Source organism: Loxodonta africana, chromosome 22, assembly GCF_030014295.1.
Source record: "Loxodonta africana isolate mLoxAfr1 chromosome 22, mLoxAfr1.hap2, whole genome shotgun sequence".
NCBI classification, from domain to species: domain Eukaryota; kingdom Metazoa; phylum Chordata; class Mammalia; order Proboscidea; family Elephantidae; genus Loxodonta; species Loxodonta africana.
Window position 1 is genome coordinate 26004320 of NC_087363.1, and position 69071 is coordinate 26073390.

The window sequence follows — 69071 nt, forward strand, 5'->3', positions numbered from 1 at the left end:
CCAGGCCAAGGCTGACCCTTACAGTGCTGGAGCAGGAAGTGGTGCTGGGGCAGGCAGTCCCCAGGAGGGACAGGTTGTCCTGGGCTGACTGGAGCACGCAGCATGGGGGTGATGAGGAGCCATGAAGGGTCTCGTGGGCCAGGGCCTGGTAGAGGAGCTTGGAGCTACAGGGACTGAGGAGCTGAGAAGGGGGCTTGAGGTGGCAGAGAGTCCATCCTCCCATGCCCCAGAACCTCATCTGGCCAGCCTGGCCTTGCCCCTACCTTCCTGCGGTGGTCGAAAAGTAAAGCCAGCGAGAGCCCCATGGGGGCCCTTGTCTGCAGAGCTTCCCACCAGAGACCTTGGAGATGTCCCAACCTCCCAGTGGCTGTCTTTGACCAGAAAAACCTCCAATCAGGGAGCCTCTGGGGAAGAATTGAGACATGCCTCCCTACCCCCACCAAAACTGTGACCTGAGCGAGGGAGGGGCCAGAACAGTACCAGCATAATTAATGCTGGAACATGAAGGGGCTCCACCTCCCCTCCCCTCCCCAACAGATGGATGGCTGAGGCATTTAGAATGGATCTGTGAAACCTGAGGACTGGACCAGGCCTGGAATCCGAGTCTCCTGCCTCCCAGACCCTAGCCCCTTTCCTGCCCGAGGCCATGCTGGGGGAGTTGACCCCCAGACCCTGGACAAGGAGGATCTGCACAGAATCCATACCTACCACCATTGGGCCTGCCAGGATCCCCTAGGTCTCCAGTGCCTACATGGCCATGACTCTGAGGTAGGAGGGAACTTGTCGCTTGGGAATATTGTCCCAACCTTAGGTCCTAAGAGTCTCGAGCCTACTCAGGGGAAGGATAGGGGCCCCACTGAGGCAGCCAAAAGCCAGCCTGAGAGCCCATGGGAAAGCGTGTTGTAGTACTGAGCCCACAAGTGCCAGACCTGGGCAGGGGCCTGACCTTAGAGGAGAAGCTGAGGCTCAGAGTGGGAAAGCGGCTTGCCTGGGGTCACACAGCACACACAGGGAGCCAGCCAGGGCACAGGGCCCCTCCTCTGCCCCTCCTGGCCTGGTGGGACCAGTCCTGCTAAGACCTGTTTCAGTTGGCGATAGCAGCCTCAGGCTGGGATCATTCTCCTGGAGTTAGCCGAGGAGGCGGCATCAGGCCCAAGAAGCTGGACCTAACCCAGCCTATGTGCCAGAGCTGTCCCCAGCACCCCCCCGACTGGGGTTCCCACAGCCAGACTGTGTCTCCTCTAATACCCAGGGCACAGTCAGAACACTTTCACATGCCCCCCAACACAGAGCTAGGACCCTCTCAGACCCCCAGAGCAGGGCTGTGTTCCCTCAGAGCCCTGGAGCCAGGTCATGTCCTCTAGAACTTCCAGAGGACTCAGCCTCCTGAGTGTGCTCTTCCTTGGACCACCTCCCCAGGCTGGGGCTAAAGGGTGGTGGGCCAGGCTCATCCATTGTTCTCCACTAGAGCCCTCTCTTCCATACCTTCCCCACAGACCCTACCCTGAGCTGGGAGCCCCAGACCTACCCGGCTTCCCCTTGAGACCTGCCTGAGCAGGGGCCCCCAGGAGGGCACATTCTTTCTGAGGATCTTCAGAGGTCCTTCCTCCAGGCTGAGCTCAGGGAGACAGGCCAGAGAGGGGCAGGCCTGTCCACACACCCAAGACATGTGGGAGTTGGGCCTGGATGCCTCACAGGCCTGACTTGGGGTCTAGAAGTACCTGACGCTGTGGCTAAGGAGGCTGAGGAGTTGGGGTCTCTTGGTGCCCTCCTTCCTGCCTACCTGCGGGCCGGCTCGGCTGGTGTTTACGTGTTCCCTGTGGCTTGGCTAGGCCATGGGGCCTTGAAGGGAGAAGTGACCACCTGGCTCTTGCTCCTGCTCAAGGCAAACAGGGTCCTGACCGCCTGCCAGGCCCTCTGAGGGCTCCTACTTCCTCTGTCAACACCTGGATGGCCCAGGTGGGGCTCAGGGGCCTCTCTGAACAGGGAGAGGCCTGGTAGAGGGACAGACCTGGTCCTGGTCTAGGGGGCCCAGACGGATAGGAGAGGCCCAGTCCTGCTCAGGGTCATTCAATCTGAGGGGGGATATGGCACCCAGTCTAAAGGCGGAGGCTTGGCCCTGCTCTGGGTGGAAATATTCTGAGGAGGGAGGGCCAGTCCTCCTCTAGGACATGCCCAATTGGATATGGGAGTCCTGACCCTGCCTGGTGACCCCAAACCTAAGAGAGGGGACCCAGCATGTCCTGGGTCATTTAGTCAAAAGGGGAAACACAGCCCAGTCTTGGGGGATCCAGTCTGAACGGAAAGTGTGACAAATCTGAGGGAGGAGACACAGCCCTGTCCTGGAGGGTGCCCAGTCTGAGAGGTCCAACTCTGCCCTGGGAGCACTCAGTCTGAGGGAGGAGGCTTAGCCCTGTCCTGGGGGTGCCCAGGCCAAGGGGTGTGCATAGCCCTGTCCTGAAAGGGGCGCAGTGAGAAGAGAAGCTCACCTGTATCTTGGGGGACAGCCAGTCTGAGGAATGAGGCATGACCCTGTCCTGGGGGTGCCAGGCTGAGGGGAAAGGCTCAATCTTGTCCTGGGGGTGCTCACTCTGAGGCGGAGACAACTCTGCCCTGGGAGTGCCAGTCTGAAGTTTCAGGGTGCGTAGGCCTCACGGGCGGCTTACTTCAGAAACTTTCTGAGGGAGGAGGCTGGGCTGGGAGATGGGGTCCTGGGTCCTAGCCAGCTCTGGGCCTTGGTGACTCCACCTCCAGGGTGGGCAGGATGACTTGCCCTGGAGGCCCAGTGGTCTGCGGGTCCCATGGATCTGAGCATCCCATGGCTCTGAGCTGAGCTGATGTGTCAGCCCAGGCCCCAAAGAAGGGGGCTCAGGGACTCTGGGGAGGGGGGATGAACACCTGTGCTGCTTAGGTGTCCTTCCCCCAGCCAGCGCCTCATCCTGGTCCTTCCTGATGACCGTGTCTCCCACTGCCATCACCAGTTCCCAGCCTGGCCACTTGCCTCCCGCAAGGCTACCTGTCCGCCACACTGGAGCAGAGACACTTCTAAACTTTGCTCAGACCTTGTTGCTTTCCCTCTTCGATCTTCCAATAGCTCCCCAGCATCCATGGCAACCCTTGCTGCTCACCTTGGACCAGCGGCCCATCAGGACCTGGCCAGTGCCTCATACATCATACCAAGCAAGTAATACCACATGGAGCTCCATGGGAGCACTAGGCCTTTGAACATGTCCTTGCTCCTGCCGGCCACATGGAAGGGCAGCTGGGGCTGGACGCATTGCCTATGCAAATTTGTCGTCCTGGGCCTCATGGCCCCTCACCCACGTTATTGGGGGTGGGGACAGGGGCCCAATGGAGATGGGGAGCACTTCCTGGATGCTGTGTCCAAGAAGAGCAGGCAGTATGAGCTGGAGATGAGGGGCAGGGAGGGCCAGACAGAGGCACCAGCCTTGGGGCATGAGCAAGAAACTTGTTCTGGCCAAATCTTGGGGTGGTGATCTAGCTGGATCAGTCCTCAGGGAGTCAGGCTGAGGGGCTGTCCCATTCCAGGCCTCACAAGTGGCTTAAGGCTATGGAGGGAAGCGTTCAAGGGCGGGTGAGTAAGATGGTAGGCAGATACTGGGTGGCGATGCCCAGTACCTAGTGAGTGGACCTGCCTGCACACCCAACCCTGCAGCACCCACAGTTCCCAAGCCAGGGCAGAGACCTCAGCCCACCTTTGACGTGCTGCCCCTGGACAACCTCCACACCCTCTCTCTGGTTACTGGAGGTGTGTCAGGTCCAGGGTGGAGGCTGGAAATCACACATAGAGGGCTCCCTGAGTGGCCCCAGCCTCCAAGGGGCACAGTGTGGGCACCAGGCAGCCAGGGAAGGGCTCACTCTGTGGTAGGGCCTCAGGCTTGTGGGGTGAGGGATCCTGGGGGGACAGTGATTGAGGCCAGTAGGCGGAGGGCTTGGACCAGGAGCCCAGGCCAAGGGCAGCCTGGGTCCCTTGTGAGGCCTGGGTATGAGTGTGGTAAGCGGCCGAGGTGGCAATGGGTGGCAGAGAAATGATGAGGCCTGATTCCTGCATGGCTGCCCTCGGCCGCTGTGACCCTGCAAACTTGAACCTCTCTGGGCCCTGAACGCAGCGCCTCCCAGGCCTCTTCTGCTGGACTGTGCCCCCTCCCCAAGACTCTCCCATGACTCCCAGTCCCCTCTCCTCCTGGGATGAGTCCCCTCTCAGACCACAGGAAGCCACACACTGCTTCCTTTTCCTTTTTTTTTTTTTTCCACTTATTCCTCCTGGCTCCAGCCCTGAGTGGGCAACTGTCCAACCACCTGTCTCTTGGTCCACCTGTCTATCTGCCCTTGTGTCCGCAGGTCCAACCCCCAGATCCCCGGTCACATGACTGTCTCCCATTCCTCCTGCAGCAGGGCGGGAGGCCGCTCAGGTCCAGAGGCCTCCTCGTCCAGCCCTGAGCAGGAGCCATTGAGGAGCCCATTGTCCTTGGGAGCGGCCATGGCAGGTGCTGTGGTCTCCAGAGCTGGGGCCGCTGGCTTGGTGTGGCTGGGCAGCTGGGGGTGGCCGTTGGTGGTAGCAGCGGGCAGAAGGCGGGGGCTGAGGGGCAGGCCGAGTCCCGCGCGGGGGCCTACATTGGTCACACTCGTGTGTGACACCATCGGGCCATAGCTGTAACTGCTGCTCCCACTGCGTGCCTTCCGCTTGAAGTCCAATGCCAGTGTCCAGCGGCTCCAAGACTTCTTGATCTCAGCCTGAACCTGGGGCAGTAGCAGGAGGATAGACGTCAGGGTGTGCCCCAACCACCCTGCCACATGCCCTCCCTATTAGTTTCCCCATCCCTGCCCCTGATATCAGCACTGAGTGGGAACAGAGGAAGGGGGGCTACTGGAAAATTCAAAGACCAGGCAAAAATCCTATCATCCTCAGAACATAGGGCCTGGCTGCAGGCAACTAACACAGCCAGAATCTTCAAGGCTCAATGGCTCTAAAGGTGGTTGAATCCTTCAGTTTGGATTTCAGATCACTCAGACCATGGGCATGGAGAGACACTTGATTTATGCCAGAGATCGAAGAGCCCACAAATTCTAGCACATCCTGAGCCTGAATCATCTGGAAAAACTTCTCTCCGCCTTCAGAATGTCCCTGGGGACAGTCTTAGAGGAGCAGAGGAAAAACAGGGCAGAAGAAGGAAAGGTCAGGACTTGGGAACCCCTGGCACACCCATCGGCATACCCATCCCCTCCCCACCATGCCTCAATGCTGCCCACCGCTTACCTCGCCATTGCAGAAACAGTATATGATGGCGACAAAAAATCCCTGTGGAGAGAGGCAGACCGGTGGGTCAGGGCTGGGAGTCCAGGTCTGGGTGTAGGGGTGGGAGCAGCAACCACCCACCCCACCGCCCTGAGCCGGCCAGGCCCAAGCCGCGCACCTGGAAGGAGTTGAAGAGCATCTCGTAGTGCATCTGGATTTGCCAGAGCGTCCCTGAGACCTCGGTGTACGGCGTGGCCATGAAGACGATGTAGTGGACACCGAAGAGCGGCATGAGCACCAGTGTGGATTTGAGCAGCTTCCTGGGCCAGGGGACAGGCAGGGCAGGCAGGGCAGGAGGGTCAGGGCTGAGTGGCTCCGCCTCGGTGAGTGCTGGGCCACCTCCCACCCTGCCGGCCTCAGGCTCCAGAAGCTACAAAGGAGCCCAAGGCTGTGGTGGCCATGGGAGGATGACTACTTGATCTGGTCCACCCAGGACAGCCTGTTCTCTCAGCAGAGTGTTTACAGCCTTCCCCGGTTCTCAGACGAGGCTTGGGGTGGACCATACATTATACAGTCTGCTCAAGAATGACCTGGCCTCACTCTCCCACGGACCACACCTCAGGTTTCAGCTGAGCTGCTGCCTCCTTGGGGCCACCCACTGCCTACTTGTTCATTGTCAGATGCCCCACGACTAGCTCTTTGAGGTGAAGCATGTGTTTGTCCCACTCTCGCAGGCTCCAGGTGCAGGGCCTGGCAGCAACAGGGACAGGCTAGCTTTGGGAGACCCCTAGTGACTCCAGAGGCAGGCAGGTGAGGTCCCATCATTACTGAGCAGGTCAGGGTCCCAGGCTGACGGGGTGGGTGGGGACAGCCAGGGAGAGAGGAGCTGGGTCCTTCCCTGGTGACAGCCTCATCCATGGGGACTCTGCCTCTCCTGTACATGAGACTGGGATTCCATGACCCCCGGCTCCACCCCCAGCTCCCAGGAGCCTGGGCATGTTTGGCGTGGCTCACCGGTACTGCTGCCGCGTGTCACACCGGCCGGCATTGGTCTCCCGCAGCTTGGTGGCAAGCACCCGGACGATGTTGATGAAGAGGATGAAGTTGAGCTGTGGGGGTGAGGGGGGCTGAACTGAGGCTGTACCCTAGCAGGTTGGGGCAAGGACACTTGGACCCCCAGCCCTGCCCCAGGCTCTGCTGTGCCGTTACATCTCTGTGTGGCTTCTTGGGCCCTCAGTGTCTCCATGTGGACAGGCCCTTGTGGTTCTTCTATTCCTGGGCTCCAGAAACCTCTACAGGTCCCTGTCAGGGGGTAGTCCACACTCCCACTCCACCCCATGGCCAGCCTCCCACCCCTGCTCACCACAATGGAGGCCAGAATGGGCACCTGGATGATCCACTTCTTGTTCCCAGAGCTCAAGTCCCAGCACCTGGGGGAAGTCAAGGTATCACCCCCGGCCCCTCATTGTCCCCACCCCAAGCCTACCCACAGAGAGGCCCCAGAACCAGTCTGCTCTGACATTAGCTGTCAGGGACACAGGACAGGGGTATAAGGCATGGCCAGGCCTAAGGCCACCCTGACAGGTCTCTATAGGAGAAGTAGCCTCCTGTGACTCTGAGGCGGTGCCCAGCTGTAGGCTGGACTGAAAACTCCTGAAGCCAGGGCCACTCAGGGCTGGGGGCAGGTAACCCCCTCAGGTGCATCACAGAGGAAAAGCATCCCTGGGGCTTTTCTGACCTGTGTCAGAGTCAGAACCTTCCCCACCTGGACCTACCCGGTGTTGGCCAGGGTGGCTCTCACACTGACCCACACGGCCACGAAGATGGCGGGCAGACCTATGGGCATGGAGGAGGAGAGTGTATGACGGGCTGTGGATGCCATCCATGGATGCCTTCCTCCGCTCAGCCACCTCGCCAGCCCCACTCCCCTCATCCCTGATGATGCTCAGTGTACCCCATCTCTGCCTCTGCTCCCACCCACCCTGGACACATGGGCCACTCAGCCTGTGCTGCCCCAACAGCCTCCCCTAGGGCCCCAGCCCTCAGGGCCTCAGTGCAGCACTCTGCCCCCATCTCAGTGGTTCTGCAGCTTCTACGGTCAGTCCCACGCACCGCACACCTCCGGGCACACGGTAAAATAAGGTCTCACTAACTTAGCGAGGCCCAGTCCATTCCTCCTTCCCTCCCCTGCAGGGTGGAGCTCTGGGCTTGGGGATTCCCCCTGAGGAGGGAGCCTAGTACCAGCATTTTTCCGTACCAGTCCCCCCACCCCACACAGTTTGAAAGGTCTTGGCCCCGTGGACGAGGCCGAATGGGGTGAGGGTTGTCCCAGGCTGGGCAGAGGCCCCAGGGGAGCCTCAGTGAGCCCTGGTCTGATCCAGCTCAGGGGGTGGGAGCCACCATTGAGCAGCATGGTGCCCGAGTGTGCTTTGCCGCTGGGCAGGGAGCCTCAGGCTCTCACCCTCTCCTACTTCATTCCAGGCCCGAATGCACCCTTGGGAGGCTCAGGGCGTGCCCCGAGTTTATGCTGAGAAAGAGCTGTGACATTTCTGTGCCATGGGTTCTCTGCAAGCCCTGATCTGTGAGTTTCCCCATCACCCTGACCCTCCACCCTCAGAGGCTGTTTTCATTCCCTGGGCTCAGGCCCAGGCCTCCCCCAACTGGAGGGCTTGCCAAGGGTGAGGAGAAGGTCAGGGTCTGTGCCAAGGGGCAGGGAGGTGGTGGCTGTCAACCTGAGGGCCTCTCAGTGCAGAGGCGGGGGCTTGAGGGGCACCGGGTACGCAGGGGTATTGACGGAAATGTGAGGGCTCCAGCCACCCGGCCCACCCTTCTGCAGTCTGGGCAGATGCCCTGGAGCCCAGCCAAGGACTGGAACTGCCAACAATAACGGACAATTATCGGTAACTTGATCCTGGAGCCCATGGGGGCCTGGGAGGGAGGCAGAGTCCCAGCAACCCATTCTGGAGAGGTGCTGCCAAAGCCGGCTGTCCTGCTAGGCTGGGCCTGTAGCTCCAGGCCATGGACTCCGTGGCCCACCTCAGGCTGGCAGCTCCACTCAGCTCCTGCTCATGGGGCTCCAGGTGGAGGGAGGGTCCAGGCCCCCAACTCCAGCTCCAGGCTGACTTCTGACCCAAGATCCCACTCTGATTCCAAGCTGAATCTTAGCCCGAAGGACCCTGGCCCTCTCTCCCCTGAACTGAGGCTCAGCCCCAGGTGAGTCTGATCCCAACACCAAAACCAGGTGAATTCAATGCCAGGTGAATGCTCACCGTGGCGGAGCTCTGTTCCCTGAGCCTGGATGGAGTCAGAGTCACAAAAGGGTGGGCAGGATATGCTGTGTGGGCACCTAGCCCTTGCTGGTGCCCTCTGACCTTATGCCCGCGGTCCCACCCTTGCCTGCTCCTCACAGCCCGGCCCCGTCATGCCTGCGTACCCCAGCCGAAGACTGTGAAGCCCCATAGGTACTTCTTCTCTGAGAAGAAGGCCATGAAGATGAGACTGTGCAGGTACAACCCCTCCACCAGAATCCAGTAGTAGTTGGTGGCCAAGAAGTAAAGAAAGAAGGTCACCGCCACCCGGCAGCCCGCCTAGGAGACCAGCTTGCATTAGTAGGAGGGCAGACCTGGGGAGGTCAAGGCTAGGGGGAGTCAAGGCTGGGGGAGGGCTGGTGAGAGGGGATGGCAGGGGAGATAGCAGGGCGGGGCTGGTGGGACAGGACAAAGTGGTGCTGGCCAAGTGGGCAGGGCAGGGCAGGCTTGGGTTGGGGTGCTGAGGGGTGTGCATGTGTGTGGGCGTGGTGCCGGGGCAGGACGACACTCATAACGAGTGGCAGGGGCCAAGGTGCAGAGGTGGGTAGTTGAGGGTTCTGGGCTGGGGCAGGGGTGTTGACAAAAGTGCAAGGGCGGGGCACTCACGAAGCCCTTAGCAGTAAGGGCTGGAAAAAGGGCGTATGAGGGATACCGTGAGGTGGGGGCACCCACAAAGCCAGTGGTAGCAGGAGACAGGCAGGGGCGAGGGCGTGGCTGGCGGTGCCGGGGACGCAGCAGGGTAGGGGCTCGCACGGAGACAGCGGTGGCAGGGGGCCACGGCCTGGGCCAAGGGGCACTCACGTAGCCGGCAGCGGCAGAGAGCGGCGGCGGGGCCTGGGCGATGGCGCGCAGCTCTTCCTCGGTGAGGCGCTCCGCCTCGTCAAGCGCGGTGCCCGAATAGAGCACCGCGTCCTTGACGAAGATGCTCACTGCGCGCAGCATGAAGGACAGGAACAGGTGCATGTGGATGTAGTTGCGCGTGCAGTGCAGCCTCCTGCCGGGCGCGCGACATCACCGCGGTGAGGGGAGGGGGACGCGCGGTGGGGGGCGGGGAGAGGGGAACACTGGGGAGGTAAGGGAGGCACCATCCCTCGGCTCCGCCCCGCCACCCTTGGACACGCCCCTCACCCCGGCTCGGCCCGCCCTGGCCCCGCCCACCTAAAGTAGGCCAGGATGAGCACCGCCACGGTGAGGGAGGCCAGCGACACGGAGTAGCCCACAGTGTAGATCATGCCCAGGCGGTCAAACACCTCCTGTGGAGGGTGGGGAGGCATGGTCAGGGCCCTGGGACTTGGGGGACCATCCGGGGGAAGGGTCAGGGGCCAGGTTAAGGTCGCTGGAGAAGTCAAGGTCGACAGTCAGGGCTAGGTCAGGGGCCACCAGTGGGGTCGGGTGGCCTTATCAGGGCCAGGTGAGCGAGGGGGAAGGCTCGCACCCGTTCACGAGTCTCATTGGTCAGGAACTTGACGCACTCGCTGTAGTTGGCCCATGTTCTGTTGTGCCCAGGTACCAGCTCCCAGCTGCCATTGCGGTCACAGCGTCGGTAGGCATGGCCTGCAGGTCAGTGGAAGGATCAGGGCAGGAAGAGGGAGGTCTGGGGCCACCAAACCCTGAGCTCCAAGCCCTGTCATCTCTGTGGCCCTCACTCCCAGCCTTACCTTTGTGATTGAAGTCATAAATGTAGTCAGGACAGGGCACAGCCACCACCTCACCTGGTGCCCCCAGAGGCCAGCACAGGATGTGGTCCCACTCAGGCAGGCAGGGACGCCCTGTGCCCACAAAGACAGACAGGGTGGGGGACGCCGAAGGGTTGGAGAGTCAAGTTCATGGTTAGTATCCCGGAGGGATGACTACACCTGTGGCTGTTGGTTTCTGCAGGGACAGGTGCACCCAGGACTGGAGAATTCAGGCTTGGAGCATTCTGGAGAAGCCCAAGATCCAGACATGGCCGCCCCGTATTGAGCTCTTATCCCATACTGTGCCCTGCATCCACCTGGCATCACAGAATTCCCTACAGCCCCTGTGACAGGTCCTAGCACTGGCCCCACTTTCCAGATGGGCTGGCGGAGACCCAAGGAAGCAAGTGACTTGCAAGTGCTCAGCTCCAGGCCAGGCCTCTCTTTCTTGTCTTTGCCCCGGTCCCACTTTCCAAGTGTCCTGGAGAATGGTAGGATCTCAATCTAACACTTTCTCACCTGAGAATGGCTTCCCCAGGAACCATGGAGAGGAGACTGGAGGACTGGTTTCCGGTGCCAGCTTGCCCCCAAAGAACTGCTGACCCCAAGCAGGTTCCCCCCTTTCTGAACTTTGGCTTCCCCTCTGGAAAATATGAGTCTGTGTTCCCACCACCATCTAAGACCTGCCCTGAGCACCTGCTATGAGACTCTCCTGACCACTCGATCCCCCAAATCTAAGTGCTAATAGTGGGATTCAAGGCAGGGTGACACTTTGAAGCCCCAGTCTCACTGCAGAGATGCTGAATCCCCACTGAGGGTCACCAACCTCTCTGAATCTTCCATGTTCTACCCCCCAGGCACTGCCCCTTTCTTCCCCCCCCCCCCCCGCACGGCTCTAACCACAGGACTCTCCAGCACACTGGAAGGCTGCCTTGGCAGCTGGACCCACCCTAGCTTGGTGAAAGGCTCTCTGTCCTGGGCGCCATATTCCCAGCCCCACCCAGCCGGGCCCACAATCCCCTCTGGTCCCCAGGGAGCCACAGGGTGACCACAGTCTCCCAGATGTGGTCCATCTGGAATCCACTGCCCACCCGGCCGGTTCAAGCCAGCCCTGTGGCTGCAGCCTTGGCTCTGTGTCTCTCTTCACCTCCCTGAGGGATGACGCTGCCCCACAGTTCCCTCTGTCTCTTCTCTTCTCCCTCCTTATCTCTGGCCCCCACCCTTATCCAATCACCTTCCTCTCCTCCTCTGCCTCTGTGGCCCGCCCCACTATGTGTCTTGGTGCCCTGAGCCTCGACCCTCAGCTTGTGCTGCTTGTTCCCCTCTCTGTCCTTGTGACTGTTTCTCCCTGCCTGTCTTTGTCTCTCTTGCTCCATCCCTCTCCCTGTCTCTGTGTGCCTTTTCGTATTTCTGTCTGTGTCTCTCCCTACCTCCCTCTCTCTCTCTCTATCCCTACCTCCCTCTCTCTGTGTCTCTCCCTGCCTCCATCTCTGTCTCTCCCTACCTCCCTCCCTCTGTCTCTATGTCTCTGCCTGCCTCCCTCTATCTGCCTCTGTGTGTCTCTCCCTGCCTCCCTCTCTGTCACTTTGTCTCTCTCTACCTCCCTCTCTGTCTCTGTGTCTCTCCTTACCTCCCTCTCTCTCTGTGTGTCTCTGCCTGCCTCCCTCTTTCTGTCTCTGTGTGTCTCTTCCTACCTCCCTCTCTCTGTCTCTCGCTACCTCCCTCTCTGTGTCTCTGCCTGCCTCCCTCTCTGTCTCTGTGTCTCTCCCTGCCTCCCTCACTCTGTCTCTCTCTACCTCCCTCTGTGTCTCTCCCTAGCTCCTTCTCTCTCTATCTCTGTGTCTCTCCCTACCTCCCTCTCTCTGTCTCTGTGTATCTCTCCCTGCCTCCCTCTGTCTCCCCCAGTCTCTCCTCCCCTCTCTGTCTCTCCCTGCCTTCCTCTCTGTCTCTTCGTTTCTGTGTCTCTCCCTGCCTCTCTCTGTCTCCTGGGTTCTCTTATCACCTCTTTCTCTCCATGGGCAGAGCTGTAGCCCAGTGCCCACTGCTGGGGTGGGGCTGGGACCCACATCTCCCTGAGGCCTGAGCCACCCTGCTCACCTGCTCCCTGCACATGCTGAGCTCCTGCTCCTCCCGGCCTCTGTCCTGTCCTGGGGAGGGGCCACAGCCTCTTCCTTCCACCGGAAGCTGACTGAGGAGTGTGAGGTCACGATGAGGACAGAGCAGTGGGGCAGGTCGGGTCCAAGCCCCTCTCAGACGCATGGAGGCATGGAAACACAGACATACCTTGGGGCCTACTGCCACTGGGCACCTCCTGGTCCTCCTCGGACTCCGGGTAGAGCTTCCCAGATGCCTTGTCTTTCCTGGGCTTCCCTGAGGTGGACGCAGAGGTCCATCCCTTGTCTGACTCCATTATGCTGGCTGGAGAAGTCAGGGCAGTTACAGCCATCAGTTCCATTAAGGCAGAGACCTGGAGTACCTCCTTTCACAGGCCCAGCCTCCCCTTTGTGCATGGAGGTTGTCCCCCACCTTACTGACATCAGGGCTCTTGGGGAGCCGAGATGATGGGTAGAAACAATGGCTGTAAAGTGCTTGCCAGGTGATGGAGTCATCAGAGGGGCTAAGGATCGCCACAAGGGGTTCAAGTGGGTGAGAACCCCATGTGAGGGTGGGATTAACTAGTGGGCTGAGCAGTAAATGTGGGCAGGACAGAGTCGGAGCCAGAGCGCACAGGAGGTGGAGGCCCCACCAGGGGGCGCATGGTAAAAGTAGATGCGGGTGGGGATGCCAACGGAGAGGTTAGACAGTGAGCAGAGCCAGCCCAGGAGCTCTGCAGGTAAAGAAGCCAGTGGTATGGAAGAGCAGGACGTGCAGTTTGTCTGTCAAGGGCGGACAGACACCCAGGAGTGGACGAGTTAACCTCCCCCACCCCTGTCCCTGGATACTAGAGTAAGGGGTTCACAGGTTCCACGAGTGACCTGGAGACTCCCCATTTGAGATGAAACCTGCCGTTTCTCCTCAGTGGAGAGATGCTGGAGCTCTCTTCCTAGCTGAGAAGCCCTCCTTATTACAGTATCTGACCTGCGCCCCTTCAGCAACAATCCAAGCCCCTGGCCCTCCCACGTCTCAGGCAAGGTCAGGCTCTGTGGCAGCAGTGGGATGTGAGTCCAGACAACCTGGCCTGGGATGAAATGGCTGCACCCATTTTCCTGCCTCCACTCTTGGGCACCAGTAAGGTGGGGGTAGCAGGATTGGGTGGAGCAGGAACAGAGGGGCTCTACCAGGGATGGGGAAGGGGCAGACAGAGGCACCTCCCAGCTTCCACAACCAGGAAGAGGGCTGGGATCCAGGGCCCAGAGTGAGGGGGATCCACCTGAACCCCCACACCTTGATGTGACTGGGACATGGAGCCCAGGGAGCCACTGGTGGGGCTGATGTGTGCGCAAGTGGGGCTCGGTCTGCAGACACCTTGTGAGTCCTTGTGAGCGTGAGCAAAGTCCTTGTGCTATGGGGTGTGTGTGTCACACTGTGTGTGTGTGCATGCTTTGTGTGTGCCAGTATCCTCCCCCAGAAGCCTAAGGGCCAGCCCAGGGGAGGAAGCTACACTTGCCGGGTCAGTTAGGGTCTGGGCCTCTTCCTGCTTGATGACATTAACCAGAGACCAGGGGCCTGGATGGCTACTAATGAGGCCATATCTCTGCTTCCAGGAAATTGACTCAAGAAGGGGGGTGGGAAGAATCTAGCTTGGGGGGCGGGTGCAGGAGCTGTGAAACTTGGTATGTGCCCACCTCCTCATGGCAGGGGTCCTATGGACATGCTTGCCCTCTCTACCAGGTCAGTACTCTCTTCCATGGTGGCCAGAGTCTGAGTTTCACCCCATGCCTATCCCTCTACCCCTATCTAGCCCCGCAGACCCTCACTTCTCATCCTGGAGGCCTCTGCTCACCCCTTGCCCTCTGCTCAGGTGGACTCCTCCAAAGACCTACCCATCCTGGGCTTGGCTTGGATGCCTCTCCTTCAGGAAGTCTTCTTTGCCCAAAACGTGGGGGCTGTCCCCTAGTGAGCGCTTCGGCTCTACAACTTCAGCTGCTTCCACACCCCACCCGCACTCCTGGGCACGACCCTGGCGAAGGCTCTTTCCATCCCATCTCCCAACCAGATATGGAGTGTGTGTGTGTTCCAGGGAATGTGCGCGGGGGGAGAGCTTGTCCAAGGGCTAGTGGTGGGCGGCAAGGGGACCTAAGCCAAGCCAACGACCACCTGAGCCTGCTAGCCCCGCCTGTTTCCCCCACTTCTGCTCCTCACTTCCGCCTGGCTCCGCCTTACCCAGGCCCGCCCTCGCCGGGTTCCTACCGCTGGTCTCCCTTAACCGGATCCACCATCACCGGGTCCCACCCTCGTCTGGTACCTCCCTTTCCTGACTCGGCTCCCGCCCTCCTCATCCGCCCCGCCCCTCCCGGCCCCGCCCCCACCTGGCCTCAGTTGGACTTCCTTGAGCCGCTTCTCACACTGGGCCTGGGCTCGGTGCAGCAGGAAGATCTGTTCCTCCTTGGTCATGACGTCATCCGCATCCACCTGCGGAGCCTAAGGTCAGACCGCAGGCAGGACTTCCCGGCCCAGCAGGTCGGTCCCAGAACCATCCCAACCTCCCTGAAGGATCCTCCTTTTCCAAAGGCCCTGAATCTAGAATACAGGAAATCTGCTTTATGTAGCTCCCATTTTACAGATGGGAAGCCGCGGCTCCGAGAGGTAGGGCCTGCCCGGCTAGAGCGGAAAAGGGGGGCTGTCCCCTGCCTGCCAGCCTGCCAGCGACCCTTCAGGCTGCAGTCACTGAACTTCTCTGTCCAGTCCATTCCCAAGGGGCACATGGGAACGGGATGGAATGTCCCAGGATCAATCTTCACAGGATCCTGACTGCCGGTTTGAGACCTGGGGGGTGGGGTGAGGGGCCGGAGAGGATTAGGAGTGGTGAACCCTAGGGAGACAAACGCGGGCCTGGATTCCTTCAAGTCTTGGCGCCCTGGGACGCTTTGGGAATCACTGACTTCCGGCCCGGCCCCTGCTCCCTGCGAGGCTTCACTGCTCTCCCCAGTGAAAGGTGAGTGAGTGCCTCAGCCTCCTGAGGCGGAGGATGGAGGGACTGCTGGCCAAGGGCCTGGGCTGGGGGGGCGGGGGGCGCACCGGCGCAGGCTGTGGCTAGGAGTCCCTCAGCTTCTGCTTATCTGGAAGCCCCTCGGTCCCAGCAGACCCTGAGTTCTGATGCCGCTGACAAGCCTTTGCTCCGGCTGCTCCCTCTGCGATGCCCTTCCTTTCCTTCCAATCTACAAACCCTGGGCATTGGCCATCGCCCACTGGGAGTCACTGGTGTCATTTTAAGGAAGGAGAAGGGAACATCTTGAGAGGAGGTGGTTTCCTCTGTAACGCGCTGCAGGAGAGGGTATGAGCTTCTGTCCCCCTGACTTGGGCGGGGAGGGGGTCAGAGGGTGAAGCTCAGTGTGCTCAACCCAGCTGTTTCCAGGAGTAGGACTCTGACTCACAAGGGGTTAATGTATCCCTCAGAGTCCCCACGGCACAGCCGCATTCCCTGCAAATCCCTCCAGTCAGGGCCGTGTCCTGTCAGACCCGAGTCCCCTCTGACAGCCCACGGCAGGGCTGGGCGCCTCAGTCGGAGCGGAGCTGTGCAGGGCGGGAGGACCGCGAGGCGGCAGCGAAGGAAGGAGGCGGGCCGGGGAAGGGGCGGGCCGGGGCGGGTGAAGGCGGGCGGTCCGGGCTGGGTGGGTCAGGGAGCCCGGCTGCAGGGAGAAGTTAATTGACCGCGTCTCTTGGCGGCAGCAGCAAAGGCTTCCAGGGCCAAGGAGTCTCCAATTGGCTCGGCTGGACTTGGGTTCTACTGGTTTCACTTAGCGGAGGCGCGTGCGCGTCTCTGCGCGTGCGCGTGTGAGTGGCCGCGCATTCCCAAGCGTCCCACACACGCTGTCTGGCCGGTGTGTGCACTTGCATGTGCGCCTGTCTCTGTGCGTCCTCGCGTGAGCATTGTCCTGCATGTAAATTTGGGCATGCGGGTCTGACGTGTTTGTGAACATGCATATGTACATGTGTTTCTGGGCGAAGGTCCGCGTGTGTGCATCTGCGAGTGTGTGATGCGGCTGCTTGGTAGCGTGCGTGTCTGTAGGGTCTAGGGTGGACCCGGGGATCTGGGCTGGACCCAATGCCCATGGGCCCCGGGAAGCTGCTGGAGCAGAATCCCATGTGCTGGCCGTATGACCCCCGAGCTCCTCTGCCTCCCCCTCCCCTACCACAGCTACCGTAGAGCAGAAGCAGTGGTGGGCGGGCCTCTAGACCGTGGGGCTTAAGGGAGGACAAAGAGGGCCTGCCCCATCTAGAGGCTTCACTGTACCTCTGTCATGGGAATTCGGGCTGCTGAGGGGGTCTGATCCCTGCACAGCTGCCCTGCCCACCCAACTGCCATTGTAGCACCCCTCAGTTCCCCCCCCATTTCCATCATTACAACTAGTACCTTCATTATATCCATCACCACCTCCGCCACCACCACTGCCATCACCATCTCCACCATAATCACCAGCACCATCACCATTAGTGCCTTTACTATTACCACTGCAGCACCATTACCAAAAACAGCATCGTCACAACTGCTACATCATTACTATCATTACCAATGTGATTTCCACCAGCATTTGACCACTGCCACCACCACCATCAGCACCAGCCTCATTACCACCAAAGAAAACATTAGCGTCTTCACTGCCATCAGCAGTATCGCCGCCAGCCCCATAACTGCTATCAACACCACCTTTGCCATCTTAGCGTCCTCAGTCCCTACTATGACCCCTTCCCCACTACCCATTTCTCTTTACCCATCTCTACCTCTCAGAACAAACAAATAATGCGCTATGTTTTTCCAGTCAACAGAGATCCCTGGTGACTGAGGCTCCGCCAGTCCCCGGCGATTGGTTGAGTTGACACACCAGCCCTTCCCAAGAGGTAGATCAGCTCACCATCGTGACTGAGGATTGCAGCTGGTAGCCTAGACTAGAGGCAGGCAGTCATGGATTGATAAACTGACCATTTAGCCGACTGATAAATGGGCAGGTGGACTAGCTGGATGATGACCATGAACTGACCAAGCAACTGACCAACACACTCTCTCACAGGCCCAAGGGCTCTCTCTGTTCAGCCTCTACCTAATGCTGTTGGTTTCACCACCATGGCCAGGAGCACCATGTTCATTTTCCAGAGTCTTGTTTCCATGGTGGATCTGGGAATGGTCAAGAGAGGGGAAGGTATGTGCTCCTAGAACCCGCTGCTCCTAATCCTTCACAGGGACGGTGGCCCCACCTCGGGCCTCCCCGAACTTTAGGACCCATTTCTCTGTCACTCTAATCATAGGTAGAGCTGCCATTGCAGCAAGAGGAGTTCAGGTCAGAGTCAGGAAAGCACTTTCTGCAGGAGAGGAGAGCAGTCCCACACCAAGTCCATTTCCACCTCCAGGCTTTAGAGTACAGCTCCTTTGCCTGAAACACCCTGCTCACCCCTCCCTCCAGCTGTATTCTTCCCTCATCCAAGGAGACTCTGCCACCTGAACTAGAGTTCGAATGCCACCTTTACCACTGCCTGGCTTTGTGACTTTGAGCAAGTTGCTTAACCTCTTGTGCCTCACTTTCCCACCTGTAAAATTTGGATAATATAGGGTTGTTGTGAGGATTAAATGAGGTACTGCATGAAGAGCCTAGGCAGGGGTAGGGCAGAGGCATGAAGTCATGGCTTCCTCCCATGATGGGTTGGTTCCCTTGCTGCCTGGCGATGTGGGTGCCCCCAGGTCAGGGACCCAGTGTGGTGGGGGAGATTGTCTGGGTGGGTCAGTGGGCAGCAGTGAGGGAGGTGAGAACCCAGGAGGATTTGGGGCAGGGAATACAGAGGGCCTTCTGAGTGACGTGTTTGTCTGGCGAGAGGCCCTGGAGTTTTTTTTTTTTTTTTTCTTCTAAATTTTATTTTGTTGTTGTTGAGAATATACACAGCAAAACATACACCAATTCAATAGTTCCTACATGTACAATTTAGGGACATTGATTACATTCTTCAAGTTGTGCAACCATTCTCATCCTCCTTTTCTGAGTTGTTCCTCCGTCATTAACTTAAACTCACTGCCCCCTAAGGCTCCCAGCTAATCTTCCGAGTTGCTCTTGTCAATTTGATCCCATATAGATAGTTCTTAAAAAAGCATGATGCTCAAGCCAGACATTTTTTACTAGTTAAGCTAAACTATTGTTCAGTTTTAAGATGACTTCAGGGGATATTTTTGGTTTAAGGTTTAAAGATTATCTCAGGGCAATAGTTTCAGGGGTTCATCCAGCCTCCATGACTCCAGAAAGTCTAGAGTCTATGAAAATTTGAAATTCTGTTCTGCATTTTTCCCCTTTTGATCAGGATTCTTCTACGGAATCTTCGATCAAAATGCTCAGTAAGGGTAGCTGGGCACCATCCAGTTCTTCTGGTCTCACGGCAAAGGGGGCAGTTTGTTCACGGAGGGGAACTAACCACACATTCCATATCCTCCTCCTGTTCCTGGCTCTCTTTCTTCCTCCGTTGCTCCAGGTGAATAGAGACAAATTGTTGTGCCTTGGATGGCTGCTTGCAAGCTTTTAAGGCCCCAAATGTTAAGCAACGAACTAGGAGGTAGAACAGAAGCACTAAACACATTATTAAGCCAATCAACTGGGATGTCTCATGAAACCATGACCCTAAACCTCGGAGGGAGCTTTTGGGATGGAAGGAGACCCCAGTGATCCCTTGCATCTCTAGGTCTAACTTGGACTCAAGCCAGGATTCAAGGTCATTGCCAGCCCCCCTGAGCTTGGGTTTGAGGGGCTAGAGGGCCCCTCCTCCACATCTGCCCTAGTTGAGGAGGCTTATCTCTCGGAGGTGAAGGGAAAATGCTGACAGCTCTGATTACTTCCTGGCCTGCGTGCCCCATTTGTCTGCTGTGTTCCCCTCTCCCCCTTCCCTGCCAGCACATCTTCCCCGCAGAGTTCCTGTCTTCTTGGCCCAGCTCCAGGATGTGGAGAACTCAGACTTGCATCTTCTAAGATCCAGAGAGTCTGCAGATCCTGGGTCTCAGGGGCAGGACGAAGGGACCAGGGCTGGGTAATGGCCGGGTGTCACTTAGTCCACACCCACTACTGACTGGGCCACCCAGCCCTGGAGCCAAGTGCCCTTCATTATCCACCCATACCTTAAATGGCCTTGGGTTAGGTCTGAAGTGACTCCCTCACCCCCTTCCGTGGGGCCCGGCCTCAACGCCCCTCACTGCAGCGCACCCGCCCCACACTCAACTCCCCAATGCAGAGTGGTCCTGTGTGCACATGTGTGCACAATGCACAGAGTTTGCAAACACGTGGGGAGTGGGGTGCCCTGACCTTAGCCCTGAGCTGGGGAAATAGGGACAGGAGATAGCCTGAGGGCTGGAGCTGGTGGTGGTGGTGCTCCTGGCCAGTGCAACTGGGTGCCTGAAGCAAGTATGTTATTTACATACACAGGGGCTGCTGTCTCAGGGAGAGAGCAGTGTGTGGTCAACAAGAGGCCCGGAAGTGTCTGTCACTTCCTGAGTACCAAGGAGGAGAAAAGCCATCTGCTCCCTACCCCTGCCCTTGCAAGTGCTCCTTCTAACTCAGCTGGGGGGGAGGGGGGGAAGACCTACGGTTGGGGGTGACGTCAAGGCTGGCGAGGGTGATAGGGACAGTGGTGGACCCAGCCGGTTCCATGCCGCTGACCAGATGAGAGCCACTCACCCTCAATTCCTCTCCCAACTGCCACATTCCACACGTTGGCTCTCTGTGATCCCACAGCCTCAATTCTCCCCCTGCAGGCAAATACTAAGGAGGAAATAAAAGGGATCCTTCTTTAGCTGCTGACACCTCTGCCTCTGGGAAAGGAGTTCCTATTCCTTGGTCTTAGCCCGGGAGTGCCTTCTTGGGTCATCTTATCCATCCCCCTGCATGAGGTCAGCCTGGTCCCCTGTGGGGGGTGGGGTGGGCCTGTTGGCTTCTTGCTCATCTTTAGAGAAAGCAGATCTGCTGGGTGTCCCCTGATTGCCTTGTAGCGAGCTTGGCCTTCATCTCTAGCAGGCCCTGCCCCTCGCTGGCCCCTGACTCCCTCACTGAATGCCTCCTCAGCTCCTGGCCACACAGAGGACAGCCCCTGCCCCTCTCAGTGGAACTGGGGGGCCCCTCTGCCTGCTGCCTCTATCTCCTTCATCCTCATCTCCTTCATCCTCCACCACAACCCTGCAAGAAGTGTAGAGGAAACAAAAACAAAAACCCCAGTGGTGTCAAGTCCGTTCTGACTCACGGCAACCCCACGTGTTACAGAGTAGAACTGCTCCACAGGGTTTCTTTGCTCTAATCTTTATGAAGGCAGATCACCAGGCCTTTCTTCCGTGGTACCACCGGGTAGGCTTGGACTACCGACCTTTAGGTTAGTGGTGTTGCTGTTAGATGCCGTTGAGTCGGTTCTGACTCACAGCAACCCTATGTACAACAGATCAAAACGCTGCCCGGTCCTGCACCACCCTCACAATTGTTGTCGTGTTTGAGCCCGTTGTTGTAGCCATTGTGTCACCTAGATTCACACTTTGCACATTCCACCTTCCAATTTGTTCATGCATGTCTGAAACTGTTTCTTCTCATTTTGAGTCGTGCTACATCAGCAAATGAAGGTCCCAAAATCTTTACTCCATCCACGTCATTTTAAGGTCGACTCTGCTTGGAGGAGGCAGCTCTTCCCCAGTCATATTTTGAGAATCTTCCAATCTGAGGGGCTCATCTTCCAGCACTGTATCAGACAACGTTCTGCTATTCATAAGGTTTTCGCTGGCCAATTTTTTCCGAAGTAGACCGCCAGGTCCTTCTTCCTAGTCTGTCTTAGTCTGGAGGCTCTGCTGAAACCTGTCCACCATGGGTGACCCTGCTAGCACTTGAAATACTGGTGCCATAGCTTCCAGCATCACAGCAACATGCAAGCCACCATAGTATGCCAAACTGACAGACGAGTGGTGGTTTAGGCTAGTAGTCGAGTGCAAACCCTTTGCTCCACCCGAGGACCTGCAAGAAGGGTGTAGTTATCCCCATTTTACAAACAGGGGCACTGAGGCTGAGTCACAACCAAAAAGAGGATTGGAGTGAAAGTCGGCCTGACACCACAGCAGCAGCCCTGGAGGAAGGGGGAGGAAGGAGGCCATTCCCTGCCACGTGGATAGTCTAGCTCCAGCCACCATCTCGTCTTTCTAGAGTCCTGGATTGCACCCTTTGCTGCGTCAGGCAAGTGCCTCTTTGCAGACCACCTAAGGCAGCCCCCACAGAGGTCATTCAGGAGTGGAGGTGGGCATGGAAGTGATGATGTGCTGGTGACAGTGAGTTGGTGATGGCAGCTCGTCCCCAGCTCTAACTGGGCTGAGGACAGTTGGGCATTGGTGTTAGGAGCAGGAAGACCTTATGCCTCCAGAAAAGCCAGAAGAAGAAACCTTGCCCACACAGAGACCCCCTCGTAACCTCCTGGCCTTCCTGCACCCCTTTCTCCAGATTCCACTACTGGGCCCTGTGCTGGCATCCCCCAGTGTCTCCCATGCCAGCTGGCTGGGACTGCTCCTCCACCCTCCGTCTGTCCTGCTGGCCCAAGCACACTGGGACAGACTCCCTGCTGGGGACGCTCCTGCTCAGCCACCACTGACAAGTGCTGACTTTTCCTCCCCCTCACCAGGCCTTCCTGAACAGGCTGCCTGTGTTTGGGGTAGGAGGGGCGGGTGGGGGGAGAGGCACTGTGACGCCTCTCATCCTGGCCAGCGTGGACGGCTTCGGGGGTAGGCTGTGGGATGGGGGCCTGGGATGGCCGAGTTGGCTGCAAGGACCGGTGGATCTTCACAAGCAAGTGAGGGACTTCCACATGGGCTGGGGAATCAAGGTCTAGAGGGAGGGTGTGTCCTGGCTTAACCGCAGCCTGGTCAGCAACTGATCCCGCCAGGCCTCACCTCTAGCATCAGGCTGGCCCCTGAGTGGGGGAGCTTAAGGGTTTGGAGGTCTCTAATGTCTTTGTACATTTAAGCAAAACTTTCCAGCTTTTTCCACGTGCAGCATGTTCTGCAGGCAATTTCAGGGGTGTATAAGCCTCCCACCCCAGACTTTCTTTTTCCTGCAGGTCTCTCTCTGAAAGAGCTGCCTTCCCAATCTGGTGGCCAGACCAGGGAGTGTCCCCAGAAGGCCCTCAACAGGAATCTGGGGGAGGCTTCTTGACGCCTCATTAAAACATTCCCAAGAAAACCCAAGTTCCTGGGAGGGCTCAGCTCCCCTCCCTCTGCTCTGTCCACAGGCAGTTGCCAGAGCTTGGGGGTGGGGGGGAGTGTTTAAAGGCAGGTGGTATAAAAAGCTTCAACGAATCAATATGAGAAAGACAAATAACCCATAGAAAGATGGGTAATGGCTCTGAGCAAGCTCTCATAGAAGGTGGACTATAACCCAATGAAAAGTCCACAAGCTCATTGGTAATTAGCAAATTAAAATGACAAGAGACACTATTTTCATCTATCAGAATGGCAGCAATGAAGAAAGTAATCCTCATGATATCCGATGAGATTGAGGGCATGGGGAGAGAGGCCCTCCTGGTCATTCCTGGTACGAGTACAAACTGGCACAGGCTTTTTAGATGGCAATTTGCCCACATCTACTAAAATACAAAAAAACGGGCATGTTCTCTGACCCAACAGTGATGGAATCTAGAAATATCCTACTGGGAAATGGCCACACAGGGACATGAGAGGGCATTTCAAGGAGCTTCCCCATGAACCATGGAAACACACATCACACATAATTTATGCAGAAACAATCTAAATGTACATTCCCAGGGCCTGCTTAATGTATCCCAGATTTCAGAATACTATGCAGCATTAAAAAAGATAGATCTGTATTTACTGACACGAAGACCTCCAAGACACACCTTTAAGTAGAAAAATGCGTATAGAGAAACCAAAAACCAAACCAAACCCGTTGCCGTTGAGTCTATTCCGACTCATAGCGACCCTGTAGGACAGAGCAGAACTGCCCCAGAGGGTTTCCAAGGAGCACCTGGTGGATTCGAACTGCCAACCCTTTGGTTAGTAGCCAAATTCTTAAACACTACACCACCAGGGTTTTCCATGAAGAAGCCTTACTATAAACTGATACCATTTTTAAAAAGCCAACCAAACAAACAGAAAACAACAGAACAAAGCTATCTACTTGATATGTACACAAAGAGTTACCATTTGGAAATACAAAAACTGTCTAGGAGGCCATATCCCATCCCTGACTGTTACAAATGGTTTTTAACAGAAGCAGGAAAGGGGCTTTAGGAGTGATCAAGGAGAACTTTCATTTAATATATATTATTTGGCCCTTTTATAAGAAAGAACATATTCCGTGTACTAGATATGAAATTAAAAATAAAATTAAATTAAAAGCAGAAGGATTTTGTGCAAAAAAAAGAAAAAGAAAACCCAGAGTAGGCCATGGAGTCTCCCACCAGCCCCAGCCCCAACCTGCTCGGGAGGAAGGACCTCGGTGCAGTGCCTAAAGACCTGGATTCAGATGCGAACTCTCCCACAGACTCAGTGTGTGGAAGTCAGGGCCCTTGCCTATAAAACAGGTGGGTGAATTGACTGAAGGAGAAAACCCTTGAGACTTCTAGCTCAGAATCCGGGGGCAGCCGTTGCTCAAAATGTGTTGGTTCCTATCTGTCTTTAAAAGAGAGCAGGGAGGCCGAGCAGCCCCTTCAGCAGGCTGGAAGGGGCCCATACGTTCCCGCACATCATGTCTCTCCTGTGACTTACCCCGGGGTCACATCTCGGCATTCAAGGCCTGCCCCTGACCTGAGCTTCAGTCTCTCCCACTGCAGTTTCCACTCCACATGTGTACATGCTGAGGGTGTCCTTTGGATGCAGCATCCCAAGGAGCAGATCACGCCCAGGTCTCCGACTCAAAATCTGTGGGCCCACCGCTTCGTCTGAACCTCACTCCTCTCCCTCTCTCCACACCCCCATTTTCCCAGCTACTCTTCCCTTTAGGGCACAAGACAGACCAGCTAGGTCTGGACACACTCAGCATCCTCCCACTGGGATGCTCTTTGGCCCCCCAACTGTGAGCCTGGTCCTCAGTCAGCTGGGCAGGCAGCATACAGGTTTGGTGACAGGAGCTATCAGCTGAGGCTTGTGGGCTTGGTGGGCACCAGTGCAGATATGCCTGGGAGTGGCAACCCCTGGGCTCAGGAGAGGGAGCTGGCAGGCTGCCAGCCTCTTGCCAGCTCTAGCTGAACCCAAGAGGCCCACGGGCATTGAGCGGGTGAGCAGGCTGCTTCCCTACTCCTTGAGCCCTATCCTCTAGCCCTGAAACCAAGGAGGGTCCAATGGACTCACAGCCTGAGAGTCCAGCCATAGCCTCCCCAACCAGGTCCCTGAACAGCCCCAGCCCGGGTATCCCCCTCCTGCCCTAGCCCTCAGCCTTGGGTCGGGGCTGAGCCAGGGGCATTCTCTGCATGTGCCTCAGTGTGGGGCCCTGAGGACCCTCAGCCCCATACACAGAGGAACAGAGCTTGGCACTTGGTTGGCATGAGATAGGTAAGTCGTATTGGTTTTGTGATTTGGGTTGATTACAAAATGGGGGCAGTAACCAGACCTTCCTCTGAGGGTTACTGGGAAGATTAAACTAGTTAATATATGTAAAATGCCTCAAACAGCGTCTGGTATATAGGAAAGTACTACAGAAGCATTTATTAAATAAAAGTAAGAAAACAATAGACTGGATGCTCACGCGCTCGCAAAGGCACATACAACTGTGCTCCATCCAGCAAGTCATGAGCACACCGTGAGCTCACGCTTACAATCACATAGACAGATGAACACATGTGTCCAGAGTTCCCCAGAGCCCTGATCTGACACAGACACATTTGGGGACCCCTCACTCACCACCTCGTCTTCCTGACAGTCACGCTGAGTGCACACGCATGCACACATGGACCCTGCCGGCTGGCCCGAAATGGTGGCTGTGTTGTCCCTGCAGGGAAAGACCTTGAGCCTGGCCTGACGGCAGGGTGGGAAAATGGCTCCATCCTACCTCTGGGCAGCGTGCTAAGCCCCGCTGAACCTTGGTTTCCTCATCTACATGTCCTTGCTCATATGGGATGATGTCTCTGGCTTTGGGAAGCCTCTGCTGTGGCCAGAGTCATGAGGCCTGGGCGCCAGTGAACGGGGGCTGCTGAGGAAGGGAACACCTCCTATCACGGGTTTCTTAGGCAAATGTTTCTTTCATGCCTGTTTACAGATGGGGAAACTGAGGTGTGGAGAAGGCTAGCCCAAGATTACACAGGCATTAGGCAGACCTAGCGGAGTCTCAGAGCTCCTGCCTCCCAGGCTGGGACTCTGCCCTGGGCAGGGATCTACTGCTGGTCAGAAAGAGGAGGCTGTCTGCCTGTCTATGTCTCCGGGGTAGGAGAGTACCCCACCTGGGACACGCAGGGGTCTTGAAGTCAGACAGCCTTCTCAGGAATGAACTGGTCCTTTGGGACATGGCTGCTGTGGGATCTGAGAGGATGGGACACCCCCCTCACCAGGGAAAAGGTCCTGCCCCTCGGCCTCTCTGTTTTCTGCAGCCAGCCGCCTGTCTCTCCCTGCCTTTTTCTTTGCTGTTCTGTCTGTCCACCCCTTCTGCTCTGGGGAGCTCTTCTCCCCACCCCCTTTTGTCTCTGTCGCTCTCGTCTCTCTCTCTTTAGGCTTCTCTTCCATTTTGTCTCTTCGTCTCCCTGTGGTTCTCTGCTGGTCACTGCTCTCAGGAGGGTGCACTCTCAGGAGGGTCTTTCCACGGGTCTCCTCGCTCACTGGAGTTCCTCTCAGCAAGTTTCTCCTGGAGGGGTGTTCTGGAAGCCAGTCTCCTTCAGGAGACCTACATCCCTCCTCTACGCCACACCACATCCACCTTCCTGGGCAAACGGCTTCCACTACGGGTAAAGCTGTGTGTGTGTGTGTGTGTGCGTGCATGTGTGCAATTGTGAGAGCTGGAGGGGGTCCCTCAGCCCTACCCCCTGTCTGGATGATTCTGACTTTGGACCCACATCCCTGTGTCCTGGATTGCAAACAAAACTTGCAGAAAACAGAGCTTCCTCCCACCCCCCCAAGCAAAGTCTGTGGGACCCCAGACTTCCACCAAAGCCCAGCCTTCCACTGGATCACACTGTCATCTTCAGAGGACACACAGCCAGAGAAAGAGAAATAACCCCAACCACACATTTCCAGACCTGGGGCTCCATATGCAGGCTTGCGAGATGGGGAGACCTTAGTCGTGTGGAACCCAAGTCCAGGCACCCCGGAGACAGCAAGCACCGAGGATCCCAGTTCAGAGAGGACCCTCACTCAAAGTTCAGACTATTCAGAGAATCCAAGACTCTGTGCCCCGGACCCGCCGCAGGCACCCCGGAGTAAGCCCCGCAGCGCCTTCCAGGGCCGGGTTGGGCGGGTGTTTGTGCTGGAGTGCCGGCGGGAACTTACCAGCGCGTATGCGGAGCTGAGCACCGGGCAGCAGAGCAGGAGCGCCAGGCCGGGCGCGATCCGGGCGGCCCCCATCGCCACCGCCTAGGGCCGCGTCCCTCGGGGCAGCCGCCGCCGCCGGCCCTGGTGGTGTTGGGGTGGGGGTGTGCAGAGCTGCGTCAGGCCGGGTCGCCCCGCCCACGCCCCGGCCTAGGGGACCCCGGCGTCCGGGCGGCCCGAGGCCCCGGGGCCCGGCGCGGGGTCCATGCGCCGAGGGCTAGCGAGGGAGCGCGAAGGAGGGAGAGAGGGAGGGAGAGAGGAGGGAGGCAGCCGGAGGCCGGGCGGGCGGCGGGCGGGCGCCGAGCGCTGCGGAGCGGCCCGTCTGCCTCGGAGCGGAGAAATCACATCCATATGGCCGGGCCCCCCGCCCCCGGCCCGCCCCCCGACCCCCCCGCTCCGCCTTTTCTTTTCTTTTTTTTTTTTCTTTTGGTGAACTGGGAGCTGTGGCTTCGCCCCACGCCCAGTGGGGGAGGGGGCGGGGGAGGGGTCGGGGTCGCGGTCTGCGGGGGGCGAACGGGGCTGTTATTTTTAGCTCGGCGGCAGGCCACAGCGGGAGGGGGTCGGGGCGGGGCGGGGGCGCGCTTTGAGCCGCGCGGGGCGTGCAGCTTGGGGATGCGATCCCAACTTTGCAAAGACACGGAGCCCTCCGGTGTTCTGGCCGTCAGCTCCCGGCTCCTCGGGCCCCCACACTCCCATCTCCACCGCGGCCGCCTCCGGCATCTCCTCCCCATCCTCGGCCGGAGCCCCGCCTGCGCCCGCGCCGCCCGAGCGCGCCTGCTGCCGGGCCGCTCTGTCTGTCAGTCCGTCTCTAGCTCCCCCGGCCTTGGCCTCCTTTCTTCCAGCGGCCCCGAGCTCCGTTTTGGTCACTCCCTCGCTCTCTCCCTCCCCTCCCCCTTCTCCCTCTACGAAAACATTTGCAAGTTTCCAAAAAAGCCACCGAGCCGCGCGGCCCGGGGCTGGCGGCTCCACCAGGCTCCGAGGAGGCGCCGCCGACTGACACCGAAACAGACCAGCCCGGCCGGCCCGGCCAAGTCTGGAGTCACCGCGACCCAACTCCGGCCCCCTCTCTCCGGGGTCGGCCCCCAGCCCCGACTTACTCCGAGCGCGCCGCCGCGGTCCCCGCCTTGCCATGGATGTCGGGCTCCCCCCGACAGCCTCCCCAGGACAGCGCCCCGTCCGCGGCCCCGGGGGGACTTCATGGAGCTCTCAGGATGCCCCCTCGCCGGCCTGGCCTCCAGCGTCCCCCGCCCGGCCGCTGTTCGGAGCCGCCGCCCGCCGCTCGCGTCCCTCGCCTCGGCGTCTGCCGCTCCCCCTCCCCCCGCGACCGGGCGCCGCGATCCTCCCCCGCGCCCTCCCTGGGCCGCTCCCGCTCCCCCCACCCCCCCGTCGCCTCCGACAGCGGCTGTGTGGAGGGGCAGAGCGGAGTCCGCGGCCCCCAGCCCCGGGACGTTTCTTTAGAGACAGTGGCCCAGGGTCGGTCCGCGGCAGGGTGTGATGTGAGTGTTGGGGGGACCGGACCGGGGAAGCTCTGACATCGGGGCGCAGGAACATGGCCCAGGGTGCTGCCACCGCTTCATTCTCGGCTCGGGAAGGCAAGACCTTTTTGATTTGTTTTGTTTTGTTTTGTTTTTGTCTGATTGTCCTGTCCGGGTGGGTGAATAGGAACCCTCAGCTTCGGAGCAGGCCCTTTTCACAGGAGGATCTCCTGGGGAGGCCGCCCGGTACCACCTCGCGCCTCGGCCGCAACGCTGTCTGTCTGCCCGCCGGGCTCCGGCACGGGCTGGGCTGGGGTCCCTGGGGAGATGGCTCCGCTGCCAGCCCCAAGCCAGGCTGGGCCGCCGCAGCCCTCCTGCCCCGCCCCACCCCGCCCCCAGTCCCCAGTCTCTTCTCTAGTCTGTGGGTCCGTAACGCTCTAGACCCGCTCCCCCCTTCACACCCGTCTCCAGCCTCAAGTCCCTCTCCCTTCCCTGTCTTTCCCTGGGTCCTGGTCTTTTGGAGTCTCGACCCATCCAGCCGCCTATCCGGCCTCCCTAGTCCCGCCTCTGGCCACACCCCGGGCGCCTGGAGGCCGCAGGCTCTGGGGCTTAGTCCGGACCCCCTGGGGCTCCGCCACCCCCCACCCCCCAGCGCTCTAGGTCAGCTCTGCTGGGGACCCTTGGTCTGGAGGAGGGGAGAGAGGAGTCTACCCCGCCCTGGCCGGACGTGGGCGGGGCTTACATGCTCCTGCAGGATAGAGGACGCTGGGGTTCTAAGAGGAGGGGGCTTTGGACCCTAGGTGACTATCTCCTGTACCAGGTGGTGGACCTGAGGCCCAGGGAGAGGCCAGGGACTCCTGGAGGGGAGGCCTTTAAGGATAGTCCAAAAAAACAACAACCACCAAACCCATTGCGGATGAGCCGATTCAGACTCATAGCGACCTCATAGGACAGAGTAGAACTGCCTCAGGGTTTCCAAGGAGCGGCTGGCAGATTTGAAGTGCTGGCCTTTTGGTTAGCAGCCGAGTTCTTAACCACTGCACCACCAGGCCTCCAAGAATGGTCTAAACGCGTTGCCTTGGAGTGGATTCCGACTCATAGGGACCCTATAGGACAGAGTAGAACTGCCCCAGAGGGTTTCCAAGGAGCACCCGGTGGATTTGAACTGCTGATCTCCTGGTTAGCAGCTGAATGCTTAACCATTGTGCCACCAGGGCTCCAAAGATGGTGTAGAGGAAGCAAATGCGAATCTTAGGTCCTTGAAAAGATCATTTGGGCTGGGTGGCAGCTCCTGCTTGACCCACTTACCCGTTGAATGTCCTGGGCTCCGTGACACTCCCACTGTCTGGGCCTCAGTTTCCTCATCTGTTAAATGGTGGAGCTGATCAGTTGATTTAAAGGGCACTTTCAACTTTACTGTTTAGTGTGCAGGCCTGTGGGTTCTCCTGTGCCACAGACACAGCCTGTAAAAATCAAGCTCCTCAGGGCCCCCAAACCCATCCCCCATTGCAGGAATGGTGTCTGCCCTCAAAGTGAGTGGGTCCCCAAGATTAAACCCTAAGGCTGCTGAAATGCAGCTTCGCTCAACCTTCCTGGCAGCCCACTCCCACTAGACTCAAGCATACCCACCTTTTGCCCTGCACCCACTGCCATCTTCCCAACACAGTTGTCTGGTCATACCCCTCCTCTGGGCCCCACTGGCCTCAAGTTTCTTGTCCTGGCATTCAATGACTGTGCACAAAGATGATTCCCCCAACAGGTACTGTCCACTAGACTCCAGATCTCCCCCCGCCCCATTCACTCCCCATGCCCTTGCCCTTGCAGTTCCCTCTCCAAGACTGCACTCCTCTGCCTGATGTAAAGCATACCCCTCCTTCCTTGTGACCTTGCCTCCTCCATTACTGCTGGGATTGTGATTTCAACACTGCCCCCTATGGTTTGCGGGTTCCTTGGGCGCAGGAACAGGACCCAGGTGCCCAGAGTGATCTTGGGTTTTATATTCTGATGGTCTCAGCTTTAAGTCTCTGTCTCTAAGTGACTCCGTTCTAAGTTTTATGGTTAGATGACCACCGCCGCCACCCCTTCCCCACCTTGGTGATGGGGAAAGAGCATTTATGGAGGGTTTAAGGGAACTGGGAGGTAAACTAGGGGCTGATGGAGGGAATTTTTCTCAGATCTGATACCAGAAAGCTGAAATTGGGAAATAAATAATATTTTAGCTTGGGAGGACTGGAGTAAGCTGTGGACAGGGCCACGGTGAAGGGATCTGGGGGGCTCCTGGGCCCCTTAAGGACATTCTCCTTGCTGTAACTCCTGTGGCTCACTCCAGAATGTCTTGCTGGACATTCCACTGCTGTGGGTGGTGCTACTGACCCCCTAAATCCCCCCCAGGCCTCTGGTTAAAATGCCACCATGGGGGTGGGGGTGTCACACATTAACCGGCACACCCCAGTGCCTGGCAGATCAAGCCTGCCTTTTTTGAGAAGCAGGCCCTAGGGCCCCAGGGTCAGTTTCGGGTCAGTTTCAATGGTGTTTGGAAAGGCCTGGCTGGTGGGGAGTGGGGAGTAAGTCCCTGTGGGGATTCCCCTCTCTGATCCCCAGGCTGGGCCCAGGAGGAAGAGCCAAGGCAGCTACTGGAGCTTAAGGCTGGAGCAGGGGCTGGATGCTGGCTCTGTCCCTGCTGGCGTGGCCACCCTCAGTCGACAAGACTCTGCTGCCGCCACTGCCACTGTGTGTAGGGCTCTGGCCAAGGTACACAGACCCTGGGGCCAAGGTGGACACCAGACACAAACAGGAAAGACAGAAGCTCAGCTCTCCGAGCTCTGCAGCCCAGCCCCCCCTCCCTTGGGGCCTACCCCCCTCAACCCAGGGAGCTCTCTGAGACCAAAAGTCCTCGTTTGCTTCTGAGTTATCACACTCCCCGACATTTTGTCCCAATCCTAGCCCCAAACTCAGCCTGACTGAATACCAAGCTCAACGCGGATCCCAGATTGAGCTCTACCCCATACTGAACACTGACCCCAGGCTGAGTCCTCATCCAGTCTGACCCCTAACACTTGACTGAACACTGACCCCGGGCTGAACCTCCACCAGGCCTTAATCTCAGATTTCTGGAAGCTTTTCGAGGCAAAAGGCTGGTAGGGAAGGGGATGGCTAGGCCAGAAGTGAAGTGAGGTGCCACTTTTACAGCTGTTTCGGCTGCTCATAAACACCCCCCACCTGGCTGAGGCAGCTGGTCGGGTTGCCCCCTCCCCTTGCAGCAGGAAGCCAGGCTTTCTCACCCCTCAGGAAGGCAAAGAGAGGGAAATGGGGGTGCAGGGGGCCAGGAGGCAGATCACATGGTCATAAGCCCTCTGCCGTGGTAATGCCAGATTCACAGACATGTCTTCAATGTGGACACGCTTAGTCCGCCCCAGGGCACAGCGCAAGTACCCACACACTCGCCCAGTGGGGGTGCTATAGTCTCGTCCCTCCCAGCAGTGCTCCCCTGGACCCCACTTACCTGGGACCCACAAGACCTTCTAGAGTGGGCCCTGCAGCCTGAGGACAGGCTCAGGTTGGCCAGGAGGAGGCCATAGATGGCCACCAAGCTGCTTCTATGGTTCAGACCCAGGCAAGGACGTTACTGATGGGGACAGGAGAAGGCCTGAGTCAGAGCTTTCACTTGAAAAGAAAAATTAATTATTTTTTACCAAGCACTACTCTGGCTTAGGACTTTGTCCAGACTCCTGGTGGGGGAGGTACAGTCAGGCCAGGGTTTGGGTGCCCTGGGCTGGCACCCCTCCCCCCAGGGGTCTGCCTGCCAGGCGCCCTGGGCGGGCTCAGCGCCTCCGTGTGTGCACTCCTCAGTGGCTCCCTCCTTGCCCCCCTGAACCTCTCTCAACGAACCCTCCTTCTCTGTCCCTGTGTCCCTGCAACTCCCCACTTGCCCTTTCCACATCTCAGGAATGTCAAGTGACCACCAGGTATGAGCACAGCCTCTACAGGTGACTTCATTCAAGTTTCAGGCACCCTGAGAAATCAGGTGGGGCCTGAGGGTGGGTCATACCCATGTCACAGGCAGAAAAACTGAGGCCCGAGAAGACTTGAACTCCCATCACTGGATGCCCAGTGGCTGCCAGCTGGAAGAGTTGTGAGGACCCTTGTTCCACCCCAGCCCTTGACCTGAGCCCCTGCAGCCCTACAGCCACTCCATATCTGACTCCTTACCTACTTGAATGGGAGCCCCAGGCATGAAGCCAGCCAGGCAGCCCTCTGTGCTGCTCCCCGGTGCCACCCGTGCTCAAGGTCTGCTTATGCCGTTACAGGTCATAGGGGCAGGGAGATGTGGACAGGATGACCTTTCTCTGTGGGTCTGTGGAATGAGTTGTGGCAGAACCCGGGCTGGACGCTGAGGGTGAAGACGTGTGCAGACAGGGAGAAAGAAACCATACAAGATCCCAAACACCTTACCCTAGGGCCTCGCGCTCCTGGCCAGAGGCTGCCATTCTACCTGAGCCCAGCCTGAGCTGGTTTGTGTCTGGGAGTCCTGGGCTCGGCTTGACGAGGTGTAATGATTCACATGGCAGCTGCCGCTCAGCACATTCCAGCCTCAGCCCCCACTGCCCAGCACGTGAGGTGGCTGGCCCCAAGTACCCTGCAGCCGCCAGGGCACGTTCCTAGGACTCCTGGCCCCAGGGACTAAGCCTCCCCAGGACTTCCAGGCTCCTGGGGAGGGCACCGTACTTTACAGATTCCAAAGTACTTTCTGGTTCACAAGCTGGAAAGGGAGACAAGGGACTCGTCAATTCTTGGCCTCCAGACGGAAAAACTGAGGCTCAGAGAGCAAAATGAGCTGGCCAAGGGCATGTAGCGAGTCTACAAGGACTGCACTCAGAGGGCGTTTGCCCTTGGCACTCGGAGGGGTACTCTGGGGAGCAGAGTAGGCCATTCTGTGGCCAGGGCTGATGGTGGTGGGGGGGCAGATTTCAGTTCTGCAGAGCAGTAGCTCAGGCTCAGTGCCTGTTCTCCCCCTTCCTGCTCATTGCCTCAGTTTCCTGATCTGTTGTTAACAGATGGGCAGCTCGAGGTTTGAAGGGGCTCCATTAAGTGCCTAAACACTTTTAACCTGAAAATCTGAGGTTCCCCTCCCCTCCACCAGCCTCCTTTAGGCGGGCGGTTTTCCTCCAGTGGGCCCCAGCCCAGGGCTCTGAGGGGCGAGTCTGGCCCTCAGCTCCGGGGACAGGAAGTCGTATTTTGGTCCTGGGTCCTGGGGAAGGAGGAAGGGGGAGAAAGGCAGCTCATACCCAGTCATGTTTACTCGGGCTCGGCCCCTCCAAGCTCAACAGGCCCATTCATCGGGAGCCCCATAAACCTTTTGGGGCTCCCTGAGCCTCACAGCACCTGGACGCCAGGCTTGGCTGCCACCCCCAGACCCAGCTGGGGCCCATGGCAACAGGTGGGGCAAGAGTAAGGCAAGACTGGGGGTGTCGGGTGGGAGCCTCAGACCTGCCTCAGTTTCCCACTCTCTAGATTCCTGCTCCATGCCCATTTCAGAGCAGCTGGGAAAATTGAGGGAGGTGGTAGAAGCTAAAGTACTTCTTCAAAGGCCAGGGGGCCATCATGACTGTTCTCTCTTAGATAGGCCTCTGAGGGTAGGGCTGTGTCCTCTCAGACCAGGCTTCCGAGGGCACAGCCTCAAACTGGATGGCTTTCAAGGCAAGCCTGAGACCGCAGTGGCCAAAACCAGAGCTGGATTTCTTGTTGAGATCCCACGCCTGGCCTTGGATTGTCACAGGCCACACCCGGCCGTGTGGGTGTGGGTGCGCATCCCGCTGGGGTGGTGGGGTCCCTCATCCTATCTGGACCCCACTTCCTCATGTCTGTTCAATACGCATCTTCATCACGACACGGGGAATGGCAGGTTGCTGAGGGACAGGCATAGGGTCTGCTCACACCCAGGGCTGGACACAGGGGTAGCTCATGACAGAGGGCCCTTCACACAGTCTCCAGTCCTTCATTAGTGCTTTATGTGGTTGGGTCAAGGCATCGTTCTCCTTGCCCCTCGAGATGGAGGGAGACTGCAGCAGCATTTGGTAGAAAGAAAGAACCTTGGCTTGGGGATCCAAACCCTCCCCAACTTCTGCGTGATCTTGGAATAATCCCTTCCTGCTCCCACTGACTGGGGTAGAGAGGACACTTTCCAATTCCCTTCTCAGCCCTAGGTCCCAATGCTGGGCAGCTCTGAGGGGCCCTGGTGGTAGGTAGTGGAGAGTAGGGAAGAGACCACCCCTCCCCACGTCCCCTTTCAGCAGCACCCCCAGGCCCTGGGCAACTTGGCCAGCCACTGGGGACCCTTATGGGGGGTGAGAAGGGGGTTGAGTTTCCCAGATGCCTTCCGGATGGGGTGTGACTTCCTGCTCCAGTGGTTGTAAAATCCCTAGATGCCTGGTGGGTCCCTAGTGGGGGGGGTCTGTGCCTCGGAATCCCCCCCCACAAGGCGTGCTTTAACACGTGTTTCCGCCTCTCCCAGCATGGGCTCCCACTGCTGCTATTTATAACCTTTAAGAGCTCCTGCCGACTGCAAAGTTTTCTTAAACTCAAAATATCACCGAGGTCCTGGGCACACGTTCCAGAGACCAGCCAGGCCCTGCGGTTTGAAGGGAGGAGGGGGCCAGGAAGGAGGAGGGGGTTGGGGAAGGGGCTAGCTCCGAAACTGGTCCTGGCTGGGGGCTGTGGCAGGGAGACCTCGGGTGTGGGATTCCTCGATTTTGCCATGTTGGCTCTGTTTGGCTTGGAACACCCTACATGTGGGTGGTCCTTGGTCACGCTGGGCCGCTTGAGAGTGGCCAGGCAATCCCTCCAGGCCTCAGTTTCCTCCCATCCAGAATGCCTCAGAGGACACTAGCTGAAGTGACAAATGAGCTGGCAGTCTCTGGGAACATCTCTGGGGCTGGGATCAGGGCTACCCAGCATCCGGCACAGAGCTTGGCACAGAGATGCCGTGGACGTTGGCTGAACTGGCCAGAAAGGGGAAGTACTTTGGGGAAGTTTATAAAACCGTGTGTGGGAGAACGACATCCAGTGAGGGGCCACGGTGTGCCAGAGGTCACCCAGCTCATGCAGACTAAGTACCAGGCCTTCCTTCCGAAAGCCCAATGCCCTCCGAGGCTCCTGTCAGCTGTGGAAGAGGCTGACAGGTCCCGACTGGGGACAGGTGGGTCGGCTGTCTTGGGGAGGTTGGGAGTAACAGGAGGGTGGCTATGCATAGCTCCAGCACCCACTGGCAGCCATCTGGGCCCAGCCAGGACAGGATGCTGCCCAGTCACACATCCGCCCCCCTCACCCTGGTCCACGACTCCATCCTTAGGGTCCCTCTGCCTCCTCAGGAGTGGGTGAAAAGCCCTACTTCTCATTTGAAGAGCAGAAGCCCCGAAGGCTCTGGATGCACTACCCGCTCTGGGGTGAGGCCAATGGTCTAAGCCTCCCCTAGCCAACCAAACTCCTTCCTCCCCTGCCGTCCTGAGCTGGTGTTAGGGGCACAGAGGCCTGTGATGGGAGCACTGACCTCTAGGACATTCAGCACATCCTGTTCCCACCAGCAACCCCTCCACCACCACCCCCAGCTCCAGAATCCATTCCTACCTGCTGAGTGGAGCGGGGTCCAAGATGGAAGGTGGCACCCACCCCTCCAACTCAGTGGCTCCGCATGAATTTTCCACTCAAGCTGAACCACAGAGGGCTCCTTGGGGGCAGAGGAGGGCAAGGAAGTGATGACCCGGCCAAGGGAGGCGAGAGAAAGCGTTCCCAACTCTCAGCTCTGCCTGGTGTCTCCTGTGTTCTAGTGCCTTCTATGGCTGCTGTAGCCCCTGTGGGACCCCTGGAGCAGGTCGCTCACTCCTCCGACCCTGGAGCACTTCCCTGTGCCTGGGTTGGGCTGGGCTGGGTTCGAAGAGTGAGGCAGACATGGGAACCAGCACCCTGTCCAGTCCCACTGGCCTGTCATTCCTGTTCCCTGGGCTCCTGGGCCTCTTCCCTGCAAAGGTCTCGCTGTCAGTCTTGCCCTTCTTCCCTTCTGGGGTCCCTTGCACGCCTTTCAAATGTCCCCTCCTCCCCCAAGTTTTGGATCTGCACCCCTCACCCCGAGCAGAGTGAGATCCCTGTGGATCCTTCTTCACTAGATGAGTTGCTGCCGCTGCTCTGTCCCAACAGAATGTGAGGCCCTGAGGCAGGGCCTGGGCCCTCTCTGTGGCCCTGGTGAGGATCCTTGATGTCAGGAAAAAATGCTACCTTGTCCTGCATCTCTGGGGGAGGGCACAGGTACCGGCTGGAGCTTTGGACATCAGAAATCCTGCCCCCTTAGGTCTCCTTGTCTCTGAGTTTCCCCATTACGAAAGAGTGGATTCTAGGTTCTCAAGAAGGACCCTCTTCAGGCCTCTGGACATGTCTCTGTCATTAGTCATTAGGTAGTTCTTCTCCAGGGAGCCATCTGAGATTGACCCCCCCCCTCCCCCCACCGACAATCTCAGATGGCTCCCTGGAGAAGAACTAGGGAGCTGCCCAAGGGCCAAGTCAGAAGGATTCAAACTCTCCCCCCTCCCCACGGCTCCTGCTCCGTGGGAGACAGAAGGACCCACCCCAGTGCCCCAGCCCAGGCCAGCCCAGCTGCCCCTGCAGCCTCTGCCCTCAGTGAGATGATGGGGGTGGGGAACTGGCATGTCCTTTCTCTGAACCCCAAGGTCAGGCAGGGGGCCGGAGATGGCAGTGGCTCTTGGCAGCGGCAATCAATCGATGGCGATTCCTCCTCAGGGTTCTTGACCTGAACTGCAGCCATAGTGATTATAGCTGCACAGGGGCTGGGGAAGGCTGGGGATGGGGGACGCTGGATGAGAGGACTGGGGGAGTGTCTGGGGCCCTGTAGTCGCCCCACCAGAGGGACTCCTGCTTCTCTCCTTGGACCAGCGCTCCTCAAGGCAGGGCCCCCTTCAGAAGGCTGGGGCTTGCTGTCAACTAGGAATCTCCCAGTCCCTTCCCCGTTATGGGCAGCCTGCCTGGAATTTATGCAGAATTCCAGCCCATTGTTCCCCTGCAGACGGGCTCTAAGCCCCAGCCCTTCCACCCCTAGCCCCTCAGCTGGCACTGAGATCGGACAGGGGCAAAGTTTAGTGCAAGTGGGGCAAGAGGCTTAGGTGCAAGGATACCCAAACTGACTGTGCTGAGGGGACTGTGCACCTGCTGAGCCAAGCCACTGTAGAGGTGTGAACACTGAGGTCTTCAGAGGGGACGAGGCTCCTAGGAGCCATTGATGGGATGAAGGCTAGCATAAGGTCCCCTGTCCCCAGCCAGTCCTGATGCCAATTCTAGGACCAGCACTGCTGATCTGCTTTGAGTGGGGGTATGCTGCTTCTGTGTCTTCTAACATTACAACCACACCCCCCAAACCAACCTCTTTGTCCAACTCAGCACAAACCTCAAACACAGATCCCTGACAATCAGCCCCAGCTTCAGAACCTCGTGGGGCTCCCTGGAACAGAAGATTTCAAGTCCAGGTTCCACAGAAAGCTGGATGCCTGGCATCACCCCACCCTCTATGCTCCAGGCCTTGCCCTTGGGGTCCCTGGGCTGGTCAGAGGGGCCAATTCACAGTTAGCCTCATGTGTGGTGAGGGCTGGGCTGAGGAGACTTGGCAAGCCTGAGTTGTGAGGTGGGCAGTGGGCACTCCACATTCCTGGGCACTTCTGAGTCTCTGAATTTGCTGTGGTTCCCCACCCCGCTTCCCCCCAGCCCTGCAGTTCCTCTGACCTCCTCAACTTCAAGGCTGGCCTGATGGGCACTTACCAGTCCCCCAGCCATCCCTCTTTCCCCTTGGCCCTCCCTCCACCTGCTCCAGGGTCCAAGATCTGGGAAAGGAACGGGTCGGGAGCCTTCCAGAGAGTCCTTTCCCACGGGAGCCGAGCTCTGACCCGGTCCTTATCTGGCCAGGATGTGCCAAGAACAACACAGATGCTAAGGCTCAAGAACCCCATACTAGGGGGCGCTGACCTCCCTAGCCCAGCTTCCCGGCTTGGGCCTCTGTTTCCCCCTCTGAGAACAGAGTCGGGGTGGGAGAGCCTTCCAGTGGGGTGGAGGTGGAGCCAGTTCGAAGGCCCCAAACACCTGGGTCCACATGTATACACACACACACATGCTCACTTGTTAACACCGTCACCCAGATTCTCCAGGCACGCCTGGCGTAGTTTTCTGATTTCTATTTCCTTCATCCTCTCTCCTTCCCATTGCTCCAAATCCCCACCCAGAGCTCTTTCTATAGGTGTGAGCTTGATGGTGTGGTGTCTTAGGTGTGGGTGTGTAGGGAGCAGGGGAGCATGCAGATGTGTGTGGAAAGGCATGTGAACGTGTGTCACATATGTTGCAAAAGCATGTGTCTCCAAACGTGTGCACATGCATATGCACGTGTGTGCAAAGCCATCTATATAGCTTGAGGATGTGTGTGCACGGATGTGTGCATGGGCGTGTGCTCTTGGCCCAAACACTTGTGGGCCAGGGTTCCTGGGTGAGTGTGTGTGTATGTGCACATATGTACTTTGGTGTGATTCCTGTTGGCCCCAGTCCTGGTGGAAAGGAGCCGGGCAGGGTGCGGAGTGTCCAAGGCCAGCGGGTCTGTCCAGACAGACATGCAGCAGGAGCAGGTTGGCCTGACTAGGGATTGTGTGTGTGTGTGTGTGTGTGTGTGTTAGACGTAACCACACTGGATAAGTGGGTGCGTCTACAAATACACAGGCAGGTACCGGAATCCGACCCTAACTATTCTTGGCTGGGGGCTTGGGCCATTTTTAACAAAGTGTCTACACCCTGGGCCACAGAGGCTTTTTGTGTGGCCACCAGAGGTAAGGCCACAGCTGGAGCTGGGTGGGACAGGGTGAGGACAGCCCTGGGTCTAGCTGGGGCCATGACAGTGAGGTAGGGTCTGCAGAGGGACAGGAAGATCCTCCCAGCCACCACTGCCTCTTCTGCTGTCATCATCACTGTCATCTCCTTGTTACCTTCCTGACTTCATCTCCACCACTGCCCCTGCACGGCTTTTATGCCCATCACTGTCCCCTGTGTCCCAGCTGCCCGTGCTCATCCTCCCTTCCTGTGTCCCTGTCTGGTGCCCACTCCTCGTCTACTTCAGGCTGTTGCAGGGTGAGTGAGAGGTGAGGATGAGTTTGCCTGTGCTTGGCTCAGAGGTGATGTCAGGGGTAAGGAGCCTGTACGCACATGCGTGTAAGCTCCAGGAAGCTGCATCCTGCCCTGGGGGGCTCCGTTTGTTCCTGACCCACCTCCACGACCCTCTCTCTGAGTTTATCCTTCTTACTTGTGTCTCTCTCTTTCTCTGTGTCTCTCTCTACCCCCGTCTCTGTTTCAGTGTCTTGTGTCTGCCGTAGTCAGGGTCCCCGTCTCCAGTTTCTCCACGATGGCCTGGGGGAGCCGGTTCCTCCTCCCAGGCAGCAGGAACTGTTTGCCTGAGACAGTAGGTTCATCCAGTCAAACAACTACTCAATTCAGACTCCTCGTCTGACTGACGGGATTTTTTTCCCCTGCTAAATTTACTTGCATTTTTGACTGAATTGGCCATTCAACAGAGGTTGTGTCCACATGCCCCTACCCCGCCTTATGCCAAAAGATGAACAGGCTCATAGCTAGACACGCACACATACCCAGGAGCACCCAGGTATGTGCACACGTGCTTACTCACCCCCGTGCCCACGGTGACGTGTTTAAGCCCACACAGCCGCACATGTATGTTCCTGTCCTCATGCCCGCGGTGACACACACGGGCACGCACGGATCACACATACATGTTCCCATCCTCATGCTCATGGTGACACATATGAGGATACACAGATCAACATGCTGACATGATCACACATGTGTTTGTGTTCCTATTCTCTGGCCCATGGTGACACAAGTGTGTTCACGAGGACTTTGCACAACTCCATGCTTGTATGTGTGTTCACACCCTTATGCTCATGGTGACACACGGGTTGCACACAGCCACACGATCACATTCACATTCACCCCTCTTGCCACAGTGACAGTGTCTATGCATTCCCAACCCTGTCCTAGTGAAGCCTTGGGGAAACAGAGGCCTGGGGAGGAAAGAGCATGGCTTAGGGTCCAGAGCCAGGCAAAGCCTCACCCAACAGTGTAGCTGCAGCCCCTCTCCTCTGAGGCCACGCCACAGCACAACTTTCTTCCTCTGTCCTCAGCCTGATTGGGTGGGGACTCTGGTCATCTCGGGCCGCTGCTAAACCCCTGCAAGCTTCAATAACAGCTCCCAGACCCTGATCCTAAAAGGGGACTCTTTTTTTTTCTTCCAAGGACAATAAATATTTGCTCTTTGGGAAACTGCTGGTGGGAGAGTACAGGGTTTGGCCAGTGGTGGGAAACGTCCAGGGCAGTTCAGGGAGGCCGCGGGCTGTGCTGGGGGAGGAGTGGGCCACTGTCCGGAAGCTGGACCAGCAGGCAGAGCTGGGGAGCTGGAGCTCACGGCTGTCCTTCACCCTTCTCTCTGACCCCAGCTCCAGACCTTTATTTCTCAGTTCCCTTGGCCAGCATGTTGGCGCCCCTTCCTCCCATCCCAGATCCCTCTACCCTAAACCTCACCCGTTGTAGAGTGTTCCTTTGGCTTCTGTTCACCCTTGTAAGCCCCCACCCTTTCTCAGGCACTCAGCATGGACAACCCCAATTTGTAGTCTGACTCTTGGGCGTAAATAAGGGGTTCAGCATCCTGGACATGTTCCCTCCAGATCAGCCCTTGAGAGCAGACCATGCCTCTCAACTGGGCCCCGAAGTCAGGGCAGTGTCCTCCATCAACAAAGGACCAAGCCTGGCCCACAGTGGTCCTCATTCTGTTCCTCCTGAGGCCATGGTCCCTGGAGGATCCTGCCTGCCCACCCCTCCCTCCTGCTGAATCGGGCTCCCAAATATAGCGGCTGTGGCCACAGCCGGCCAGAACACCACAGCCCCAAGCGTCAGTCCTGGGCCGGGATCAGAGGGGCAGGAGCTGATTATAGGCCCCTGGGCCAAACCCAGGGCTTGCCTGCCAGCCCGCTGGGCCCTGCCCCCCCACCCCAGAACCACAAGGTTGGAGCATCTGGTCCCCGTCAGCACAGTGGGCAGAGGGAGGGGCCTGAGGGTTGTGTTTGGCCTGCCCGAGGACAGAGTTGTCTGTGTGTGGTGTGGGGGTGGCGAGGATGGGCTGGGGCTCAGGGACAGCTGCTCTCCTTTGAACCCAGGATCATGCACCCCACCCGTGGCCATTGTACAAATGAGGAAACTGAGGCCGAGAGGAGCATGGGTCGCACAGGTGTAGGGAGTCCCCTGACTCCCCCGTGGGCACTCCTTCCCACCTTTCAAGGCCTGGGGCTGGGCCTCCGGGAAGTGGGCCACATCCTGTTGGTGGCAGAGCAGCCCTGCTGGGAAGTCCTCCTTGGAGTCTGACTTTCACCCAAGGTTCCAGGGGTGTGGTATGGTGCAGCAGTTCACCTCTTCCTGGCCCTTGTTTCTGCCTTGTGCAGGCAGAGCTGCTGGGAAGTCCTTGCCTCTCTTGGGGCCTTAGTCTCCCCATCTGTGCATTTGGGCAGGGACCAGTGTGGGGTCCGTGGTCGTGGGTGCCCAGCGTGCAGTGACTTCACGTCCATGTGGGCACACACGTGCGCCCTGGTGTGTGAGCTGCAGCCATGGGCCTACTCACGCCCAGACAGGGTCCCCAGGACCTGCTGTGCGGCAGCATCTGACCTACTTCTGAGGCTCTGGGTCTGGCCCAGGCCGCGTTCTCGACTCCTCCGGGAAGTGTGGGCCTGCATCCCAGCCCAGGCGCTCTGGGCCAGGAGGGGCGGGCCAGGGTGGGCCAGGGCGGCCTGCGGAGCCAGTGGCCAGGGGGATGAAGGCACGTGGGGTGTCATCCCTCCACATGCCTCTGGCTCCTGGGCCCAAGGGGCAGCTAGGCTTCACCCCTGACCCTGCCAATCTTCCACGTGTCTGCCACAGTCTGAGTTCCCATAGAATGAGGGATATTCCCTATGCCCCTCTGAACATTACCGGGAAAGTCAGCCAAGCACCCACCCCTGCTGCTTGCCAGGAGTTTACCGCTCCCCCATGCCATGTCCATACAGGGCAGCAGATGGTACTAATCTGGAAGACCATCAGGCCCTATCCTGGGTTTGGGTCTGGAGTCAGAGGGTGGGTCCTGTATTCTGGGCCTGGGTTCAGGGTTTGGGTGCTGGGACTTGTGTCTGGATCCTTACTCTGGGTCCTGGGTTCTGAGTTTCAGGTTCTGGGGTCCAGCTTTCAGGTTTAAGGTTCAGATCCTGAGACCTGAGTCTGGGGTCTGGGTTTGAGGTCCTGGGTTCTGGAACCTGGCTTTGGTGTTTGAGTGCTGGGACCTGGGTCTGGGATCTGGGTTTGGGGTTTCAGGTTCTGGGTCTGGAGTCTGGATTGGAGGTCTGGTTCTGGGACCTGGTTTCAGGGGCCAAATGCCCTGATCACATCTCTTCTACGCCCCCTGCTGGCTGGTCATCGTGGCCAAGCCACTGCCTGTACCTTGGGGTCACCCCTACCTCTTCAGGCTACAGTCTCAGCCCTAGAGCGGGGAGAGTGGCATGAGAAGCAGACCTGAGTTCAGGTGGGCCCAGGAGGGACAACAAGTGGGCTCAGGGGAAGTTGCTGGCTGTATCGCCCTCTCGGGGTGCTCCTGCGGCCACGAGAGCTCCTGAGAGTCAGTTGGTAAGTCCCTCCTCTCAGCTTCTTCTCCAGGGATTGGGCTTGGCAAGGCGTTCCAGCCCCCCCTGTGAGAGGTGAATAAATTGAGATGTCTGGCACTTTTGCTTATCCAATATGTATTGAGTACCTACTGTATACCAGGCTCTGTTCTAGGCCCTGGGAGAACAGGATTTCCTCCCCTGGTCAGCTGACACTCATGGGTGGGTGGGGTGGGGAGAGGGAGGAGGGACACAAAGAGACAAGATAACAAAGAAACAAGGCCATTTTAGGGTCTGCAAGGATGGGGGTCAGGGTGGGAGACAGGGCAGAGGAAGCAGATCCAAGGTAGTCTGAGGAGCCTTCTTGGAGGAGGTGATATGTCACTGAACTGTCAGGGTCCCAGATGAGGGTGCTAGGGAAGGAAACAGCCAGTGCAAAGGCGTGGGGAGTGGGGAGGACTTGGCATGCCTGAGGACCTGGATGGAGGCCAGTGTGGCAAGGGGCCTCCTGCCTATATCCACAGGGCCCCTCAGAAGTTGGGGCCCACATCTTCCCCAGTTGCCCCCCGGAGAAGGTTCTGGAACATGGCATGTGTAAGTCTGCATCAGAGAGGGTCATAACTCAGACATCAAGGCTGGAGGACCTGAAGAGGGTAGGACTCAGACCCTCTAAACCCCCCAGACCTTTCAGGTCCCCTAGGTGCCACCAACTTCTTGGCTGCTGGGCCATCGTTCTTGAAGGAATGGGGAGAGAGAGGTGAGCACCAGTCCTTGGAGTGGCCTGTCCTTGCTGCCAGTTGTCTGCTCTCCCTGCTCCCCCAGTCCCACTCCTGACCTCAGACTGCCAATTGTGACAGTCAAGGGGGCTGGCCCTTGGAGGACAGGGTGCTTGGCTGATTCCTGCAGAGTGCCTGCTGGGGGCAGGGCATTAGTTGTAGGTTTGAGGGTGGTCCTGTAGGGTGATCCCCGGGGAACCGTTGCTCTGGGAGCCAACAGGGGCGGGGCCACAGTCAGAGCTCCGACAGTCAGCCCCAGCCCCAATCTGAGCCCTGGCGAGGAGAGGAGGGAGAATGGCTCTGTGCACCCTGTCACACTACAGGACCACACCTGGCCTGTGCACAAGGGAAGGCGACTGAGACCCCTTCCCACCCAACAGGCAGTGGAAGGTGGTACAAGGTGGGTATCACAGACACGGAAACCGAGGCCCAGGAGGCCCACGCCACTCACTCACCTGTGTTCTAGCTGGTGTTGGATGGTTTCCAAGGGACGCAGTTGTGTGTGGACAAAAGAAATGGCATAGGGGGTCTGGGTGACCCTGGGTATATCCTCTGCCCTGGACCTCAGTTTCCCTGACAACGAATGAAGGAGGTTTGGGTAGTGTCTTGGCTGTGCCTGTGGGTGGTTGGGGCTGCATGAGACGTACACAGACAGGTGTTCTGAGGATCAGCAGGCCTGGGCGATGGGGCAATGCAGAGGCCTCTCTCTGTGTGTCCCCCTCAGGCTGTTTCCTCCTTCTGCGGCGTTTCTAGCTAGTCTCTGCGGACCTCTCCCCCTCTTTCTTTCTCAATTCTGTTGCCAAACATCTGGAAGAAAAGTGAAAAACTTGCACCCTCCCCCAGCTCCGGATGTTGTCAGATTTCCAGATGTGGGTGCTCTGTCCTCCAGATGAAGGGAAGAATGGCCCATGTTTCAGCTTGTGGGGTGGGGGCGTCTGGGTCCCATCCGTGCACTGCTATTCCCTCACAGTGAGGCTGAGTGACAGGATGAGAGGGACATGGGTGGGGGGCCCCAGCAGAGCCCCCAGTGAACCCTCCCCTCAGGCCAGGCTGCAGCCCCTCTCCACACCCGGGAACTCCCCCAGCACCGAAGGCCTCTGATGTTTCTATCAAAGGCTCCAGGCGCTTAAAAATAACCAGGAACACCTCCTTCCTAGCCCCAGGCACAGACCCCCAGGCAGGGAACTGAACTCAATGTGTTTGCAAGATGTCCCGCTCTCTAAGCCTGGGAGGACCTCACGCCACCTTGGCGTTCCCGCTTCCCCCATCTTCCCAAAGGGTGGCCCGGCCAGGCTGCACTCTGTCACTACTGTCTGCTGAGGGCTGGATGCCAAGGGGCGGGACCAGGGACAGGGTGCTAGGGGTAAGCATACTGGGCTGAACACCAGGGGGCAAACCCTGCTCAGCTCCCTGGGATTCCTCAGAGATGGGTCCCTGGTCATAGGGTCAGCAGAGGCAGACATAGGGCAGTGGGCACAGAATCAGGGAGAGCTTCCTGGAAGTGGGAGCAGTGGGGCTGAGCTGAGGCAGAGGGTACAGTGTGTATGAAGCTCTGGTGGGGAGCCAGGCCCCCGGGGGTGTAGGGAAAGGTGGGTCACTGGGGCTGTGGAGGAGGGGCAGTAGGGCGGGCAGGGCGGAAGAAGTAGCCTCAGGGCTAGGTGGGCTCTGATGAGGGAGGCTGTTTGGCTGGTAGGAGGGACTGGGGTGACTGCCCTGGGGAGGGCGCCATCTGCTCTACTGACAGACACTCACAGAGACACATAGCAACGCCTAGACGCAAACACACAGAGGCAACACCCATAGACACACACAGACAGGTCCCACACACATGTTGACCCCAGATACAGACACAGACACAACAGAAACACTCAGACCATTCCCCACATAGCTGCACAAACAGCAATTCAGACAGACTCCCTACAAGACTCCCAGACAGACAACATGTAGATCCACACAGACCCCTGAACATAGACCTCCAGACACCCCAGACAGGATCCCATGCACAGAAAACCCCCCAGACACAGAAAACATGCACACAAAGATACACACACACAGGCACACAGACTCACATGCACATAAAAAGACCCACACACAGACACACACACAGAGCTATAGGGCACAGACCCACGCAGAGCCCCTACATGGACCCGCAGACAGACACACAGGAACTTCATGCACAGATGGGACATTTAACTGGAGAGGTTCCCTTAGGTTATCCCAGTCCTTCTGTCCCCAACACAACCCCAGCACACACTAGGCCCAGTCCTCAATTTATTGACTGCCGAGAGACAGCAGGGCCTGAGTGTGTATGCCTCTGTGTGTGTGTGTGTGTGTGTGTGTGTGTGTGTGTGTGCGCGTGTGCGCACGCATGTGTGTGTTGAGCCCTGGCCTCTGTCCTCGCCTCTCCCTCCCTCCCCCAAACAGGTGATTTGGAGGAATGGAGAGCCCTCCCCTCTCCCCCACTCATGCCTGAGCCTGAACAATGCCCTCCCCAGGCCCCAAAATAGCCCCTGAGCCTAGCCGATGTCCTTTTATGGCCTTGTCCCTATTGTGCACTGCGGGGGTGGGGCTGGGGTCATGGGATGACCGGGCAGGATAAAGGCCTGGTTGCGGAGGCTCACCTACCCTCATCTCTGTACCTGCTCCCCAGGACCCTCTCTGTGCTGGTAACCTCCATGGCCCCCAAAAAGCCAGAGCCCAAGAAGGACGAGGCCAAGGCAGCCTCCAAGGCGGCTCCAGCTCCAGCTCCAGCTCCAGCTCCAGCGCCCCCGCCTGAGCCTGAGCGCCCCAAGGAGGTGGAGTTTGATGCCTCCAAGATTAAGGTGGGTGTGAGAGCTGGGTTGTGGCAGGAAGGGTGAGTGAACCCCAGAGTGGACATACCTAGCAGTAGGTCAGGCTCCAGAAAGTAAGCACTGAGCTGAAGCTGGACGCTTCTGTGCAGAGGACAAGCCCTGGTGCTCACACCTCAGGAGGGCTGCAACTGGAGGGATGGTGGTCAGGTATCTGGCAGGACTCCCCACGGTGTTCCTAGAGCCCAGTGCACTATAAGGGGGAGTTTGGGCTAGGGTTTGAAAGGAGTGTCTTTCGGGGGGGTTCTGAAAACTGACCTTCCCTTGCCCTTCTCCCTGAACCTCTCACATCCTGGGGCGTCCTGGAGCCACCAGTCCCTCCCTTCCACCTCTATAGCCAGGCAGAGATCCTCCCTGTTTGGCTGAGGTGTCCCAAGTCCATGCAAGTCCCCCAGGGTGGGTGGTATGGGGAGTAAGGGGACATACCCCGCCAAGGTCACTGAGCCTCAGAGCTGGCAGAACCCTCCTGGACTTCAGCTTTCAGTGGGAATATTGAGGCACGGGCCGGTAAGGACTTACAGAAGGTCACCCAGGGAACTGGTTTTAGAGCTGTGATTAGTGGCCCCTGGAGCCCGTCCCCGTCTGGGAAGTCTTTCCCAGAGTCTAAACTTGGAAGACAAGCCATGACTTCCACCTGTGGCATCTGCATAGTGGCACGCACCCTGCGTCCTGCCTACTCCTCTTCTTGGCTGCCCACTGGCCACTGCTGCCCTGGCTTCCCCTGAGGGGCCCTGTGGTACTTCCTCCACCCTTGCCCACCCAGAAAGACCTGCACCCCATCTGCACAGACCCTGTCCTGCTCACAAGCCTTTGTTGAAGGCACCTATCCATGTCCCTTGAGACATGAGTTCGAATTGCAACTCTGCTCCTTCTTAGTTGCTGAGCCCCTTTGCTGCTTTGAGTTTCCTCAGCTGTGAAATGGGATGATAAGCCCCCCCTCTCAGGGCTGCTAGAAACCATTCATAGAAGGTGCTCCCAGGAGTCAGCTCCCTGTACCCCCACAGCTGCCAGGCCCAGGCTGGCATCCTGTCTGCAGGCCCCTGGTGAGGGTCCCACCGCAGCAGGGGGCCATGGTGGAGTCGCCCAGTCTCACCCAGTCTGAGGTTGACAAAGAGTCCCCTCTGGGAGGCAGGATGGTGAGACTCCTCCTGTGTCCCCCACCCTGCACAGGGGCTGGCAGGTGAAGGGGCAAGGAGGCCTTGCCAGGAAGTGAGGGAACCTAAGCTAAGGAGGCTTCCTGGTAGAGAGAACTCTCAGGGACCAGGAATGACAAATTGTCCTCCTCAATACTGGGTTGAGCCAGAGATCCAGGAGGGACAACCCTGTAGGGTGGCAGGAACAAGGCGCCCCCCTCACTGGTGTGGAGGTTGGTAGGGCTCCGAGAGAACAGTGGTGGCAGTAGCTCCAGTCATGCCCCCTCCCCCAGGCCCTTTCCCTCGCATGAACTTGACCTTGGGGCGAATGACTGCGGTGATAAAAATAGACCTGGTATCTGGTGAGGAGGGGGCACTTAGTCCCAGGAGGCCTCTTGGCCCGGGGGTGGACCCGATGTGGCCTCAGCAAGCATTCATCAGCACTGCCCTAGCCCCGCCCCAGGAACTGGGTGGTGGGATGGTGAGACTTAGGCACAGGCACACACATGTACATACAACACACACACACACACACAAACGGGTGCCTGATGGGCACACTTGCAGATGTGCTGCCATGCTGACAGAGCCTTCTGGCCTGCACCCTTATCCCTGATCTTCCTGCTACCCTCAAGACCTCTGTCTCATGTGATGTTGAGGCCTGGTGGTGGTGGGAAGACTGCCTGGGTCAGGTCTTGTGGCTTCAGGCACCTCTTTCCGGAAACAGGGGCCTCAGGTAATGCTTGCCTTGGGATGGGGACTTGGGACTCCAGGCCTCCCTCTTCACTGCCACCCCAGCACTCAGCTGTACATGTGGCCCACCAGGTATCAGGGCCTGGGCACACTCAGACCCAATGCCATAAATCATGTCAGAGGGTAGGGGAAGGCAAGGAGACAGGAAGGGGTCAGTGAGGACAGCAGTGGGCTCTGGGGGGTAGAGGCTGGGACACTAGAATGGGGACAGGCTTGGGCAGTCGAGGGGCTAGGGCCTGGGCTGGCCATGGAGTAACCAGGAGGAGGCCAGGCTCTACCCTTTGAGTCAAGCACTCACAGTCTTTGGGGTCTCCTTTCAGATCGAGTTCACACCAGAGCAGATTGAAGGTGAGCACAGGCCCTGAGCCCAGGGGTGCAGCGGGTGGGTCAGGGGTCCTCAGTCTGAGGTCCTGCTGGTAGTCTGGGTGAGTGGGGCTGGGCTCTGGGATTGTCCCCAGCTCATTGTCCTCTCCTGGCAGAGTTCAAGGAAGCGTTCCAGCTGTATGATCGCACACCCAAGTGTGAGATGAAGATCACATACGGGCAGTGTGGGGATGTCCTGCGGGCGCTGGGCCAGAACCCCACGCAGGCTGAGGTGCTCCGTGTCCTGGGGAAACCAAAGCAGGACGGTGGGTACACCCTGCCTGAGATCCCCTGATTAGTACAGTTCCAAGGGAGACTGCCACCTGTGGAGAACATGAATGTCTCTGCTGTGTCCTTCCCAACAACCTCCCGTTGCTGGAGGAGGACACAGAGGGCTGGCTCAGAGCAACGGCTCTATAAACAATGCTTTTCTGGGTAGACTGTAAAGAGCCTTGGGATTGTGCAGTGCTTTGTAAATGGCAAACTGTGTGAGGTGCCATAGCTTCTCATTATGAAGCATGGGCGTAGGGCATGCCTGTCCCATCTCTCAAGGCCTGGGACTCAGGACCCTCTCCCTGCAGAACTAAACTCCAAGATGATGGACTTCAACACGTTCCTGCCCATGCTGCAGCACATTTCCAAGAACAAGGACACGGCCACTTACGAGGACTTCGTGGAGGGGCTGCGGGTCTTTGATAAGGAGGGCAACGGCACTGTCATGGGTGCCGAGCTCCGTCATGTGCTGGCCACGCTGGGTGAGGGCAGCTTCCCCACCCCCACCCGCACTCCTGCTTCCGGAGGGCAGCTGGGATCCTGGGAGAAACCACTCTGTCACCCGCCAGGCTGGGGCTTCAGCTGTGAAATGGAGAGAGTGACAGTTTCGGTCATTTAGGCAGGGAAGAAAGAAAGCACATTGGTGCAGCTCACAGAACAGAAGGGGGATGAGAACAGCTCTGGGGCCAGGGCGGGCAGGGAGGTGGGGCATCCAGAGGAGCCACTCAGCCCCAGGGTTAGATTCCAGGGCACGGAGTCTAACTGGCCAGGTGGGTTGCACACCTGCCTCTTGAGGGGGCGGGCAGAGCATCCTGACCTCACTGTGGCCCTGTGCACCTCCCACCCCTGACATCATCATCAGGTGCCTGGCCCATGACACACCCTCCTCAAAATGACTTTTCCTACAGCAAGCACTTATTGAACGTCTACTGTGTGTGCAGCCCTGTGTTGGCTTTGGGGATTGTGTGCGTGCGTGTGTGTGTGTGTGTGAACAACAGTTGGCATTCCAGTGGAGGGGACAGGACAGCACACAAAGCAGAGGCACCAAAGCGCCTGACTCGTTTGGGAAGTAGGGGGAGGCGCCTCTGGTTCTAGCGATAACCACTCCCCAAAGTCCCCAGCTCCACCCCCTGAGGCCTTCCTCTGGCCTCAAAGGGCTGCCTCCTTCCCCCCCAGACTGTCTCAGGGAGGCGGGAACCCCGCCAGCTTGGTAGGGACAGAGGACAATATGCGTTGGTGTCTTGGACACCAAGATGACGCTGTTGCAGACAGAGCCCAGGCTAGGAGGCACCAGGCATACGCCAGGCCAGCCCCTTTTGACTTGTCACCAATTCTCCTTGCCTTGGACATGGGGGCGATGGCCAAGCCTTGTGAGCAAAAAGGTGGGAATACTGGGGAGGCATGAAGGCTTCCATCGCCACCCAGAGGGTCTCAGTGGGTCCCCCACCTCATCACATCCCCGGACTGGCTGACTCAGTCTCCCATCCCTGCTAGGTGAGAGGCTGAGTGAAGATGAGGTGGAGAAGTTGATGGCCGGGCAAGAGGACTCCAATGGCTGCATCAACTACGAAGGTGGCTCCACGGGGCAGCGGCTTCTGGGGAGGGAGAGCATCAGAACCCCAAGCCCCCACCCTGGGCTACCCCAGCGTGGAGCCTCTGTCACTCACTCTCTCCTTCTTTCCAGCCTTCGTGAAGCACATCCTGACCAGCTGAACATCTCACCCAGGTAAGACCCCTCCCTTCCAAACCCTCCTCAGATCCCAGCCCTGCTGACCGTTCTGTTCTTCAAATCCCCCATCTCTATCAATTCCGGCTCTCAGTTGACATCCAGCTGTCTTGGTCTACCTCTGTTACCTGTGGCTGCCTTTGTTCTCAGGGAGCCCAGGGAAGACCATACTGGGACATTCATCTCCCATTCATGGTGCTGAGCCAGAGGCCTGAAGTTGTGGGAAGGAGGGGAGCACCTGGAGACTCCTGCACAAGCCTCAGACCTTTCTGCATGGCCATCATCTCCCTGCAACCGGCTGTGGCTATGTGACTGCGTCTCTGTCCCCATGCCTTGGGCCTCATGAATAAATGGTTTCCTCCCTTCTTTCCTTTCTTCCTTTCTTCCTCTCTTCTTCTTCTCTCCCTCCCTTCTTCACTCTTGCTCAACACTCTTACCTCCTGAAGACTTGGCTACCTAACCCAGGGGTTGCCACAGTGGCCGAGAGCACTGCCTGAGCTCTGATTCCACGTCCAGCGATGAGGGAACCATGGGGCATTGGCCAAGAGCCACCTGGGTCATGGCTGGGGAAACTGAGGCCCAGGGCCAGGAATGGCCTTGCTTGAACAACACTGGGAGTGGATGCTGGGGCAGGTGCTAATGCTGTCCCCAGGCTAAAAGAACTGAAGGAGCCCTAGACCGCTGCCCTGGGTCAGATGGGGAGACTGAGGCATGCCTGCCTTCAGTGTGGCTCTCGGTCAGAGGCTGAGGCCTTGCTGGGGCCATATCCAGGGTCTGGCAGTGGGTTTCTCAGCTGGGGCTTCTCAGCAGAAGACTAGTGTGCAGAGTGAGGTGGTACATACACCCTGCACCATTCCCCGCACGATGCCATGGACTAGGGCCTTGGATTCATTGAGGAGAGTGAAGGGAGTCTTCACACAGGTTGGATGGGAGGAAGTGCAGAGGGCGTGGGAGGTGGATCCAGGTCTCAGAGTGGGAAGCGGGCTGCACAGGTCAGGAGGCCCCTGGAGGTCAGGACGGCCCCATCAGGGTGCATTTCCGCCACCTCATGAGGATGCATGTGTGTCTGCTCGTGAGGTGGGTATGTCGGTGTGTGAGAGCCGGTTTGAAGGCGTATACATCTATTCCTGCCTAAGGGCACTGATGTATGTGTGCAGTCTATGAGCATGTGTGTGTCAGGTGTGTGTGTGATAGCACATATGTAAGCGTGTGTGCAAGGGTCTGTTGCATCTTTCTTTCATGCCCTCAGCATTTATTGAGCACCTACTGTGTGCTAGGCTCTGTTATAGGCGCTGGGGACACTGCAGTGGAGAGAGCAGTAACAATCTCTGCTCTCACGGAGTTTACACAGACATCAGGCCTGACAAATTCCCCAACTATTGTTGCAGGGCCGTTGAGTCAGCCCCCAACTCGTGACGAGCCCGGGCACAACGGATTGGACTGCTGTGATCCATAGGGTTTTTCACTGGCTGATTGTTGGAAGCAGAGCACCAGGCCCTTCTCCCTAGTCATCTTAGTCTGGAAGCTCCGCTGAAACCTGTTCATCATCAGAGCAACTTGCAAACCTCCACTGACAGATGGGTGGTGGCTGTACAGGAGGTGCATCGGCTGGAAACCAAACTCGGGTCTCCCTCGTGGAAAGTGTGTCAAATAGTGATAAAGGCTAAGGAGGGTCTAGAAACAGGAAAGGGGTTATAGAGTATATATGTGTGTGTGTGTGTGTGTGCATGTGAGTGTGCATGAGTTGAGAGGCAGTCGGCATGTTAAATAACAAGGGCAGTGATTATCCGATAAGGTAGCAGTTGAGCAAAGACTTGAAGGAGAGGTGAGGGGGTGTCTTAGGCTGAACTCCTCCAGAAGCCGACCTGAATGCAACGGTCTCCCTTGGAGGCGCTCCAAAGGAGCATAAAGAGAGGCAAGGGGAGTGGAGTCAGGGAAGGGAAAGACACCCTTATGGGGGGCACTAAGGAGCAGATACAATGGGGCTCGGTCCCGTGGAGACCTCCAGGAGATCGTAGAGTGGTCCATCGGAGGGATGGGGAAATTGGGGAATTTATCCACCAACTCTCTAGAACATTCCTGTAGGGCATGCAGTGTCTGCTCCAGGAAGCCATGTGGGCATTCAAGGGAAGATGTCCTATCAGAGGGATCAAAGGTCCTGAGATGGGAGCAGAGAGCATAATGGGGAGGTGACAGGAGGACATGAAGTCAGAGCAGTAATGGAGGGACCTGTGGGCCGTGGAAAGGGCCTTGGCTTGCACTCTGAGGGAGCTGCTCTATCGGCATCCCTGGCCGCCATGTGGAGAATAGACTGTGGGCAGCAAGCAGAAGCAAGGAGACCAGATAGGAGGCTTCTGTGAGAGTTCAGGACCTAGATGCCTGCCCTAGCTACTGGTAATGCAGCTGGTGACAAGTGGTAGAGTCCTGGGTCATTTTTGAAAACACCCTCAGCAACATCACCGGCAGCTCTTGAGGCTTTCTGGTTTCTTTCCTTGTTTAAGTTCAGTCTGTTCCAGCCCCAGATTTGGTTCAGGTGATGAGAGAGGTCATAGTCTACCCTTTTATGATCTCCCTCCAAAGCACCTCCTGTATGTAGCTTCTGGCTGGTTAGTGGGATAGGGAATAGAGGTGCCCGCAGACTTACCATGGTGGCCTTGGCCAATGGGGATGCTTCCATGTGCATGGCAGGTGTGACCTTGCTGGGCTCTGGCCAGCCTCCAGTTAGTGGGGCCCTCACTGAGGAGCAGCAGGTCCTCCCTTTAGCCCTGAATAGTCTTTACGTCCCAGAATCCTCCTGGGTGGGGAGCTGTCTGACATGGCCAACACCCTCCTAGGCAGCTCCCAGCTCCCACCTATTCTGTCCACCTTGCCCTTGGACACCAAGCCCTGGAGTTTGGTGGTGGTGGGGGCACATGCGATTGGATGGTCCCAGCATTTTCTTTTTGGGGACACTCACCCGAGGTTGGAGACCTGCATGCAGGAATTACACCTGCCTTCAGTCATCTCCAGGTGAGAAGTGACCCTGCCTCCAAGTTCACATGTGTCCTAGGTGCCAAGGGATGTGTGGTCTGCACCCCCAGGAATGCCTGCCCCCTCCTCTAGTTTCCAGGGTGCCCCTGCAGTGCCCCCAGGCCACTCTCAAGCATACCCCTGTCTTGAAGACTCCCCTGGTTCCCAGGGGCTACCACACCACTTGGCTTGGCTGTGGAAGGGACCATCCCACACATGCCCCCATGGCACTCTGCAGCCCCGACCCCACCAGTCTCCTTGTGTGGACTAAGAGGAGACAGGTTGGGGGTGGCTGGTAGGGGCAGGGCTGGGCTATTGAGTCCAGGTGAGCCCTGCTGGATGGTTTGGCCCTGTTCGATGAAGCTTAGCTCCACTTAGAATGTGACTCTGTCCCAGCCATGGCCATGCTGCCACTCTGGAGCTGCTTACCTGTTACAGGTGGCTGCACTGACCATGTGTGGCATGTCATTCCTGGGTTTGGGTCACTGGCTCTGGGTGCAGGTGTCAGAGTGGATGGCATGGAGGGCCCTGGGGGAGGAGTCTTCTCACTTGGTGTCCTCCCAACTGCCCTGGCTGGGGGCCGTGTGTGTGTGTGTGTGTGTGTACATGTGTGTGAAGTTCTCTCTCTGTGTGTGTGTATGTGTGTGTGAAGTTCTCTGTATGCCTGTGTGTCTATCTCTGTGAGCATGTGTGCCTGTACTTGTATGCGTGTTGTGTGTGTACTGTTTGTCCCTGGGTGTGTGTGTGTTGGTGTCTGTGAGTGTGTGGGTGACCCTGTGCAGGGCTATGTGTGTATACCTACGTATACATGTGCCTGTTTGTCTGTGCATCTGTACATGTATGTTTACCTGTGTATATCTATGTGTGAGCGGGTGAGTGTTTGCATGCATGCCTGAGTGTGTACGTGCTGGGGGGCTCTGCTGAGTCAGCGCTGGGACTGGGCAGGCGACACTGGCAGCCAGACTGTGGCCTCCCCACAGTTGCATAAACACTGGTCCCAACTCCCCACTCAAGCAGGGTCGTCCAGCCTGTGGCCCTGTGACCAGTGGAAAGGGATGGGAGGGGGTAAGGGGTTTGCCCTCTGGGCAGCACGATCCGCTCCAAGCCTCAAGTGCCAGGCCACGTGGCTCGTAAGATTGGGTCTGGTCTGGGCTCTCCCCATACCTTGATCCCCCTATCTGGCTTGCGACCTGATTTCCGAGGTCTCTCTAAGGCAGCAGGAATGTTTACCTCTGCAGTCCTCGCTCAGGTAGAACAAAATGATGAGTGGGGTGGCCAGGGGGCTGGGGGGCCAGGGCAGATATCAGCCTTAGGACGCCTGACAGGGACCAGCAGTGCCTGCCCCAGGCTGGGCGTCCCCCCCCCGAACCACAGTGCCCGACTTGGAAAGTCCAGTGACATCGTGGGCAAAAGACATTCTGATGGATCCTTGGAGCCCAGAACTCACTACTTCAGGGCAGAGGTTTGGAATTTGAAGCTTACGTCCGCAGGGCAGAGAACTGTGGGAGCTGGGCCTGTGATGGGCCCAGAATAAACTGTCCCTCCTCTGTTCTAATGCCCCTGCACGTGCCACACCCTGTATCCTTTCTCCTAGACATCATTCCCAGGGCTCTAGGGCCACCACCAGGACATGGGTAAGATGGTATTGGGGGACCCAGGAAGGCCAGAAATTCAGGCTGAGGTAGAATGAAGTCAGGCAGGGTCTTGACGAAGTCCAGCGGAGGAGGAACATTTTACCAGGCCACAAGAAGGAAAGAAACCAGGCTGCGGATGTGAGAGATTGCACTATGAGGCTCAAAGCACTCAGAGAGGCAGTGGACTGACAGACAGTTGATGAAGACCTTAAATCAGGTGGTGGAGTAAAACCAGGCAAGGGGACAGGCAAAAGGGATTGGGCATGGGCATGACAGGCAGCCCTCATGCTCCGTACCAGGGCGGGGGGAGGTGCTTGAGGTGCCAGGCTCTGGTCCTTTACTGTTGGTCCTGAGGCCTTGGGAGGTGGTGAGGGCTTGGGGTGGGGGTAAGGAGGGGCCTGCCTGGGAATGGGGCCAGCCCCCACCTTGGGGAGTGCTGAACCAGTCACCTCAGGGACTAGCGGGAAAGCTCCAGACCTTGAACCCGGTGACTGGGCACAGAAGTGGCTTCCTGGGGTTCTCCCAGTCCCTTCCAATCAGCCCCAGTTCTGCCCTCACCCAAATTTGGGGGCTATTTGTCCCCGCCTTCCCCGAAGCCACACAATCCTGGTTTTGCCCAAATGCTGACAGAGCACAACTGGAATGTGGAGTGTGTGTGAATGTGTGCACACAAGGCTCCCCCTGCCCTGGCTGCCCACAGGCCTCCTTCAGGTCTCCACAGCCAAGGCCCAAGGCCCCTAGGACAGAGAAGGGCCTAGGAGGTCAGGGTTAGGAAGGGGCCCTGCCTGACCTCTGCCTGACCCCTCCTCCTCAGCCTGGCCGAGGAGGCCTGAAATTCCACTGTCTTCTTCCAATCTCCGTTCCCTTCTCTGGGCTATGGGTACCTCACACATCCACTGAAGCCTTGGTAAGAATGGGTGCATCAGAGCTTTTCTTGAGAACTGGTGGGGAGGGGGTAGGGAAGCTGGAAGAGGCTGGGAGTCCAGAGTTGGTGGGGGACAGTTGGAAAACTCAGGTCTTGCCCGACTTGCTGATTTTTACATTTTGGGCTGGACCCTCTTTTTCACCACCACTCCTGTGCTCTCTCTTGGATCTGGATGCCTCTGTCTCCCCTCCCCTCAGCACCCTTGCTGTCTCTCCCCCAGTTGTCCTCTTTCCCTCCCTCTCATGGTGGACTCGGAAGCCACTTAAAGGTGTTCTAGAATGACCTTCCTGGCTTCTGAGCCAACTAGCAGAGGTAGTGAGCACCCTGTTTCTAGGTGTGTGCAAGCAGAGGGGACCAGTCCCAGTCAGGAAGGCTGTAGAGGGGCTCTTGCCGCTGGTGGAGGCTGGGTGTACTTGGGTGTCCCAAACCCCAAGGGTCCACCTGTGAAAATACCTGAGAACATTTTCATGAGAGGAAAAAGAAGACCCATTCTGTGTTTCCCAAGAAGCTCAACTTATGCACCTTTGAGGCTTGTCTTTCTTCCGATCGAGAATCCTGTCCACATTTTTTTTTTGCCTTGAGAATATCCTTTTGTTTACAAAACAATGGTGATGGTAGCTAGTAGCTGGTGTTTTCCACGCCTCTACTTGGCAAAATAAGACTTTACAAGTCAGTTCGCTAAGTTTTGAGGGCATTTCAGTTTGGTACAATTGAAGTCTCCCCAAACCCCTGGATAGAGACTCCGGAATGGGGCAGATCCTTTCCAGCCCCAGGGCTCAGTTGAATTAGCACATTCATTCATCCGCTCATTCATTCATTCTTGTCATCATCAGTACCTGCTGGATCTGTGATGACTAACAGAGACCTGGCCCTGCCAGTTGGGAAGCGGGGGAGTGCAGACGAGCTCCAGGGAAAGGGAGTCCGGGGTGGGTGCCGCAAGCATGTAGAGATGACTCAACTTCCTTGGATGGAGCATCTGGGATCCTGAGATTCTGAGTGTCCCTAAACCTCTAGCACTCAGCCCATACCTGTCCTCACCTGAAGCCTGCAGCGGAGGTGGGGAAGCTGATGGCATTTACCTCTCATCCCTAGCTGCAGCACAGGGGTGGCATGGTGGCCGCCGTGGGAAAAACCAAAAACCCGTTGCTGTCGAGTCAATTTCAACTCATAGGGACCCTAGAGGACAGAGTAGAACTGCCCCATAGGGTTTCCAAGGTACATCTGGTGTATTCGAACTGCCGACCTTTTGGTTAGCAGCAGTAGCTCTTAACCACTAAGCCACCAGGGTTTCTGCCGCTGTGGCAGGAAGGCAAATATTCTGTGGTTTCTCGCTGGGAAGAGGAGGACAGGGTGTTCAGGGCTGAGGGGTGGCAGGGGTGGGGTTGGGGTGGGGGAGTGAGGGGGGAGGAGTGGGAGCCAGCCACATCCCAGGGGTTTCAGGGTTTCCCTGTGCATGGCCAGGCCTGTGTAGAGGGGCCCTAGGCCCAGCGTTTCCAAGAGGATGACGCACCCAAATCTCACAACCCTAGGCTGAGACAGCTCTGTTCCTGGGGAGGGGGCCTGTCTGAGGGCTAGTCAGTGGCTGTTTCCTCTCTCAGGAGCTCAGATTCCACACAGTCCATCCCCCAGAGGGTGCCTACCTTGTAGAAAAGGGTTCCCGGAGTAGTTCTGGAGAGGGTTGCTGGAGGTGTGAGCAGACCCTAGGCCCCAGGCTTGCTGAGGATGGTGAGAACCTTCCAGGCTACATTACAGAGCAACCCCTACCCTCCTGGGCACCTCAGCATCCTGCCGCCAAGCTCCGTGCTCTGCGTGGCTGTGTCTACCTATAGGGTTAGCTGGGGCAAGATGGTCACAGGGCACCAAGAGTGACCTCCTGACTCAGCCCCCAGCACCCCCCAGGCTACCTGCCCCACCTGGGCTCCTGCCTGTTCCCTCTGGTGTCACAGACCCTCCCCTAGGTGGAGTGGAGACTCTGACCCCTGCAGGCCACCCTCCACCCCCAACTCTCCATGTAGAGCCTCGGTCAGCTCCCACTTGACCCATCAGTACACAGTGATGGCAGACTATTGGGCTCTTAGCACTTTGCCAGGTGCCAGGACTCTGCAGGGAACCAAAGGGGAAAAATGTCCTGTCCAGGTCCTGCTCTGGGCTGGGCCCAGCTCCCAGGTCCCCTGTCCTTGTGCCCTGGCCTGTGCTTTCAGACCTGTCCAGCTGCCCTTGGGTGAGTGAGAAGGGACCCCTGATCCTGTTCATCTGGAGTGGGTAAGGTGCTCACCAGTCCCAGACTCTGGCCTAAAAGTTGGGCAGAAAGGGGCCTTTGATATCTGGGTCAACATTTTCTCCAGAGTAAGAGTCTGACTAAGCTGCTGCTCACTTGAATAGCTCCAACAACAGGGAGCTCACCTCCTGTCGAGGCAGCTTTGCAGGAAGGGGATTCAGCTCTCTGATATGGCAGAAGTCTGTCCAGAGCATCTCCAGTTCTTGAACCCTGGGCCCCCAGACCTACTCCTTCCCCTGCCTGGCCCTCAGTGGTCCACTAGGCTGACTCAGCCCTGTTACTTTCCAGGTTGAGCTTTTGCTCCAGGATGGGCCTTGCGCTCTGTAAGGCCACTGCCCCAGTCGGGGCTCAGTTTGCCAGGGCCCTGAGCAGGGCAGAGGTCCCTGGGTGGTGCAAACCGTTTGCAAAAGATTGGCATTTTGAGCCCACTCAGTGGTGCCTTGGAAGAAAAGACCTGGTGACCTGCTTCTGTAATGGCTACAGCCAAGAAAACCCTATGGAGCTCAGTTCTACTCTAACACACTGGGCCGCTGTGAGTTGGAATCGACTCCATGGGAACGGCTTTTTTTTGGAGCAGGGCAGGGACCCTGAGCATGGTTCTAGCACCTGTTCCAGGAGGGGAGTGGCAAGGCCTGGTCCCTGGGCTTTGACTTTCAGAGAGGCATCTGGGCAGCAATCTGTAGGCACTGGGAGCCATGGAGGGGAGCCAACTGGCTCTCTGTTATTGAGGGACCACTGAGGCCAATGGTGTGTGTGTGAGGGGAGTGGACCAGAGGGGTGAATACAGACAGGGAAGGCAATGTCTCAGAAGGGCAACTGGGAGCGCATAGGGGGTCTGGCATGGGCTGAGTAGAAGTTCAAGTATGAACCCTGAAGGTTGCCTTGGGGCTCTATCCCACTCATCTCTGGGCCTCAGTTTCCTTCCTGTGCTGAGCTGGAGACGTGGGAGCCAGAGGTGTCCGGAGCCCTAGAGAGGTCCCTTCTGGACTCCAAGCTTCAGGCTGGGGGCAGCCGGGGGAGGCGACAGCTGCTTTGAAATGTGGGGAATAATAAAGCAAAGAATGTCTGAGCTCAGGGGAAAAAAATAGCCCCCGCCCGCTGGGCTTCCCACCAGGCCGAGTGTAATGAATTAAGTCCAGGGAGGCACGTTTCATTTGGGGATGTGGGCTGGGGGAAGCAAGAAGGGCCCTAATGAGAAACAGCGTCCTGGGTGGAGCCTCTGGGAGAGTTCTGGGACACCTGGCTCGGCCCTTAGAGTTGCCTTCTATTCCTAGAGGCTTCCTCTCAAGCTCTTATCTTATTTATCTTATTTGAGGGGCTAGGGTGCTATCCCACCCCTGGGCTGACCTCTGACCCAGGGCTGCACTCAGGTGCTGACACTGACCCCAAAAGGTCAGAAAGGGTATCTGGTGTGGTCGACTCTGGAGGACCATCCCCTCATTCTCATCCTTCCACAGCATTTATTGAGCACCAACTGGGTACAGGCACTGCCCTGGGCTGGAAGAACAGCTGCGAATAAAACAGACCAACAGCCCTGTAATCCCAGAGCCTGTTCTTGCTCTGGGCCTCAGGGGTGTGAGATGTGAAGGACTGGGCAGGGCAGGGCAGTTTGACTGGTTTCCTCTGGGTCTGTGGCACTGGGGGAAAAGAGGGGCTTGCCAGCCCTTGAGGTCCCAGGTGCTGGGGAGAGAGTAATATCGCCCTCATTTTACACAAGAGGGTGCAGGGCTTGGCTGACTTGGGCAGCAGCTAGCTCCTACCTCTCCTGACTCCCCCCACCCCGTGGGCCCTCAGATCCAGGCAACCCTTCCTCAGGGAAGCCTTCTTGGTCCCTAGAGCCCACCTAGGTGCAATTGGGGAAGGAGGTGAGAGGAGAGCGCCTGGTGGAGCCAGTCTCTCAACCCTAAGCCCCACAAAGCAGGGGAGAGCCTGGGAGCTGGGAGTTGTGGGGAGAGGGCCCAAGCCAGGGATAATGCTGTCTCCTCCATGAGGGCTGATGGGGCCAACGCTGCCCCCTGCTGGAGAGTTTGAACTGCAGCCCTGCCCATCACCCTCTGAGGAGGCAGCCCCTCCGACAGACACCTCCCAGCTCCAGGACACCGCCGCTTCTAGTCTCCTTGAGCCCCTCCCCCTCCTCTGCCGATCCCTGCCCCTCTCAGGTTCACCCTCCCTTCCACCCCTGTGTCCTCAGCCCCAGCTAGGCCCTCCACTCCCTGGGGCTTGGACACACCTTGCTCCTCCACCTAGCTCGAACCCTCCAGTCCACTGGGATCTGACTTTTCCCAGGTTTCAGGGGACACCTCCCCCTACTCTACCCCCGCCCCTCCCCAGGAAACTTAATGCCCCCCAACAAGGCCCACAATCCTAGGCCTTGATGTTCTCTCTCCCTTCTCTGCTGGGAGGACCCCACTCATTTACTCCCCAAGACTGTGCTTTCCAAAAGACCACCCATTCCCAGAGGAGCCCAGGGAACTGTGGGGGAATTGAGAAACTGAGTGGTCAGCAAAACAGGCGAGTTCACAGCAAGGAGGCTGGAGAGGGGCTGGAGGCAGGTGGGGGTGATCCTGGGGCTCCGCAAGGAGCTTCACCTCCCAGACTGCCACCTGGGGGCAAGTCTCCCACTTTATTTTTAAGAAGTCTGACTCAGGACTTGGAGCTCCTTGAAATATTCTCCCCCACCCACTTTAATTAAAACCATTGTTTTTCAAACACATGTTAATTAAAAAGCAAACTTGTTTTGCTAAGTAATTTCGAAGCTCTGGTTATGCAAACCAGAGTCATTCCAGTCAAAAAACTCCCTCACCCAGCTTGGCCCAGCGTCTCGGGAGCTGAGGGTCTCTGGCCACTATGAGTGCACTTCCCTTCACAGTTTACCTGCCCTCAGCAAGCCCCGCCCCACCTATCAAACACCCCACCAAATTCTCCTTTGAGCCCCAGGAGGAGCCCCAGTGAGGAAGAGTGACAGTCTCCTGTGCCCCATTCTGCATGCAGAGTCTTTGTCTCTGGGCCACAGCTCAGCTGGGGGGTGAAAGGATGGGGCTGGTGGTGTGACAGCTCTTGAGCCCAGGCAGGAAGGGTGGTAGGCGCTGGGTGGTCAGGGTCACCTCCCTGAGGTTTCCAGAGCAGCTGGGGCTACTGCTACCCAGAGCTGGTGTGGTAGCGCCCTGAGTTGAGGATGCGGGGTGCTCTGGATTCTCAGAGGTACACCTAACTTGCCATTCTGTGCCTGGTGATGCCCACATCCCCACTCTAGCTCCTGGTCCCTGGAGTCCTAGGATTCTGAGGCTGTTCATGCTCTGGGCAGCACCCTCAGGACCATTTTGGGAAACGGGGACTAAGGTACAGGGTTCGGTGGCCTTCAGCCCCTCCTGTTCCCAGCCCCTGGGGAGGGGTGGCAGAATCTGACAAAGAGTCCTCTTTAAGCCATTGCCACCGACTTGTAACCTGCCCGTTGGCTCTTTCCGACTTGGATTCCTGCCAGTAGAAGAGTTTTCCTCACGTAGGCTTCTGTGTATGTCTATATATAGGTGCCTGTGTCTCTCTGTGTCACTGTTAGCCAGGATGCTGGTGTGAAGGGGGTGGGCGGTGGGGGTGAGTGGACAGTAACCAGGGAGAGAGTGTGTATGTGTGGGGAGGGTGGCTCTGGACCCACTGTGGCGCGCTGGGCGGTCTCAGAGCTTCTGTGTAGGCACGGGGACACAGGCAACCTGACCAGGGAGTCCCAGTCTCAGCCTTGGAACGCGGCCAGTTCTCCCCCTCCTCTCAGACTTGGCCTTTTCCGCAAAATGGGGCTAATGATCCGGGGAGAGCGTGCTCAATATATCGCATGCACAGTATTTCCCCCATGGGGACATACACTCTCACAAGCCACAGCACAGGGTGACACACAGCGACACATGCTAGCCACCAGCTCCCAGGGCTCAGCCCTCACTCGGCGACACGCCAGTGACACACACACTCCTGCCTCTCCCTCTCACACCCATATTCCGGGAGGAGTCGCTGCTCCCGCCGCGCTTCCCCGGGCCGGGCCCTCGGCGCGCGGCGCTTCTGTGTTCTGTTCCCTTCACAGGCTGGGGAAACCGCAGTGGGGCGGGCCGGGATGAGCTCACGCCGCCGCCCGCCAGGCCTCCCCGACCCTAACTCGCTCCAGATGCCAGGCTGCCGCCCGCCGGCCTGAGGGGGGAGGCACAGCTCGCTTGCGCCCCCTGCAGGGGGGTCTTGGGCAGGTTTCCTGGAGGTGGAGGTTTGGAAGCTCAGGTAGAGGGACATAGGATGGGGGCTGCCCACCCTGGAGAAGGATGGCCTTAATATCCTCCTCCTGGTTTCACTTAGGCTGTGCCCACTGCCTGAGTTCCATCCCTGGAAGGGGCAGCGGTGGAGGCTGCCCTGCCTGCCTCCATTGGTTTCCAGGTGACATTCCACAACTGTTCTCTGGTCGGCTCGGTGTCCACGTGCTGTGTGACCATCCCCTTCCTGAAGCCAGTGCTTGCTTCTCACACAGGCCTCCTTGCTAAAGCCTAGGGATACACCCAACACGCCCTCCCAGCCCCCCGCTTTCCCCCCTTCCCAGGATAACCTGACCCTCGCCACAGCCCAAGCCTCCCACCTCAGTGGTCCTGGCAGGGCCCTGCCCACTCTTGTTCCTCTTGGAACAAACACCCCAGTTTCGACTGGGAAAGCAGCAGGGGCCCGGCCACCGCCTGTTTTTAATAAGGAGCTGGTATTTCCCTGAAATCGCCCGTCCGCCGCTGACCTCACGGGGATGACGGCTGGCCGTGGGCCAGGGTGGCGGGAGCCAGCTCCTGTGCGGGCCCGGGCCCCTGACACCCGGCGTTGCAGAGAAGTAGGCCAGGGAGGGGGACTTCCGGTTTCTAGTTCCAGCTCAGCTGCTGGCTCATCTGAAAATCTGTCCATTCATCCATCTGCTGTGTTGTGTACTCTGGGCCTGTGAGGCAACTTCCCAGCTCCTCGGCCTTGCCTAGAGCCTTGGGTTCAAGTCCCACTCCACCCCTGCCTTGCTGTTCTATCCTGGCAAACTGGTTAACCTCACACCTCTTGCTTAACCTCACACCTCTTATTTCCTTGCTGTAGGATGGGGCTGTTGTGGGGTCGGGAAGGAGGCCAGGGTTGGGAGAGCAGACGGATCTGGAATAAGCCATTTCCTGAGGGCAAGAGAAAGGTGGTCTTGGGAGCTGAGTGGTGGACTCAGGACCTCAATTTCCTAGGGCAGGGGCAGGGTCTGGTAGATAGAGGAAGGACTTGGGGGATTGTGGTGGGGGGGAGGTTGGGGCGACACAGATGGTGTCCTGGTAGAATGGCAGTGTTCACTTGGAGCCAGGACAGGGGGCTGTGGGCACTCAGAGGCTGGATGGCTGTCAAGGCACAGTTTCTGGAGGAGGGGGCAGTGAGCTGAGGTGCAGTTTGAGGGAGAGTTAATCAGGCAGAGATGCAGGAAGCCAACAAGTGAACAAGTGGAGGTGGGGGTGGGTGGGAACAGCACGGAGGAGATGTAGAATGAGGCAGCAGTCCAAGGCATCGTGGGTAGAAAATGGGGTCTCTGCCCCAGGCACCACAAGTGGTGAGGGGCTCTGGGGCCATCCAGAAGTCCAATTCGTAAGCTTCCATCTGTAACCGAGAGACAAAGACCTGGAGAACCAGAGGGGGGGATGCAGGGTCAGGAGGAAGTGTCAGAGACACAGGGAGAGAGGGAGACGGGAGAGGAGGGGCAGCAGGCAGGCGGCAGATCTGAAGGCTGGAAGATTTTGTTCATCTGCCTGGTGCCTGCACTTTCCCGATGTTTGGAGCCCTTCCTGAAAGTAACAACAAAAACTATAAGGGTGACTAATACGGACTGAGCACTTAGTGTGTGCCAGGCACTGCTCTAAGCACTTACGGGTATGAACGGTTCCCATCTTCACTACAATTCTATTCATTCATTCACTCAACATATTTATCAAGTGCCTACTATGTATAATGTTCCAGGTGTTGGGAATACAGCCATGAACAAGGCAGACAAAAATCCTGCCCACGTTAAGTTTACATTATGGAGGGGAAGACGTCGTAAATACGTGAGTAGAATGCATAGTATGTTAGATCGTGTACAGAGCTTCAGAAAAAATTTAAGGAGGACGAGGCAGTCAGGAGGGTAGGAGGGCAGGGGTGAGGAGGCAGACACAATGTTAGAAAGGGTGCCCTGAGAAGACCTCACTGAGGAGGTGACCTCTGAGTATAGATCACATTCGGTCCACTGCCCATCAGCAGTCAAAGCAAGTCAGCACCACAGGGCAGCAGCTGCCTGGGCGTTGCGGCTGCAGAGAGCAGGGGAGGGGACACAAATTGCTCTTAACTCCAGCTCAGGGCCAGAGTGTCTATTTTTGCAAAATAAGATAAACATCCAGATTTTCACGTACAATTTTCTCGTCTTCCAGTATCGACAACGAGTCCAACACTGGTCGCCTGCATTGTGTGACCAAACGAGACTCTATCTGATGCCAGACTGGGCCTATAGACTGCCCACCTGCAGCCCCTGACTCACTTTGGCTCCTTGCAGGACCCCCCTCACCCCCCAAGTGAATGTAACATGGACCACTCCGGAGAACTCTGGCCGTACCACAGGGCAGCAGGCACCATGCCAGACTCATTACATACGATATTCTTTGATTTCCCAAAGGAGAGAGAGGAGAGAGGAAGGAGGAGCTTCCTGAAGACATTTCAGGCTGACGAGTGGGGCGGGGGGGGGGGGGGGGGGCAGAGGGAGACCAGGTCACAAAGGTCACAAAGTCAGCTGCAAGGGAAGGAGCAGGACTAGGGGTGAGCCTAGGATATTCCTCTTAAGTTTTGTGATGATGGCTGGTCCAGTTGGCACAGCAGGTGCCTGAGGTGAAAACAGGGCTCAGCAGATACAGAAACTCATTCTCTCCTCACAACAGAGCCAGCCAGATATCTGGAGTCACTCTAGAGAAGAAGGTAGTAAACTCTGTGAACAGCTGGCCTAGGGCTGTTTGCCAAGGCCCACTTGTGGGGAAGCCCCTGCTCACTGTTGGCTGCAGGAGCCAGGTCTCCCCAGGCTGCCTTCAGGGCTCCCTCTCACTCTCTTTGTCCTCCTTCACCCAGGCCGTGGCCCAGCCTGTTGATTCTACCTCCCCAGGGTTTGCGCCTCTCACTAACCTACTGCTTACTGTTGACTCAATTCCAACTCAAGCAACCCTATAGGACAGAGTAGAATCGCCTCATAAGGCTTCTAAGACTGTAAGCTTTACGGAAGCAGACCGCCACATCTTTCTCTCATGAACAGCTGGTGGATTCAAACCACAGATCTTTTGGCTAGCCGCTGAGCACTTAAGCACTGCACCACCAGGGCTCCTTCTCTTCTCACTAGATCCTTTCAAAACATCCTAATGGACTTCCTGACTCCAGTCCTCAATTTTTCCACTCATTTTCGACATAGTGCCCAGCGCCATCTTGCTTTAAACGTTTAAAAGGTAATACAGGCATACGAGCAGCCCTGGTGGTGCAGTGGTTAACTCAAAAGTTGGTAGTACAAACCTACAAGCCACGCTACTGGAGAAAGATGTGGCAATCTGCTTTATAAGGATTGTAGTCTTGGAAACCGTATGGAGCCAGTTCTACTCTGTCCGTCTGAGTTGGAATGATGGCAATAGGTTTGATTTTTCTTTTTTTGGCCTGGGCATATAGTGCAGGGTCTCCATCTCATTCCTCTTTCCAACTACCCAGTTCCCCAGGAAACTATCCATTTATCCACGTTTTCAACTTTATTTGCATAAAGTTGAACAAAGTAATCTTTATGACTTTTAAAGTTTCTTCTGTAGGTATGATTATTTTTCCTTCATCGTCTCTTATTTATGTTTTGGGCTCTCTCTTTTTCTGCAGTGTATTAGCTAGCAACTTATCCATTTTATTGCTTTGTTTTCAAGCAATCATCTCATGCATTTATTTATCATTTCTACTGTTTCTCTTTTTAAAAATTTATTAATTTCCACTTTTAGCATTATTAATCTTTTCCATCTGCTTTCCTTGGGTTTATTTCATTGTCCTTTTTCTAATTCTTGATTCGGATGCTTAATTCACTTAGTTGTATTCTTTCTTTATATTCTAAGAAAGTATTTAAGGTTATAATTCTTTTTCCCCTCAGAGGATTACTTTGCCTCTAATAGATTCTGATGTATCGTATAGTATTTTCATGACTTTTTAAACAGATATTACAAAATTTTGGTTTTGATTTCTTCTTTGTCTTGAGAATTATTTAAGAAAGAATTAAAACATTTTTCAGGTGGTAAGTATGTTTTGTTTTCTGATTTTTTTATGCATTTCTACTTTTATGACATTGTGGTAAGAGATTGTTTTCTGTGCTATTTCTCCTCTGTGGAATCTATTATTTTCTTTGTGAACTAATATGTGGTTGATTTCTCTGAGAGTTCCATGAGTGCTTGAGAATAATTGCCATCATTTTAGGCCCATAGTTTAGTGTATAATAATTAGATTTCACTTATTAATTGTACTATATACGTTTTATGTATCCTCACTTATTTTTGACGTATATGTATATATATGTACATATATATATATATATTTGTTGTTGTTGTATGTTGTGTGCTGTGGAGTCAATTCCAACTTACAGCAACCCTATAGGACAAAGTAGAACTGCCCCATAGGGTTTCCTAGGCTGTAATCTTTAGGGGAGCATATCACGAGTTCTTTTTTCCCAAGGAGCCACTGGTGGGTTTGAACAGCCGATCTTTTAGTGAGCAGCCAAGTGTCTAACCATTGGTCTACCAGAGCTTTCTCTCTCTATGTATTTGAACTATCTGATCTGAGGGCGCCCCAGTACAACAGCAAATGTCTCCTAAGAACAAGGACATTTTCCTACACAACCAAAATACCGTTATCATACTAAAAAAATTAACATTGATTTAAAAATACTCTGCAGTCCCATAATCAAATTTTTCCAATCAGGTCCTTTATAGCTTTTATTTTTTATTTTTGGTGAAAATATATGCACAGCAAAACATACACTTACTCGACAATTTCTGCATGTACAATTGCGTGACATTGGTTACATTCTTCACAGTTGTATCGTCATTCTCACTACCCAAATTATTCACCCCCCTTGATTGAGACTCACTGCTCCTAAACTTCTCACCCATGCTTTAGAGTTACTGTTGTCAATTTGATCTAATACAGATAAGTCTTTAAAATAGCACAATGCTCAAGGTAAACATTTTTTACTAATTGAGCTAAATTGTTGTTTGGTTTAAAAAGAACTTCGGGAGATAGTTTCGGTTCAAGGTTTAAAGATTATCTCAGGACAAGATTCAGGGATTCTTCCAGTCTCAATGGGTCTAGTAAGTCTGTGTTCTATAATAATTTGAATTTCCGTATTTTTTTTTTTTTTTTTAATCAGGATTCATCTATTGAGTCCTTGATCAAAACTTTCAGTAGTGGTAACTGGGCACCATCCAGTTCTTCTGATCTCGTGGCAAAGGAGGCAGTAGTTCATGGAGGCAATTAGATCTGCAGTCTAGTTCCTTCTTGGATTCTTTCTTTTGCTGCTACTGCTTCAGGTGAACAGAGACCAACTGTTATATCTTGGATGGCTGCTCGCAAGCTTTTAAGACCCCAGGCCCTACTCACCAGAGTAGTAGAGGTAGAACATAAACTCTATAAACAATATTAGGCCAATTGACTGGATTATCCCAGGAAACCATGACCCTAAGCCTTTGAACCAAGAAAACTAATTCCATGAAGTGTTTGTATGTACCTAAGTGTTATCAACATCTGTACCCCTTTTTTCGTTTGTTTGTTTTTGTTGTTGCTGCTGCTGTAAAATCATATATAACACATTTGCCATTTTGGCCTTTCTCTGGTACACTGCTTAGTGTTATCAGTTACGTTAGTTAAGTTGTGTAACCCTTGCCCTTAATTGATGTCAATTTTCCCATTACCATAAATAAAAATTCACTATCCTTGATAGTTTTTTATTGACCCAAGATACAGTTAAGTTTCATGCACTGAATTTGATTGTCACATCTCCTTAGTCTCCTTGAAAACTGCTCCCCCCGACACTATTTTTAAAATTTTCATATCTGATATTTTCAAGGAGCTCAAACCAGTTGTTGAGCAGAATATCCAGCAATCTGAATTTTTCTGTTTGTTTCTTGGCAGTTAGGTTCAGTTAAAACATTTCGGCAAGACTTTTTTTATGTAGGTAAAGTTGGTGATGTTTCATGATCACTTGGTTAAGGTGGTGATTATAAGGGAAAATTTCCTCTTTGCAATTAATT

At 56.9% G+C, this 69071-nt stretch overlaps 2 protein-coding genes across 2 annotated transcripts; one reads left to right on the forward strand and one right to left on the reverse strand.

Moving 5' to 3' along the window:
* Window positions 1–3242: 3242 nt before the first annotated feature.
* PTH1R (parathyroid hormone 1 receptor) lies at window positions 3243–26898 on the reverse strand. Its single transcript, XM_064274654.1, has 14 exons — window positions 26818–26898; window positions 14711–14813; window positions 12525–12659; window positions 10224–10334; window positions 10001–10119; window positions 9724–9818; window positions 9367–9559; window positions 8691–8844; window positions 7033–7093; window positions 6621–6687; window positions 6272–6366; window positions 5436–5577; window positions 5279–5320; window positions 3243–4761 (listed from the first exon to the last, which is right to left on the reverse strand). Exons 1-14 carry the CDS (start codon window positions 26890–26892, stop codon window positions 4384–4386), a joined length of 1770 nt encoding a protein of 589 aa, XP_064130724.1. The 5' UTR covers window positions 26893–26898; the 3' UTR covers window positions 3243–4383.
* Window positions 26899–46449: 19551 nt separating this feature from the next.
* MYL3 (myosin light chain 3) lies at window positions 46450–51290 on the forward strand. The gene is made up of 7 exons (XM_064274662.1): window positions 46450–46652; window positions 48883–48910; window positions 49042–49191; window positions 49507–49680; window positions 50693–50770; window positions 50883–50924; window positions 51075–51290. The coding sequence occupies exons 1-6, from the start codon at window positions 46506–46508 to the stop codon at window positions 50909–50911; spliced, it is 606 nt and encodes a 201-aa protein (XP_064130732.1). The 5' UTR covers window positions 46450–46505; the 3' UTR covers window positions 50912–50924; window positions 51075–51290.
* Window positions 51291–69071: the final 17781 nt, after the last annotated feature.

Coding starts and splice junctions, on each gene's coding strand:
- PTH1R (XM_064274654.1), bottom strand. CDS start 26,892: ATGGGGGCCGCCCGGATCGCGCCCGGCCTGGCGCTCCTGCTCTGCTGC. Junction 9,560..9,723: donor CTCATCCTGGCCTACTTTAG/GTGGGCGGGGCC, acceptor CGCGCCCGGCAG/GAGGCTGCACTGCACGCGCA. Junction 5,321..5,435: donor TGCTCTTCAACTCCTTCCAG/GTGCGCGGCTTG, acceptor CTCTCTCCACAG/GGATTTTTTGTCGCCATCAT.
- MYL3 (XM_064274662.1), top strand. CDS start 46,506: ATGGCCCCCAAAAAGCCAGAGCCCAAGAAGGACGAGGCCAAGGCAGCC. Junction 49,681..50,692: donor TCATGTGCTGGCCACGCTGG/GTGAGGGCAGCT, acceptor CATCCCTGCTAG/GTGAGAGGCTGAGTGAAGAT. Junction 50,771..50,882: donor TGGCTGCATCAACTACGAAG/GTGGCTCCACGG, acceptor CCTTCTTTCCAG/CCTTCGTGAAGCACATCCTG.